Consider the following 68008-nt stretch of genomic DNA (forward strand, 5'->3'; position numbering starts at 1 on the left):
AACTCTGTTCCCCTCTTTCATTCTAATTCAATAATTTGTGGTTTGCTAAAACTGCAAAGCTGGTTTCACCTAATTCAGTGTCATAGTTTGCACTGTAGGTAGCCGTGTTGGTCTGGCGCAGTTGAAATAAATAAAAAATTAAAAAATTGTCCAGTAGCACCTTAGGGACCAACTAAGTTTGTTCTGGGTGTGCATACACACTTCCGTGTGCATGCACACTTCTTCAGATACCTTTGCAGAGATTGTTCAAATCAGATACTGAGTTGGGACATCACGTGAAACTATGGTTTAACAAAGTCAAGCTTTGTGTTTAGGCATAGGAAAGAAGGAAGGAGGCAGCCATGATTTGTTGGGAAACCATCATTATGTATGAATAAGTTTCTGCGCTGTACTCTGTAAAATTCTGACCTGAAGCAGCGCGAGAATAAAATCTTACAAAATATGTAGCCATACTGCAAGCAAACAAGCAATCTCTTTCCACAATGTCCCAGCCTGAGTTCCACAAGTGCAGAAAGATTGACTTACCTCATTTGGATGTTAGGAATACAGAAGAAAAAAAAAAGTACAGGAAGTACTTGTTTATAACCTAAAATGTATCAACATCTTAGCACTGTATACCACAACCTGCGTAAAGAATGTGAGCAGTCATTCCATCAGCCTCAAATTCACTACGCAGGCTTTTCTGATTAACACCCATCATCCTTAATTAGGATTGCCATATTTCAAAAAGTGAACATCTGGACACAAAAGTTTTTGAGCTTTTTTGCCCAAAGCTGATGAGCTTTCAGCAATTTCCACCCTGATGCTGTTTACAAGGGCCAAATACTGTCTATGTCCAAAAAATTCCATACTTCTGGCAACCCTAGCTTAATCTGCACAGACGATACCAATTCCTGTACGGATCATCCATACAGCTCCTGTAGTGCCAAACTATTGTGTTGGAGATGCCTCTTTTGCTAAAGTATCTTTCACACCATGCTCAGACTGAGCACTAGGGGAATTTGACATCTGGATGGAGACTTGCCAAGAATTAAAAAGAACACATGTCATGGTTAGCAGGAGATCTTTATTTAATGTATTATGCAAGCTGCTCTCTAAACAGCATTTTCTAAAATAAATTCCAGAAGCACAACATAGCATGTCACTGGCCCCAAAAGGCGTTTGCAAAGGCCTTGAGAATGAAAGACTTGCCAAAAACTTGATTCACCCACAAGCGACTTCTGTGTAGTCAAGAAGCCTTATAGAGATAGCAAGGAGTATAACTTCTGTAGAAGGGAAGTGCCTGCTATATTACAAAACTGGCATAAGGATGCCCAATCATTTGAAGACAGGACATGTTCCTGCTCAGAATAGTTGTCCTTTAGCAAGTTTCCAGAGCTTACTCATATGAGCAGCTTCATGGAGTTAAAAGAAATAAAAGGGAAGTGAGCAAACTTAGAATAAACCCTACATAACAATAAACCCTCACACATAGAGGCCAAGTTCTATGTAAGATGGAAAACATGTCACTGGAATTTACTGCTCCAGACTGCAGACTGCCTACACGATGAATTCTCCTCACAAAAGAAATCCTTTTACCAGTCAATTCACAGGAAGAGGAACATACCTTAAAAGGGCATCTCCTCCTACCCCCGTACGGGACGTAGGAAATTCATGGCTACAGCATTCCCAACAGGTAACTAAGCAACTTCATATTGGAAACCTAATGGAGAATCTACCACCTTCCAAAGCAGTCTGTTCCACAGATGGATGTTGAAGTTCTTCCTAAATTTTGGTCAAATTGCCCCTTCCTATCATTTGAACCTGTTTGTTTAGGTACTACCTTCTGGGGCAACAGAAATCAAATGTGCTCCATCATTTAGATCTATCTTCAATGTTTCAAGGTAGCATTCACATTGCCTCTTTTCCATGCTAAAAATACTCAGCACCATCAACCTTCAGATGTAGGACTTGATCCCAAGGCCCCTTACTATCTTTGTCACCCTGCGCCAGACACAATCCAGTTTTTCTTCTGCCCAAATGTACGTGGTTATTATTTTTTACATGGAGAGAACATTTTTGGCATGAAGAAAGCATTCAATCATGAGCGCCTCCATCTGAGTCTGTAGCACTACAGCTCAGTCTCAGGTTTTGCCACCTCCATGAGAAACAGGCCTCAATGCAAGCACTTATTCTAAGCTCTTCCACTCTGAAATCAGAAACGCTACATGAATTGATGCAAAGCCTTGGATATCTCAAATTGTGATATGACTGACATATTACATACAGATTAAAATAAGCATTCACAAAATACTGCAAAAATAACACAAAGTCCAACCGTAGTACAGTACCTGCAAAACAGAGTTCCCATGAGTTCACCGGACAACTGCATTTGGATTCACAAATCAATGTGTCTAAGGAAATGTGAGAATTAAGGTTCTGCTGTAGAAAACAAATGAGGGAGGGAAATAGGTGGACAGCAAGTTCCCACCCACACCTTTCAATTGTAAAGAATGTTTTTATGTTCCTTTTCAGGAATTTGGTTACAAAGGCAACTAACTGGTTGCCTCTCCCAGGCATGAAGCTGTTGTTTAAAAGATAAATGCTTGGCAACATGACATATGCAGAGCAGTGTGGCTAGGCCAGAAAGTAGGCCCTGGCTAAGTAGCTCTGCATGGGGCTTGTCAATGGTATTTGGCCCAAACATGATATGCATCCAGCTCCATTACTCTAGGCAAAATTTTCAGCCTGGGCTGGCCCCTTCCCCATTTGCACTATACAGATACAATAGGTCAGCATGGAGATTTTCGCAGCATTGCTTCCAGTTTAATGCTAAAGTGCCAAAGGTAAGCGCAAACATCCAGTTACAACTGAAAGCAGCCTATTATGTGCATTTGGCTCCTAGATATGCAATGCCAGGCTGCAATGTTGAGGGTGAGGGATATTAGGGAGTGTTTCTGATGCTCCTCTTGCCATGTGTGAGCTCCGTGAAGCTATATGCACAGGGCAGTTGCCCTAAGCGGCAAGCTGCTTTAGATACTGCTTCTCCTTGTTGGTTTATCTACATGCCATTGGCAAAAACTGCCTGTGGTAGCAAAACCAACGCATGCTGAAGCCCAATGCAGAAGTCAGAGCATATAGGACTGCTCACATGGATACATGCAGCAAGTTTAGAGCATCATGCACGTGGCAGCTGTTGAAAAGCCACTCTTATGAGCCACAGATATTCACCAGCACACTGCATCTGATCCCAGAAATTGCATATAACCATTATGCCTGGTAGCCATTGACAAGACTTTTACTCCATTAATTTGTCTAATGCCATCTAAAGTTGTATAAGCTACTGGCCATCATAACTCTTGGCAGCAAATTCCATAAATTCTGCACAGAACAAAGACTTTTGGGGAGAAGGGGGGTAGAAGAAGAGGAGTTTGGATTTGATATCCCGCTTTATCACTACCCTAAGGAGTCTCAAAGCGGCTAACAATCACCTTTCCCTTCCTCCCCCACAACAAACACTCTGAGGTGAGTGAGGCTGAGAGACTTCAGAAAAGTGTGACTAGCCCAAGGTCACCCAGCAGCTGTGGAGGAGTGGGGACACGAACCCGGTTCAGCAGATTACGAGTCCACCACTCTTAACCATTACACCACACTGGCACTAGTGTCCCGAATCTGCTAAAAGTTTCACTGAATGCCTCCAAATTCTAGTGTCATAAAGGAGAAACACTTCTTTATCCAGGTTCTCCACACATGCATCAGTTTAGAAGCCTTGTGCATGAAATAAACTTCATTAGATAAGAACAAAAATGGCACCTGATCTAGCAAGAGAGAGATGCACACAGTATCAGCCTATCCCATGCATTGCTCATGGCGATGCTCATCTGGATGTGTGTCCCCATTCACAATATTTATCCAGACCCAATTAACTGGCTAGTTCATCTTTGATGTGGCTGTTGTTGTAGGGAATTAGTAGCCTATGATTATTAGATCTTGTTGTACAGTATAAGTTAAAAGTAACTTGTATCTCCCAAATGAATTGTCACAATGTGAGCAACTATGTTCAGCTGATTACATTATTTTTTTTGGGGGGAGGTCATGCCACAAGCTTGGTATACAGGTTAAAATAAAAAAGAAATACAGTGGTACCTCTGGATGCAACGGGTCATTTTGAGCATCTGCTCATGCGGCGAAACCCAGAAGTAACGCGTTCCGTTACTTCCAGGTCACCGCGGAGTGCAACTCAAAAATGCTCAACCTGAAGCTACTTCAACCCCAGGTATGACTGTACTGAATCCTAGAAACTGATTTGAAGGACTAGAGCAGGGATGTCCAAACTTTTTTCAAAGAGGGCCAGATTTAATGAAGCAAAGGGCCGGGAGGGCTGACCAAAGTGGTTGACCTTTTTTAGGGCTGAAGTTGTTGAGGGTTTGGGGGGATTTTACCCCAGGAAATAAACTGCCACACGGGCTGGATTAAACCGGCCGGATTAGGCCCCTGAAATGGACTTTGGACATGCCTAGACTAGAGAACATGCCTGAATGGACCCACAGTGAAATACAGAAAATCTTTAACTTGTTACATGGTTGTAATTTTTCAAACACTTATATACAGGGTCCTGTGGGTTCCACAATTGTGTGATCATATTATAATAATAATAATAATAATAATAATAATAATAATAATAATAATAATAATTTGGCAGCTGTTACAGATGCCCTCTAGATTCTGTTCACACTTTTACAGCCTCTCGTTGCTTCTACTTTGTTGCTTGCCACCTCCTCCACCTGGTAAAACATGCGTTTTAAAAAGAAATCCATATCCCACATTGCAGTCAGAACTTGGCACAATATGCATTACTTGCATAAATGTATTTTAGTCACAGAATTGAGCTTCTTCTCCTTAAAAGAATATGCATTCCTTTAAAGAAGAATCTGCCCTTTATTCTGTGGAAATTATTGTGTGGAATTCATAAGGTCCGGCTTACATGGTTCACATGCTAAACAATCATCCTATTTGAGTATGTGGCCCATTAAGTATAGCAGTGACTGTACACCTCAATATAAGCATTTTACATTCTTACAAATTATTTCTTTTAAGGGAAATAAAAATCTCAGAGAAGCTCAGTAACAAAGCCACACACTAGCAAGTTTGGGCTACGTTTGAGACACCTTGAAGCAACCAGGTACAGGTTTTTGTTATATTTTACAAGTGTTATATGGGGAAAGCTAGTTTTAAGTGCAAACAAAATAAGGAATTGGTGACGGTGCAACTCATCATCACTTAATGCAACTCAGTTACTGATTCTTTTCATCTGAACCCCATCTTAACCTGTGCTCCAACAACTACTGATTCCGTACTCTAGACACAGAAAAAGCTTTATAAGATATTTGGGACACAGGCTAATGCCTATTGTGCAACATAGGTGTGTCTGTTATGCTACAAAAAACAAGATGGTAGCTCACATTTCATTTACATGGGAGTTTGCCCAGGAGACAGTAACATGAGTAACACAGATGCAATGCATTCATAACGGTGGTGCTCTCCAATGTCTCTCAAGACTTCACCAATCCATTCAAATAAATCTTTGTCTCGTGCATTCTTCACACAGGATTAAAAGGCTCCTTTGCTCAGTCAATTTCAGAGTATTTAGGACTCAGAGCATTTGAAGATCAGAGCTTGTGCCTGGGATACATGGTTGGTGCAAAAGGCTCAGACACAGGCAAGGCATCACTAATGTGACTCTTCTAGTAAGGCATGCGTGAGCTGCTCTGAATTATTTGATAAACCCAGATCAAATTCATTAACACAACCAGAAATGCTCTCCAGGGCTATCATTTTTGTACAGCAAGAACATTTTCTTGTGCCTGTATCACCCTTTCCGTTTTATGAGTTGTAAGGCAAAAATAAGGGAAACATGCTAACCCTTCATCTACATCGAAACAACACTGATTTGCTTCTCATGAGAGGGTCTGTATGCACAGAAGCAAGCCTGATTCCATTTGCTCTGGCCTTAAGAGCGTATGCAAAGCCCCGCTGGATCAGACCAAAGGCCTATCTAGACCAGCATTTCCAGAGGCCAACCTAATGCCTACAGAAAGCCTGCAAGCATAAATCACCCTCTCCTTATACATTCAAGCCAACAGGATCAAAAAAAAAATAATAGTTGACTCTGCGCATGCGTCCCGAGGCACATCTGGAGAAAACAACCCCACAAGGAAGGCTCCAGACAATAATCGAAGGAGGAGGATGATGTGCTCTAATGTAAATAGTGCTAGAAAAATAACATGGTTGTCGGGACTTCTCATTTTGATGCTGGCATCTAGGAATTGGGACTATTTTGCAGCCTCGTTCACATATACTGGAAAAAGGATAGCAATGAAAGAGTTGTTGGGAGAAGGCACCACTCTCTATTATATAACACATCTACATCATAGTGAGTACACTGTAATCAGGAAATGTAGAATAAAACACAGTATGTGCTTCTGAGGACATACTGCCAAAAGGGGAGATTCCTTTTTTATACTGCAGGAAACATCCCAGCTTGAAGACAACAGAGCAAGTGGTTGTCATCCACAAAGGCTATTTTGAAACCACACATCTAAAAGGCTATTCTCATAGCAACTTATGGAGTTCAGGTTACTGTCTCAAATGATTCTTATAATAGTTTCCAAAACAGAAAAAGCTACTGTTGGTAGAGTCCATTTCATTGTCATTCGCTTTAAGGTTATATATTGGAAAGCTTCCTGACATGACAGTCCCATTTTTGCATTCATGGTTCCACTGGCTCATGCAGTAGGATACACAGGAAAGAGAATCGCAAGGAAGGAACCATAATTTAAAAGCAATACTAGGATACCCCAGTGATACAGGAGGAAAAACTGAAACAATAATGCTATATTAAAGTGGGGGGAAGCAAACCTCAAAATACTGACCAACACATTGCTTTTGGAAATGTTCCCAATATAAAATTCAAGTCACCCAGTTCAGATAAAACAGTTTATCCTCTGTTAACCTCCACTCTAGGTCAGGGATCACTGCTGGCTTCTTTTCGGGTCTTATGCTTACAAAAGACACAGGCTCAGCTTCCCCAAAGAACTGCAAATAGAATTTCTCCTATTAAACACAGGACTCTGCTAACAACTGAGATGTGTCTGAGAAATGAAGAGCTTTGCAACAAAGACAGGCACCTGCAATAACCAAATATCATTTTGCATATGCCACCAAGCAGCTTCTGGGGCTAGAAATGAGAGTGCGCGACAAATACTTGCATAGCAATAGCAGGAACACTGGAAATATGGAAAACCCCAACACTGATTATGCATTTTTATATAGATTTACAAACATGATTTGCAGGATGAGTGGGGTAAACATATCATGCTGACAGAGGTGTGTGTATCACATGCTAACACTGAAGAGATAGCTATTGCCGGAAGGAAAATTCTGACGTACTCCAAAGTCCAACATATTAAAAAGCCCAACTAGTTGACAAAGGAAGAGCTGCCTCCATCTAGTGCAGTCAAGGACCATCTCCTGTGGCATTTTCTTAGAAAGCTGCCTGGGGTAGTAGTGCTGCAGCAGCTTGTCTCTGATGAATGGCTTCTGCCTGTTCAGTCAGTTCTGGTGCCTCTGGGAGTGTGGCACAGGCGGGCCTGGGTCTGAAGTATCTATGTGGATGGATAAAGCTGCTGGAACATCACAATAAAAAAGGAAGAGAAATACAATGAACAGGAACATCAAAGCAAGGTACAATTTGCACATCAAATGTTAGGTGCCAAGCCCCACTGTATGCTTCCACTGCCATGACTGCCTATCCTATTTGTTTACTTTCAGCCAGGTTTACAGGGCTCTAAAAGAATAGAATACTATGTAGATTACAAGCATTGTTTCATTTGTTCATTATTTGCATTTCAAAACGCTATGTAGAAAGCCACACCCTCTGCCAATAAATGCCTTGCTCACAGCCAGTGTGCTGCTGAGGAGGGAAGGGGCGGTCGGTCACAATAAAAACACAAAAACATAATCAATGCACCCTCCTCTTTATGCAGACTGCAGGGTGCCATGGGGGTGGGCAGAAAGGGAGAACAGTACCAATTTAAAGCATGTTATGGATAACTCCAGAGCTTCTGAAAACCATTCCTGGTTTCAGCACTAGAGAGCTCCCAGCAGTTAAGACTTTCTTTTGCTCAAACCCAGGAATGGGGAACCCATGGCTCTCCTGATGTTGTTGGACTACAGCTCACATGAGCCCCAGTCAGCACAACCATTGGTCGGGGATGATGGGAATTGTAGTCCAGCAACATCCAGATACTCACCTCTGCTCTTAGCTGTAGAAGTGACCTGACCAAATAAATAGTCCCTGTTCTGTGTTTAATATACACAAGGTTGTGTTTATTCTGCATCAAACGGAAATTTGAATTCTCTGCCCAAACAGCCAAAATTCTGTGATCAGGCTTGGACAAATTGGCACCTGCTTGCTTGCTTTCGATTCTTTATTCTGCTTCTAAAGACCCATGTTTCAAAGAATACGTGATCTGCCACAAACATGCAGTCGGCAGAAAGAAATAACGCATTTTCCTTGTGGAAAAAGTGAAGCAACAACTTTAGGGATAAAGGTGGGAACCTGTCTAAGCACCATTTTAAACTCGTCAGAAATGCAGCCAAACTCTCCTGCTAAAAGAGAAATCAACCTGCACAAAACAAAATGGATGACGTTCACTCGATTGTCACTGAAGCAGCTTGAGCACACCTTGCAGTGTCTACCCATGCTGCAGGAAAGCGGTGGAAAGAAAACTAGCAATCCTTTTATTCGTCCCACTGAAGTGACTGAAATAAATTGAACAAGAATATGTTGCCTAAAAAGCCACTAATGAAACCACCTCCTCCTTGAAGATAGGTGGACCATGAGCAAATGGAAGCCCAGCTGTAAGAGGGTCCAAATGTAACTCACATTCTTATAAGCTGTGGGGAACTGTGAGGCTATGAGACATGCCTAAAACAAGGGAACATAAAACTGTTTCTCAGGTAGATTTGGGAGGTATTTTGAGGGAGCGGGACGGTCTCCAAGTCTAGTTAAGAATTAAATTCTATTGAGCCTGCTTCAATACCCTGCTATTAAGCCTGCATAATATCCTAGGCCTCAACCACTGCCCAGCAATAGAGTAAGTAGAATGCTACCATACTTTCAATTGAGGACTATTTGTGGCATCTGACCCACCCACACAACTGCCACGGGAGCATGTGGAACTGCAAAAGCCCTTGTGCAAGTGTGACTTAGGGTCTCCACGGTGGAGTGGCAACAGTGGTTTATATAATAACCCCATTTTTAGGGATGGCAGCTGCTCTAGAAGCGTGAGGTGGTCACATAGGGTTCTCATGTGTGAACCGTTTCTTAGGGATTGCCAAGGAATTGTAGTTCCAGATTCACCCAGAGTAAGTGGCCATGACCTTGTACAGGTGCCAATACATATATATTAGGTTAAAAGAAAAAACAACCCTCCAGATTGCAGCTTCTGTTGCCAGCACTGGATGCATCTTAAGTGGCCTGACTATCATCATCTAAATTCAGTCAAATTCAACAAAACTTTCTGTAGGTGGGGAGGGGGAGGGGTCTACGACAAAGGAAGATTTGTTGCTGCATGTTTAAGAAAGAAGCTAAATTCATCACAATGACAGGGGAGAGTGTTGGCAGAGATTTGAGCTATTTATTCTTTTAGGAAAATCCTATAAAGAATGACATGAGGAAGCCTCTATCTGCAGTCTTGTTCATCACGGTGGTGAGGAGTCCGATAACAGATGTATGCAGTAGCGTGATTTAGTGCCGGGAGCTGGCCCCTGATGTGTATTAATACAGCGGCAAAGCGGAACGAGCCTCTCTTCATCACTCATCTCTATAAAAGAGGTGGAATCCGAGATGGCCCGATGTTAGGCAGAGCAAGCCCATTTGTTCTGCTGACTGATGGAGCCAGCTCAGGCTGTGTCCTTCACCTCTCTGGGGCACACGGGTTGCATAAAAGGAGTTCACTGAAGCAGGACCTGGTCAACAAGTGAGATGAGAGCTGTTGGGCTCAGCCAGAGATCCGTTTTGGAGGCACGGTCTAGTCCAAATGGGGCATCCTTGCTTGTACAACCCCCCTCGTCTCAGGCCTGGGCCTGAATGGTGACTCACACCAATCTTTCACTGCCAACACAAAAAATCGTCACATGAAGCTAGATCTACAATGAAAGAAAATTGAGTCCAACAAACTAGTCAGAGAGGAAATGTCCAAGTCAGTGCTGATTGAAAGCATGCCAGGGGGTGAAGAATCCTTTGGCCAGAGATGTGAATGCCCCATGTATCACACAAAAACACAGAAAGATATCTTGCTTCTTTGGAATACTGGCTCTCATCTCTCCCCTCACATTCTTTTCTAATAAAGGAGAGGGCCATTTCTAGCTCAGCTGACTGTAAATAGAGGTGGCCAATCTGTGATCTTCAACACACTGCTGGGCTCAAACTCCCATCGTATGCGACCATTAACCATGCTGGCTGGGGGGAAGAGATACACACAGGCAGCCTATATGTCTCTTTCTCTCCACCCTACACTGCGACAATGTCCTCCATCTGAAGGCCCTGGGTTGCTCTGGGTGGATTTGAGCTGACCTGGGGTGATCCAGCGATGCCTCAACCCAATCTAGCTAAATCCCAGGTTGCCCCAAATCGATCTAATTCAGTTCAGGATCCAGCTGCATCCAGTGCACAAACCTGGTTTCAAATTGTTTTGTCTTATGATAACAGTGTATTGTTCATACTTTGGACATCCTTAGGACTGAAAAAAGGCACGATAAAACCATCAATCTAATTAAAGCCACTTGCCAGCTTGGCTGAGGCCATGTCTTTTGCCAGGCACAGGCAAACTCAGCCCTCCAGATGTTTTGGGACTACAATTCCCATCATCCCTGACCACTGGGTCCTGCTAGCTAGGGATGATGGGCGTTGTAGTCCCAAAACATCTGGAGGGCTGAGTTTGCCTATGGCTGTCTTTGGCCCTCAGTGTGGTGCCTTCTTAACACTACCTACCCTGATGCTGGTGCACAGGGGTTTGGCTGTGCTGAGCTTCGGAACAGACAAAATCAGTTTGCAGCGCTTCTGCTTGCTCCAAAGCTCAGCACAACATGCAACACAAATTCAGAGTTCTCTAGCACACACAGAGAACTTCAACGAGTGCAACCACAATATATGGCTGGCTAGTAAATCCATATAAAATTAAGGACCCCTATATTAAAAGAAACCTGGAAAAGTAAAAAAAGTTGCTAGAGAAATTGAGACAGATAGCATTAGAGCACACCAGGAGCTGCCTTTTTTGCCTTCTCGGAGAGAATGAATTTTCACAAAAAGGAACCACAACACAGAAGGAATATTTAATATTGTAATAGTTGTCTGCTCCAGATAATTTGTACGTAACTTGTTCCAAGAAATACAGCAGACAGCAACTGAGTAGTCGCTATCTAACCCTGCATTTATTCCAACTATCACTGCACTTCAGGTTTCTTAGTGCAAGACAGGATCCATAAAATGTTCCTGAGACAACTGCTATGGATAAATGTTTAGCAATACTCTTCTCATTCCACTCACTGCCTCACTGACTGCTCCTCCTTTTTGCTATTCTTTAAGAACTGTGTGCACATTCATATATGCAGAGATCCATGAGCAGACATTCTGCTTGTGTCAGGCCACAAGGCGCACATGCAGATCTGTGTTTCAACAGTTTGTTGCCTCTCTACATACACACCTGCATCATCTGCTGCCTGAGGCAGTCACTTTACTGTAGTTAATTGTAGGGCCAGCCCTATGGTAGATATGCATTGCAAGATTACTACTACCACCCACACCAACATTTTATTTTGTTACTAGAGCCTGTAGGAGTAGTACAAGGGTAGATCTGCCAAAATATGCATTTAGAGTGGAGGAAGCATGCCTGAACAGAACACACACAAAGCTGTGTAGAGACCGGAAACATCAAGGGGCAAAAGATATGGGGGGAAAAACATTAAGATTGGCAATGAAGAAGGCACCAGTGCTAGCAAACCAAGGAACTGGTTCTATTTAATTAATCCTTATTAGTGGATTAATTGCTACCTCATTCTGTCCAAGCATTTGCTAATCAACGGGAGTTTACTTTTTTTGTTAAAATTAATGCTTTTTCTTTAGGGACCAGGAGAAGATATTTCTCTATAACCAGGCCTTTAGCTGATGAGTAGTCTATGGCCTTTTAAATGTGTTTAGGGAGGGGCGAGTTATTGGTTTGCTTTTGTTTTATTACGTATTTTGTGTTCTCATTTTCTATTTTTAAGTTGTGAGCAGCCCTATGATCTTTGGATGAAGGGTGGTATATTATGATGATGATGATGATGATGATGATGATGATGATGGATTATTCTTATGTATGGGTGGCCTTCAATCCAATAACCTACATTTTCTTGGGATACCAGCATACTCCTCTCTCATCCAGAAATGTTGTTTCTTCTGCTTTAAGAAAATAAAGCATACTCTCAAAGCACAAAACAGTTTCTCTCAATGAGTAAGAAGCTCTTTAGGCCAAGTATCAAGACATTGGCACAAGGGAGAAGCCAGCAACCATGTCCTATTTCCTTTAAGCTTCCAAACACTTCACTACTAGTAGTTGCACTGTGTCAACCAGACTTTGCAACTGCTGGCCTCCAGATAGTTTGGACTACAATTCCCATCAACTTTAGGCAGGACAGCCACAGGTCGCAAGGTTGGAAAAGGCTGGGGTAAACTCTGTTTTTTTTTTTGTTTTTTTTAAAGTGATGTTAATGTGCAAAGGAAGGCCAAGTTTTGCAAACTAAATTACATGAGCTAAATTAACATGCATATACTTGGTTGCATGACCAATTCTGCCCCTGCTAGTCACAGAAGGCAGAAGAGCAAGGAAATATTATGAAGCCCTATTCCTGACCATCAGGAGCTGAGTGCCCTCACTGCCTTTTGATTATTATTTTCTAAATATTTTTTGCTGAACTTTTTAACAGCAAGCAAACTGCAGAAAAGCTGCCTTTTGATTATCGTCAGGCATTATCCAGGCATTTCCCAACTGACTGCCACAGTCACAAGTAGTAGAAAATGAACTTTCTGCATCCAGTAGCAAATGTGGCATTTGTGCAATGCAAGTGATACAACCGTGCCCTAGGAAGCCTCTGTATCTCACAGGGGAACAGCTGAAACGGCAGGTCTTTCTTAAAATTCAGATGTTTTCCTGCTCCTTCAAAACAGTAGCCCCCTAAATCATTAACCATTTATACTGAGGTTTAGCCAATTTACCTGAAGTTGGGCTGGAAAGGGAGGCTGTTGCCATTACAGGCTTCCTCTTTCTCTTTATGTCCCTTGAACATGGGGGTCCGAGATGTATATTGGTCTGCCTAAAAAGGAAGAAATAAAGTATAATGATTAAAAAATTAAGGCAACAAACACCATCCTGACAGTCCCTTTATTTATTATTTATTTTTTATAAAATAAATAACAAGAAGGACTTGCTTCATGCACTCACCAACCTCCATGATTTCACTGGCAGCACATAAAGCAGGACACCATACACAGATCTTAAGGTTGATCTGCAGAGGTGGAAACTCCCAACTGCAGGTGACGTTTTACTCTCTTGTCTAATAAGCATTAGGTTGGAACACTAGAATCATCATATTTAGGCTGGCAATAGAGCTCCCTCCACTCCCCCAGAAAAGTGAGCCTTGTTTTCCCCTATGCATAATGCAAACAAGATGGAATTAGGCATCTCAAGGAACCCTCTACAGTGATACCTTGTTTTGAGTCCAGGATCCATTCTGGAGCCCCGGACGCTCCACGAAAGGGATGCTCGCCAAAGTGCCGCTCTGCGCATGCACGAAGAGCAATTTAGAACATCTGTGCATGCGTAAGCGGCAAACCCAGAAGTAACCCGTTCTGGTACTTCCAGGTTTGCCGTGGACGTTCGCCGAAATGGACGGTCGACAGGGCAGATGTTCACGGAGGTATTACTGTACATTAAACAAGCACCCTTCTTGAAATGTACGTTTAATTGCAATTGACCTTCTGAGAGACAGCCATACAAAACATTCCCTTTAGAACAGAAAAGTGTTTCAGGTGAAAAATATGGTCCTTTGTTATTATAATATCAAACTTAGGAATTTCATGAGTTTTCTAAGAACCTCAATTTTCAGGCCTTCTCTGTAGACCCTCAAACTGATAATACAATTGAAGACTCTTGTATTTTCCCCATTTTAGAAAGCAAAATATATGGATTGTACCAATGCAAGGAAGGAAATGTGCTTATTAACTGATCGCCTTGAAAATAATTAGTTCAGCTATCCTCATGCAGAAGGAAACATTCAGTAGAACACACTTCCTATCAAGGGTATTGCTACTGTGACAGTATTCAGCTCAGCTGTTGCAGTTGTACTTACAGTTTCCACTGCAAATACCAGATGCATAAAAGGTGCTTTTTCTAAGCCTTGAGGTACCACCTGGGGCTATTTCTGATGCCTTCAAAGGTCAAAATTAATAGTGAGAACAGAGATCCTTCTCCTCTTTGAAACACCACCAGCCAGCTGGGCACCCAATTCTGATCTGCACATCATAGGTAGAAATCACTACAAGTTGCTCATCCCATCCAGTGAACACAACATCTTTGCATGCAAGGATTAACCCATTGCACAGCACAGAAAAGTGTCCTGGTAACAAATGATAAGCAATTCATTCAAAAAAAATTCCCTATACATGTACTAGAGAGACTGGCAACCAGACTGGCCTATCCAAAATATAACCCTAGGGAGATTATCTTCACCCTCTTCCGCAACAGTCAGCATCAGATGTGCTTTTAACAAAACAACAGCATGGAACCATTGCCATACATGTTCACATTACTCACAGGCAACTTTCAACAGAGGTCTCTATATTTCTTTTCCATTATGCTGGCCACTAGCACCAAAGTCAGTGATTAATACACATACACACACACAATATGGAGTTACCTATGATGATGCAGCACCTGCATTAGGCAGCACAGTAGACACAGATAAAGAAATGGTTTGGTTGTCTAGTTAGTGTCCCTCCTTAAACTACATTTACAATCATTGCCACTGTTTACAACTCTGGGTGTGGGTTTCATAATGTAGGTTGATGGTATATCATGCTGCAGTGAGATTTTCATCTGTGGCCGCCACAGTATGGGCTCTGCTTTAGCACTCTTGATGGGTTATATTTCCTCTGGTGACATGGGCCACATATTAATCCTGTCTTAACTTGGACTTGGCAGATCTCATACTGAGACCAGACTCTTAATAAGACCTGGTCTTAACCAGTCGAAAGAATTGGGACAGGAGGCTTGGCTCTGCTTAGGAAATCTTGAGCTATACTGAGAAATACCATCCCATCCCAAATGGCCAACTAACCAACCACTAAGGCAATGAATGCCCTAAGCCAGGAACGAGGAAGCTCAAGCCCAAGCGCCCAATGTGACCCCTCCCCAGTCATCTAACCGACCCTTCGGACTCTCCTGACATCACTGGCCATGCTCTGTGATTTTGCCTGGCTGAGATGTCTTTGACCTCTGGCAATGCCTTCTGCTTGCCTGGATGGAGAACTGTAACTGCCAACTTTTGCATGGGCAATATATAGCTAAAGTGCGCTTCTGCCCCATGTACCACTGGAATGGGGCCCCCAGAAACCTGCCCAGACTTTAGGCTAAAAAAGCTACTGCTCTAAGCATTTCCAAGGAAAGCAAAGACAGGGAACCTTTATTCTGCCACCTATATTACACGGAAAGCAATAAGTTCAACCTGCTACCTCAATGCAGTTCACATTGGTACTGAGGAGCATATTCTCAATGCCAACTTCTTCATGCTTTCCACTTTTAAAAAGTGCATTGTCAAACAGAAGCTACAACAGACATGGCATGATTAGTAAATGCTTTGTGCTCTTAAAGAGCCGCAATTACAGGCATGTGGAAAGAAGGAAAGCGGTCCCTGAGATGCGCTCTCTCACATGCCTCCCAAGAAGCGGCAGGCCATTAAAATTCCATGATGAAGAATCAAAACAGCCTGGGAACAGCCAGGAGGCAATACAGCAAATTAATACACCAACTATCCCCAAGGAGGATGGCAAAAAGGGAGGGAAAGCGGGGGGGGGGGGGACTCTCGTCACTTTGCAAAATAAAATTATACTACTAATGATAACAGAGTCACCAAACCCACCCACCCTCCCACACCACTTCTAATGATGGGTGTGGAATTCCCAGTGCTGCTTCTGACACTTTGAGAGAAGTCTCATCACATCACAGACAGACAGCTAAAAAGAAAGTCTTGGTATACTACAATTTATACAGCCTTTTAACTACATCTTCCAAGGAACCCTCCATGCAGAGCCTTCTCCTTGACACCAAAAAGCCGCTCCTCGCACACCCATGGCTCTACACTCAGCAATCTGGCTGGCGGCTCTGTTTAAATGAAGCAATGGGTTACAAGACAGTGACTATGCTACCTAGATGAATTTCACCGGAAACCACTAGGGAGGTAAAGAAAACATAGGTTAAGGCAGACAGGTGAAAAAAACAGAATTTGCCTGATAACAGTGCTTCCAATTGCATAATACATTTGTGAAAGGCTTTCCGGAGGCAGACAGTGCTTATAAGAACTGGCAGTTTGAGCAGTAGGGAAATAATTTACCTGGCATAATGCTAGTATGGGCAACGATGGCCCAAGGTGCTGCACTTTTTGAAGGATGCTTTTCTTTCTGCTACATGCCAGAATATTATATCTCATAAGTAATACAGCCTCAATAAGCTTGGAAATTATGGGAGGAATTCACCTTGCGCTAAGCTGATCAGCTGTCATTTCAGCTTGCCTGATGGAATAATTCCCCCATTCCTTCCCCTGAATGATATTCCAGGGGTTCTCCAGACTGACCGCCGCTCACAAGCCAATTTTGGAAAGTGGAGTTCCTTATGCAGGTCCTCCACTGATGGGACTAATTGATTTCCACCCATTAGCAGGGCCCACTCATAAATTACAAGCCCCAAAACATGTTTACTTGCTCACCTAACTGCATATATACACAGATGTCCGTCATCAGAAATACAAAGTAAGACCTAAAGCAGGCATAGGCAAACTCGGCCCTCCAGATATTTTGGGACTACAATTCCCATCATCCCTAGCTAGCAGGACCAGTGGCCAGGGATGATGGGAGCTGTAGTCCCAAAACATCTGGAGGGCCGAGTTTGCCTATGTCTGACCTAAAGCTTAAAAACATCACTTGGAATCAAATTAAATTCACTACCAGAAACTTGACAAGTAGCTATTTACAAGCCAAGCTCAAGGCTCAACCAAGTTTAAGCTACTGGCTTTCATAATCATAACAGAATAAGAGCTGCAGAGAACATTAAGGTTATCTAAGCAAGTTCCTGTCATAACGTAAGGTACTTCCAACCACATACCTCTACAGAGTATGTGTGCCAAATGACAAAAAAATGAACAAGGTACTGAAGCAATAGGTTTAATAAACATTACAAATGGCTCAAAAAGGACAAGACAAGCTACATATTACAGTAGAATTTGCCAACCCAAGTCTGGGTTGTTAAATAATACTGAATCTTTCCATTTTAGCAATGCAAATGAAACCTTCTTGACCCTCTAGCACAGGGATGTCCAACCAGTAGGTCATGATCTACTGGTAGATTCCCCAGCTGATCCTGGTAGATCACGGGATCCTTATCGTGTACAAAAAGTTATGTGGGGAAAGCTAAAAAAAACTCTGTGCAATCCTCCCCAAAAAAGCTCAGCAACTCTGGGCACTTCCCTCCTAAAAAAAGCCCAACAATTCTGGGCAATCCACCCACCCCACATCCTCCCTCCAATGACAATAGGTAGATCACTGCCAATTTTTTATACTGGGAGTAGATCCCAGTCTTTTGGGAGTTGGATATGCCTGCTCTAGCACAAGTCCACTCCACTCAACATTTCACCACCAGTCATGACATTCTGCCAGAACTATAGAACAAGAGTGAAAACTTCAAAGATCTCAAATGAAAATTTCTTCCTAATCTCACATATCCCTCACTGAGGCACCAGATTAAATAATAAAATATCCTTCATATAATATATGTTGTCCGCTCCCATGACAATAATTTGAAGTGGCTATTTTGGATTTTTACATTTTCTACTTTTAGTTAGCATTTTCTTCAGACCCCCAAGCTAAATTGAATAACGGATAGAGCCATTCCTCACATTTAAACTTCCTTTAACCTCCCTATTCAATTATTCTCTTGCTATTATATTGAGCTTTCTAATGCACAACACAAAGTCTGCTCCTTGTCCAGGTATCAGTCATCCAAATTCATTGGCCCAGTTCACATGTAACACTAACAACATATACATAAAATCAATTCAAATTCAATACAGAAACCAACAGAGTATTATCATTTTAATGGGTATTTTTAATGGTATTTGCTTTATGCTGCAGCGCAGTTCTGTAGTTGTTGTAAATCTCTCATTTAGTTTGCTGCCTTGGACTCTTGAGGAAAAGCAGGATAAAAATGTTTTAACCCAAAGAAGTAGAAAAGGAGGTAGAAGAGGAAGTCACCTATGCAATTTGTTTCTGACATGCATACTCCACAAACCAAAGCAGAAGGTGATGGTTACCTGGCTGTGCAGTGTGCTGGTGAGCACCTTCGGTGGGAAGCATCAGCAAGAACATCCAAAGAATAGAGAGGAGATAGTGGATTGAACTGGAAAGACAAGAGAGAATTGGTTAACAACATTGGTTAGTAACATTAACTGAATACAGACAGTTGAACTATCCTTACCCAGTCTCTCACATTATCTGGAGTCTTACATTCCATATGTAGCAGCAGGCCAATTTCTGAGCCCAGGCCACACTGCTCACTCATCTGGAGGAGAAAACCAACTGGACTTTGAACACACCTAGTCGAGAAGGAAACACTTTTCTCCACTCTCAAGAAAGAAAGAAAACCTCTACCAATTAGGTCTGTTTTCATTTGTACAGAGCTGTGTACAAAGGAGCTTGACATCCACCTTCACTGTGAGATGTTTCTTTGATCATAGTCCACTTGAGAACCACCAGCATAGATGCCACTTTAGCATCACAAGAAGATCATTTGCAAAACCCAACTGCAGAAACAAATTGTTCTTTACAGAGATGTGAGCAATTGAAGCAATCAGTTTCAACAGTACCAATGATCACAGCTGTCAGGGGCTCAGGAGCAGAGAGAGGAAATGGAGAGCGAAGGGGAAGAATCTGAGGGCAGCGTAGGGAAGTATGAGAGTGGCCCGAGAGATTCCATGAGCTTCTCCAGCGAATCAGAAGATTCCCAGAGGGGGGCGCCGATGGCCAGGGCAAGGGGGGTCCCAGGGGGGACACACCAGAAGCAAGGGGCCAGCGGGGACTCCCAAAGCAGCAGCGAGAGATCAGGACCAGCTCCTCCACCAGAGCGTAGTGGGGGGGAAGAGTCCCATGTGTCAGGACCAGCTTCTCCTCCAGCAGGGAGAGAAGATGAATCAGGGCTGGCCACGCCTCCATCGCAGAGTGAGGGAACGGAGGGGAGGTCAGGTCCAGCTAGCCTCTCCGAAGGGGGAAGCAGTGACAGGAGCAGTGTAATGGTCAGGAGGAAGGTTGCCGGCTGGGTGCGCGCGCCAAGTTCAAATGTACAGGCGCGCGGCACAGCAGGAAACCCGGATTGGGAACCAGGTCCTAAAGCCCGCCGGAGGGAGGGGGAAGACTCAGGGGACTCAGCGTCAGAAGAGTCTAGAAAGGGCAAGACGCCAGCGGACAGGCGGACCCAGAGGAGGAAAGAGCAAAGGAAGAGGTGGAGCAAGGCTAGAGTCTTAAACTGGTGTCTGGGGGGTGGAGATTCAGACGGAGCTTCAGCGGTCTAGACTCCAAGACGTAGAGCTGCGCGCCGCGGCTTTGAAATCGAAACTGATCTTCAATAAAGACTTTTGTATATAACAAGAACTGGCGTTAGTCCTTTGTGAGCTGGGACCTCGGGCAGCTCTGACAACAGCATACTGCATTTATTTCTCCAGAAAAAGAACAAAACTTTTACCACAACAAGAAATATTTTCTTCTAAAAGGCAAGAGAGCAGCACTTGAGGTTCTTAAAAAAAACAAAAACAAAAAAAACTAAACACTATTCAAACATTAACAGAACATATGATACACTCCATGTGGTCCAGAAGGAGTGAATTAAACAGTTGGATGCCTAAACACACTCTTCCTGCATGTGAAAACTAACATGTCAATGATACAGCTGACCTCAATGGCTTCCTCCCATGTGCATGAGAAGATTTTAACATGCAACTCCCCATCAACCTATCTGTTGTAGCGTAGTCTCAGAAAGGCCCTGCTAAACAGCTGGATCAGTTCAATCTTTAATCACAGAGAACTTAAATAAATAGTAAGGAAAAGCACCAATAAACTGCAGCATTGCAAGATGTCAGTTTTTACCCTATCAACTATCTCTATGGAAGCCTGCAAATTCCAACCTTCTAAACAGCTGTAGTGCCACTTACCACTTGCTCCCAACCAAACTTCAAAGAAATTCAAATTGCTAGACTAACTGTGTAGTGCAAAAAAGCACTATTTCCTTTAAAAATAGATGCCCTCTTACTTTAATTTTGAACAATATAAACATATAAGTTATCCAGTTACTGGAAGCTCACTATAAAACCCAAGGAACTTCAAAATAATGTGAACAGCTGGTTGGAAAAAGTTTGGGCATACTGTAATCAGATTCACTTTCAGATGGATTTCAGATGAGTTTAGTTGTGGCTGCAAATTTAATTGGGAGAACTGAAGTGTAAATATTCAGTGGCTCTCCCTATTAGCAGTGGGAACCAGAACATGGGAAAACCGTCTCTAAATATACTTGGAATTACCAGCACAGCTAAGAAAGTACCAGCATGGCTAAATAACCAAGTTAAACCAACTATCAAATGCAGTAAGACTTCTTTTGAAGACAGGGAGAGAATGTTGTTGTTATTGATAATGAACAAACAATTAAAAGGGGCAGAGGGAAAAGACACTATGTTCTGGAAAATCACATGAAAATTTATTTATTCTTACATTTACATCTCACCTCTCCTTCAAGGAGCTCAAGGTGGCATTTGTTTCTCCCTCTCCTCATTTCATCCTCACAATAACCCTGTGAAATGGGTTGGGTCAGTCACTATTTCTCAGCCTAAAAATCACCAGCTGAGCTAATGGCCAAGAGGGGATTTGAACCATGGATTCTCAGGTCCTAGTCTGATGCTCTAACTACTACACTTTATTGGTGATTCAAAATGAACAGATAGAAAAATGCACCCCAAAAATGCTTTAAATAATCAGAAAGCTAGATGGAAAGGCAGCTAGAAAGAGGGAAAATGTAGGAGAAGGTCAAAGTGTTAGGCCCTAGGGAACTGTTTGATACAAGGAGTCATTGTGAAGTAAGGTCTTCCAGCATACAGTGTATGACCAAAGGAAGGTCTTTCGGCCTTGCACACAGGCTGCAAACGTGGAAAAAATTGGAGGCCACAACTTCATTCTTTCTAGAGACAGAAATCAAGTAAGAATATACAAGAGAAGCAAAGTACAGCCATCTTACCTGGTTGCGATCTCTCATTCCCATTGACGGCAACCAGAAACTAGAGAGATAGTGGAAGAGACGAAATTGGAGGAAGCATGAGAAAAGAATTGGAAAAAAGGAGGGGGAAACAGATGCACAGAGAAGAAAAGAAGAGGATTAAACATCCATGTAAGACAGGTGCATTAAAGACAGGTTTAAGACGAGGGGAATTAATCTAGGTATCAATGGATGAGAGAAACTCAATCCAATGGATGCCACACTTAAATTAACAGCAAAAAGAGTAGGGAAACCAGCACCCCATATATAAAAGGGAAATTTCAGGCATGCTCATCCACCCACCCACATGTGTGATGTCCAAGAGGATATACTAATTCAGAAATGTAGATAATTCATTAGTAACAGAAGCTGGTGACTACCTTGGGTACCCTCCCTACCATAGCCCAGCAGCTCAGGTACTTCTAATACTGAAGTTTCTTTTATTAGTCTATGCTGGGTTCTTGTGCATTTTGCCAATTCACATAGTGCAAGAATGAGGAAGATGACTACATTGACAGGAGCATTGCACTGGCCTTTTTTCTTTTTAGCACAGTGGGAAGAGGATAGGAAATGCAACAGGAATACAGAAAGGCAAGCACATAATCCCTTCTTCAAGTGATGGCTTTCTAATAAAATGGGAGGATCCTCTCTGCAAGTTGAGAAGGGGCAAATTCTGTATTATTAACCTCCCCCTCCCCCTCCCCAGACTTATAGACCTGTCAGCAGCATTCAGGTGCTTACTCTTTTTGGCAGGAATCACCAATGATGTGGCTAATCCTCTCAGTGCCCATAGCACTCATGATGGTCTCCTGAAACACAAAGTGACAGGGGGGAGGGCTGAGGCTACAATGACAGATGACAATGGATGGCCTATTTATTTAAATCTGGGCCTGCCTCAACTGGGTTTTAAAAAGGATTCAGTAAAAGGCAAATTTTAAGAGAAGAGGGGCACACAGGTATTGGGAGCTGAACCCTCCCCCAGCTAATCCCCTATAGTATGCTACCTGGACTGTCAGGGTTGGATACTGAAGAGAACCTGGCTGAGAGGGACTTCAGGAAGGTAAGCTGAAGCAGAAAGGCAGGTTTGGTTCCTCTCACCAATGTTTCCCATATGCTCTTAAAACTAGGTCTCCTATCTCCATTTCTATGTGTAATTGGGGCAGACTCAGGCTTAAACAAACAGGTCTGCTGCTATCACATGCAATATGAGCCTCAGGCACTCTCCCTCCAAAAATCAGGCAGCACAGACACACATGACACACCCATAAGACAGTGCATTCTTGTTCACATGGGGTCAGAATAAATGCATTACCCTCTGAGGAATTGAGAAGTATGACTCCAGCAGCCTTGCAAGAAGTTAACATCTGAAGGCAGCCCTGTTTAGGGAAGTGTTTAATGACTGATGTTTTAATGTGTTTTTAATATTTTGTTGGAAGCCGCCCAGAGTGGGGAAACACAGCTAGATGGGTGCTGTATAAATAATAAAAATTATTATTATTATTATTATTATTATTATTATTATTAACCTTCATGCTAAGAGAAAAATGTAATGGAAATTCATGTTTCCTACACTGCATAGAACTAACACTGTCTCTCTGTTTCCTATGACATAGTTATCCAGAAGGGCCAAAATATTACTGAATTGTCCAATAAGCATATAGCTAGAAGTCGCAGTATGGTCAATGTCTCAAGAACATGATGGATTCAGTCTGAATATTGCTGGGAGTGATTTAAGAACAGGAAATTTTACTCCTAGATAAAATCTCAGACATTCACATGAACATGTTAAAGTTTCATACATTCACTATCCCTATTAAAGTTACTATGCAGAAAGTGAGGAGGATTTTATTTCCTCTTGCTTCAAGTTCCTTCTGTGTTTCTTTCATTGGCTTGCATTTTTTCTGCTCTGTTTAGGGAAGTAGGAAAAGAACGTTTAAGACCACCCGCTTTGATCTTGGTTATTTAAAAGCTCTGACCTAAAGCCACAAGAGTCTTAATTCACTTATTTTCTGCTCCAGTTCATTAGGGTCAACAGATGCTGAAGTGCTTCAGTGGTACTGCATGTGGGGGGATTTTTTAAGTGTATATATGTCACATCATGTTCTACCTGTGTTAACCAGAACTACTTAACAATCTTGAGTAAATGAGCAAGTCCCATATAAAAACTGATTAGTCTGCTCTTGTTTGTGCATGTAAAACAACAAAAACCTAGGACTGGATTAGAATATAAGAAATGTGGTCACTCATCCAAGATCAGCCCTCTGATCTGAAACATTACCCATCCCTCACAAGTGATTAATCACATGAGGCAGCTTGCAGTCATTTCTGGTACCCCCAGACTTATTATTTCACATGAATAAAAGCAAAGGTACCCAAGACAGAGAGGGTAATGGTATGTTCTTAGTCAATAAAATAGCTTTCAGAAACTCAGCTCAGTGTCCTGTAGTTGCATATACTCACAGTTCTGTGCATGAGGTTGCTTGCCACACAGAACAAATTGCCAGGAGATTGGGATCAGGATCTGATCATCAATGGGTAGCTTATGGCCAGGAACTCTGAACACTATCACATGCAAGGTTTGTGGGGAAGCAGCAGCAGGGGTGAAAGATAGGCTATTTGTTACAGTAGAGAAATTATTAACTTAAAGTGCCGTAATGTTTAAATTTACGGTTTATTACTGTGTAAATTACAAGCCGTACTTTGGGTAATTAGCAGCTCGCTGGCGGGGAGCTTTGAATGAAACTCATTATTTATTATTACAATTTGGAAGAGAATGGGGGAGGGAGAGCAGTGACCTCCACTGCAAATGACATAGATCCCTTTAAGGTGATGAAGATAAATTAAACAAGTAAATATTATTCTTATTTTGGTTCATTAGAAGTGCCTCCTAAAAGCTTAGGGCCCTGGGCTCTTACCAGTGGCCTAGTCAAAGGCACAGTATTCACCACAACTAAATCTGCAATTCAGCAGTATTTAACTTAGCAAGATTAATAGAGCTGGGGTGTGAAAAATCTGTCAAAGACAGAGAACAAAAAAGGAAGGGACACCACTCTCCTGTACAGATGAACCAGTTAACATATAGGCTTTATGAACACAAACCCCCCAATGCACAGGACTAGATCTGGAGTTACATTGAGTGGAATTTTACTAATTCCAGAAGGCAGGAGGCGAGAAGCAACTTTTGCCCATTCTCCCTTCCCTTTGTGCATCTCTCCAAATATCTGCTATGCAGGTTTGGGAGACCCTACACTCCAGTGTTGGAAGTGGTACAAGAGGAAATTGGCTAAAATGGACACATCCTGCCTCATTCTGCCTCCAGAAAAGTCTACATCAGAGTCCTGTCCAAAAACACAAGGAATTATGTTTACAGAGGAAGATGCCTGGATCCAACCCACAGAGCTTCCAACTTCCACTCAGACAAGGATTAATTTTCCTTCAGCGAACGCTCCAGGTGAGTAAACTATTTAAAGGGTCCAGCTTCCCACAACAAACTCTGCAAACTATATTCAACCAGCCCCTTAAAGCTTAGAAAGCAGAGGTTGCAGAACTCCAGCTTTACCATACAAATGCCAAATGACAAGAAGTGCTTATGATGCATAACTCAAAACCAGAAGCCCTGCAGTCAACAGCCATTACCTTTCAGCATGTAAACACAACACATGTTCTATACCATATACCAGTGACTATATATTATAAAGTATTACAAAATCTTCCACCCCAGCTAATAATACTGCATTTCAGGGGTTCCTTCCTTGCACCTTACAACTGGCTCTTCCAGTTCTGTATTGCTTTTAATATTCAGTTGGAAGCCGCCCAGAGTGGCTGGGGAAACCCAGCCAGATGGGCAGGATATAAATACCGTATTTTTTGCTCTGTAAGACTCACTTTTTCCCTCCTAAAAAGTAAGGGGAAATGTGTGTGCGTCTTATGGAGTGAATGCAGGATGCGCAGCTATCCCAGAAGCCAGAAGAGTAAGAGGGATCACTGCACAGTGATCCCTCTTGCTGTTCTGGCTTCTGAGATTCAGAATATTTTTTCTTGTTTTCCTCCTCCAAAAACTAGGTGCGTCTTGTGGTCTGGTGCGTCTTATAGAGCGAAAAATAGGGTAAATTTGTTGTTGTTGTTGTTGTTGTTCTTATACTGCACTTTTATAGTCAGCCACCCTCCTTTCCTCAGCACTGTCCTATTGTCTAGTTTCCTGAAGCTTATTAACTTCTTAAAATTAGCTGTACCATGACTATTTGCAAGTAGCTAAGAAGTTCTGACATACGCCAACACATGAAGCAAATTTAAGGCCCATTCAAACTTTTGTTTGTCCTGTGATTTGGTCAAGTATTTTGTATCAATCTATCATCACGGGTCCGAGACGGTATTTTGTCCCACCACTTTCCCCAGGAAAACCTGCTGTTTACTGCTGAATCGGACCAGATGTCAATCCAAGAAAAACCCAAAGATAAATTTGTTCCTCTTCTGAACCAGTTGTAAAATAGCTCCTGAACAGGATTTCATGCTCTTTCCTGGGAGAGGTGTTGGGAGTGGTCTGCTTCTACCTCCTTTCTTTCTTTCCCTGCCTACCCCTGCAGGATCATGTTTCAACTTGTCTCTCCAGCTTCAAGCAGTGCACTTCTGGTTTTCTTGGAGTGCTTGCATTTTTTATTTATTCTACTTTCTCCAGCTAAGCAATCATATAAAGACTACAGTCAAATTATATACATGTTCCCGCTTTGGTTGGAACCATCATAACCAATCAAAGCTTTATTTTCTGTCTTCAATAATAAGTATTATTAAAGCTCCTAATGATTATTTTATTATCTGGTTTTCTGGTTCCCCAGTTTTCTGATTCTGTGACTCTCTGCTACAGATGGGCAGAGTTGAAGGTGGAGACAACACAAAAAGTGGACAGGGGCAAAAAAATCACAAGTAGGAACATACAACCCCGAACTGAATTGAAAACAGGTCAAAGATGGAAAATGTGGCTGGGCAAATTGTTGCATGGTCCACTTTCAGCTGCAGGTAGATCTCCCGCAAGTGATGCAGCAGTCACCAACAAATTACTATTCTCAAAAAAGCAATACCTTGCTCACCAGCCTCCTACGGCCCTTCCTGAGGCAGCGGGTAGGAACACTGGGAAGACGGTTCAAGCGGGCATGAAACCCTGGGTGGGGAGAGGAAAGAAGAGAACGCTGAAGACAGAACACTACCAAAACAAAGACCACAATAAACAGTTAGTTGTAATACAGAAACAAGAAACTAGACTGCATTCCAATTTCCAAATCTACTTACAATATTGAGCTTGGGCATGCTGTTATGCTCTCTGTATTTCTCTCTATTTACATAACCTATATGAAGAGTGACCATAGCCATATGGCAAGAAGGCAGCATGGGTTAAAGCACCCTCTTCTGACACTGTTGTAATGCATGCTGGGTGAGTAGTATTATCGCACTAAGAGCACTGAAAGTTGAACGTATTGACCAAGCTACTTAGGATAATAGGCATAATCATACATAGTCAGAACACCTTTCTGTAAGTCAGCCTGCATTTATCCACAATAAATTAGTATTTGCTTCTCAGCTACATGGTGAGTGACAAATTTCACACATCTATTAAGGAATCTGACTGACATACAGTGTCTGTCTGACTGCACAATGAACTTCCACCTGCTCAACCTCTCTCCCCCCACTCCTCCCCTTCTAGCTCCATATCATCTCGACACCGCCCCCCCAGCAGATTTTAGAAGCTACAAGTAGGAAGAGGAAGGAGGAGTCTGCTCACATAAAACCGGATGTTACCCGCAAGCATTTCAACTGTGTCAACTATCTCCACAACATTTACTGAAGGATCTCACCTCTCGTAGCTGGCCGAGAGGGCAGAAGGAATGTTGGATCTGAGATTTTTTCAAGGCTGGAATCCATTCGTTCCATGTCAGACTGGCGGTCAGTTCCCCATTTGGGCAGGAGGTTGGGGACCGTGAATCCTGAGACACATTCTCCCTCATAGAACCAATCGCTCTGTTCATCATCACCTAAAAGAGAAGGAAAAAGCTGATCCAGCACTACAAAAACCAACACCATTTGAACACTATTGGTTCTCTCCAAGCTATAACAATGAAATAAGCAGCATTCACTTCTATGAATATTCCTTGCTAGATACTAGCTAGAACCATCATGTTTGCTCATGTACCTAGAACGCAGAACTTTATCCTACATGTATTACAAAATGTCTGAACATTATTGTTTGTGTTCCAAGGTGAATTTGTCCTTTATGTTTGAGCACAAGAACACTGAAGGAGCGTCTCCACCCCCATCATTCTGCCCGGACACTGAGGTCCAGTGCCGAGGGCCTTCTGGCCGTTCCCTCCCTGCGAGAAGCCAAGTTACAGGGAACCAGGCAGAGGGCCTTCTCAGTAGTGGCACCCGCCCTGTAGAACACCCTCCCACCAGATGTCAAAGAGAAAAACAACTACCAGACTTTTAGAAGACATCTGAAGGCAGCCCTGTTTAGGGAACCTTTTAATGTTTAATAGACTATTGTATTTTAATATTCTGTTGGAAGCCACCCAGAGTGGCTGGGGAAACCCAGTCAGATGGGCAGGGTAGAAATAATAAATGATTATTCTTATTATACAACTATATATACGTTGTAAAAAAAAATCAACCTGAATTTGAAAGCTAGAGGAAGACCCCTCAGCCTTCAAAAAACTGGGGGGGGGTCCAAACAAGACTCTCAAAAGTGGGGGGGTGTCACATTTTCTCAAATACACACAGTATTTCAATGCTGAGACAATGCAACTGCCCCATGAGAAAACCACTGCTTTGAAGGAAGGCATAGATTTGTTGCAACAGAAGAACAATTACAAGTTTACTGAACAAAACCAAACACAAGACATAAGCATTTAGAAAAGGCATACAATTTTCTCTCAAGACCAATTATGAATACATGAAACCCAATATTCTCTGGTACTCCTATTGTCTAGCACTTACCTAATTTGGACATTAACTCTGAGTAGTGGTCTTTTCTACTTCATCCTTACACATGAAAAAAGGACAGTGCTGAGAGCAGTTGGCCCTTTTTTTCTAATATTCTATATTTCTCAACATGGACGCTGCTAAATATTCTCCGATAGCTTGCAAGCTCTCCAGTTTTATTATTATTTAGAAAGTAACAAAAGAGGACTGTTTTGATACTGAACAAGAGTCGTGATCTAAATTAACAGAAAGTCTTGTAGCAGCTAAAAAACTAACACATTTATTATGGAATAAGCTTTAGTCTGCGATTATCATCCAAGGACCTTCTTCAAGTGCCTCCTCCATGAGAACAGGCCTTTTTGGTGGTGGTTCTTCATTTGTAGACTGCTCTCCCCAGGGAGGCTCAGCTGGATGCCTTCATTACATATCTTCAGGCGCCAGATAAAAACGTCTCTGTATCAGGCCTTTGGCTGATTAACATTCTATGGCACTTTAGATGTTTTGGGTGGGTGTGTTATTGGTTTCTTTTTGTTTTATTATGTACTTTGTGTTCTCATTTTGTATTTTTAAGTTGTGAACAGCCCTGTTATCTTCAGATGAAGGGCAGTATACAAATTAAATAAATAAATAAATAAATAAATACTTTAAGCATAAAATTAAAGAAGAGAAACATAAGAATATAGTTACCTTGGCGACCTTCATCATTGGTAAAAAGGCCAGTGTCACTACTGCTGCACACACTACTGGTTTCACTGAAAAGAGAACAGAGAAAATTAAGCACAAATGCAATTGATATAATCCACTTTGCAAAAAACTCTTCACTGCAGGAGGGTCTCAAAGCACTCTCTAGACAGCACACAATAATGGTATTGCTTTATTCATCTTTACAGCCTGGTTGACCCACACATGGGATGTCAGGAGACACTTAAATGAGCAGCACAGTGGTGGCCTATCAATTTAGATGAGTATCACATATGAATCTTATAAAGGGTTTTGATATATAGTAATCCTAAAAAGCAAATTAGTTTAGAGACATTGATTAATATTCCTGCAGATGCTATTTTACTAAGAAAGAAACCAGGAGAGGGTAAGCAAACAGGTGTTTCAGTTACCCAATTATGGAAAAGTAAGTTATTATTATTATAAATTAAATTTGTATGATGCTCTTCATCCGTACAGGATGGGCGGTTCACAATATGAAAATACAAGATAAAAATTGTTAATGTGTGCCAATGATATCTAGCTACTTTATACTCTATTTCTTTTTCTCCTACAGTCATAATGAAGAATATAGTGCAAACACAATGGTAATACTGTGTATTAACACCTCCACTGTCAAAAGTGTATGTTTCTGAATACCAGTTTTCTGGGAATCACAGGTCGACAGGGTGCTGCTGCATTCAGGTCCTGCTTGTGTGCTTCCCACAGGCATCTGTTTGGCCACTGGAACAGGATGCAGGACTATTGGCCTGTTCCAGTGACATAACATACAATATTTTAGCCTCTCTTTCAAATGGCATCATGTCTTATAAGAAAGAATTATATGAAGCACATAAGCAGCTGCCAATTACACCAGGCTTTCAATTTGGTCACTGAAATTCTATTAAGAGATGGTGCTCCCCCTGAACACCAAAGTTCAACTTGAAAACAAGTAATATAATATTTGTAAAATGACTGGCTTCCCTGAACACTAAATTTGTATGTGGGGACTTAATACTGGGATTAGAACAATTCAATTATTGTGGTGCATTGGAAAAGACAAGCACAAAATTCACTTGGAACGCATTACATTTCATGATTTAAACTACAAGAAACAGCAGAGCACAACAGCAAATAAAAACCAGAAGAATCAAGAAAATAGGAGTAGTCAACATGGTGCCTTTCAGATGGTTCGGACTACAGTTCCCATCAGCCCCAGGCCCCCGGCCAACATGGTCAATTGTCAGGTTTCATGGGACTTGTAGTTCAAAACATCATGTTGGCTATCCCTGCAATAAAACCAGTTATTGTAGGCCTCGGCAAACAAAAAAGGGTCTTCACATGGTGCCAGCAAAGACGTCAGACTTGACACTAGGAAAGCCCTTGCTCTGGCTGCTGCCCATCTAGTTTCAAAGTATACATGAGTGTTGTGGGAAGACTTGGAGGGTGGCATCCAATAAAAATAATAGCCTTTGGGCAGTCTCATGCAGCAGAAAATGGTCCTTCAGGTAGCTAGATCTTAAACCATTTAAGGGTTTAAAGGTAATCATCAGCATTTTCTATTTTGCCCAAAAACCAATGAAGTTGCTTCAGGACTGGTGAAATACACTCCGTTTAGTGTGCTGCTCTCAGTTACTCGCTTTCAAGAAGTGTTCAAAGGCAGTTCTACATACTTCCTTCAATAGTCATGGAATGAAGAATGTCGGTTCTGTAGTTATTTGGCACTGTTCAATCATGACACAATGAGCAAATAAGAAGATGTATTCGAAGAGAAATAACTGTAGGGAATGAAATTATATTCTCCTTCAGACATTGCCAGCAATCTGTTACAGAATAATTAAGAGTACAAAGAAAATGAGAACAACTGATTGGGTGTTTGCAAGGCAAAGTGAATGATGATATGAGACATGTTTTATGAGCAGCGGCAACATTACAGAATTTCTCAGCCTTACAGTCATTTTGTCACTCTAACTGATGAAACTTGAATTTTAACCAGCAGATGAGTATTAGATTAGTTAACTAGAACAAAGGGACACCATTGACAAAATCTGATGGATAAGAAGATGCAGTTGGAAAAGGGACTTACATTTCTTACAGGATAGTGGTGTATGTACAGTGATTAACTTTCTTTGCCTATTGATTTCATTAAAATGCAAAATGATTATTTCTGAAGCTCCATAGCTATTCATGGTATGTCAAGTAAACAATTCCCAGTACCAAACAGACACTTAGACAATACCCTATCAACTATTCTGCATTCTTTCACTTTCATAAAGTATTATTTTACAAAATGAATCTAAAAAATATAATCAGGAGCATCTCGGGATTTTATCCAATGAAGTAGTCCCATTTGCGCAACAGAATTTCCCCTGTATCTTCCTCTCCCCATCCACCCCCTAATCTGCTTCAGAGAGTTGGGAGAAATTCCCAGAACAGATTTGGGAGGACATGGTGGGGGAGGAAAAGAGCAGTTACAGAAGAAGTTTTGCACAAACAGGACAACATTGTTGAATACAACTCAGTTTCTTGTAAACAACTCAAGATAATACAGTAGGCTAAGTGCTGCTAAGTGTGAGCACCTTTGGGAGGACAGATGGGATATAAATTTAACAAACAGATAATTAATGAACCCATGGTAGAAGAATTCCTGCTCACAAACTTCTAGTCATTCATCTGGTCAACTGCAGTGAATTAAAATCAGCCATGCTACAAAGTACTAACATATGCCCAAACTGGCTTTTTTAAAAAAGGTAACAAGTAACATTTACAGTGGTACCTTGGTTCACGAATTTAATCCGTTCCAAGTCTGTTATTAAACCAAAACGTTCTTCAAAGCACAGCCAAGGTGTGCTTTCCCATGGCAGCGGGGGACTCAATTTACAAATGGAACACACTCAACAGGAAGCGAAACATATCCTGCTTCCAATACAAAGTTCACAAACCAAAACAACTACTTCTGGGTTTGCAGTGTTCTTAATCCAAGTTGTTCATAAACTAAGCTGTTCTTAAACCAAGATATCACTGTACACTTATTTGCAAGGCTGCATGCAGCCATGAACTTCACTGGGTTACTTGCACAAGTTACTGTGTATATAATCCGCCTTTCAGAATTGTTGTGAAGTTAAACTTTCATTTTGGCCTATTTTAATGAAGCGTGGAATACAAATACAATAACAAAAGATAACTGCTGATTTGGCACTCTTATGTACTTCTTATGTTCCTTCTAACTTCTGAAAACCAGCTTTTTACTACTATAAAACTTCAAGAAGCAATCACACTATAGTCTGAGCTACAAGAAATACCACTCCAAGTTTGCACTCAGGAAATATAAACATATTACACATAGGAATGGTGAATGTAATGCCTGACATCAGCTCAATACCAGTCTTTTATTAAAGTGGCTTTCAGTGCAGCCACAGAAGACATCACAGAACCAGTGTTTGCAATTAGCTAGTTGCCAGGTGTGTTTTGTGACAGGAGTGGGTCCAACTGCAACCATGTGGAGATCTCTGGATGCCAGATTGGCAACTGACTTCTCCATCTCGCTGACTCCCAACTTTCTTAAGCAGGTAAGCAGAAAAGCTTTATTAAGTGCATTTATATCCCACCTTTTTCTCCAAGGAGTACAAGGTTCACCACATCCTCAGAATCCTTACAATGATCCCACGAGGAAGGTTAAGAGGCTATAACTGGTCCAAGGTCACCCAGTGAGCTTCATGACTGAGCGGGGATTTGAACCCTGATCTCCAAGGTCCTATTCTGACACTCTTAACCACTATAGTCTGAGCTATAAGAAATACCACTCCAAATTTGCATCATCATTTGTAATATCTCCAGGAAATGCAAACGTATTACACACAGGAATGGGGAACATAATGCCTGACATCAGCTCAATACCAGTCTTTTGTTAAAGAGGCTTCCTAGAGCACTTCTACTATGGAGCAGCTATATAAAATTTAAGTAGGAAAATAAATACAGTATAGGGAAAGCAAAATGTCACTTAATAGAAGGATCTGAAATATTTTCCTTGAGACTTGGATTTGTTTTATTCTGCATTGTTTTATTCGATGTTTTAATATGTTGAAAAGCGCTTCGAGATTTTTTTCTTTCAAATATAAAGCGGTATAGAAATGAATAACAATAGTAAATTACACATAAACCCCACAAAAAAGTGGCACCTAGACATTCTGTGGCTGCGACCACAACCTAGGTTTAAGGTGCCATTTGGTAATTAGCTTATATATATGGATTTCTAACTCTTGACAGTGTTGGGGAATCTTCCAACCAAGGCCTTCTTGTTTGGCCATGTTGTCAGGAGTTCGTATTGTACTTCTTTTACATTTTATATATAACACTGTTTTAGAAGCACCATCACCTACTACAAATTCCCAAAGTAAGGTGGAGGAACTAAACTAAACTAATAAATCACTAGATGGTTGTTACAGGTCTACAGAATTATATATCTTACTGTAGCTTCAGCCCAAAGGTTCATGCAAGGAAACCAGAGTTTCTTCACCCTGCACACAGATGGCAAAGCACACTATCCTTTAGTATAGGCCTTGCAGTCCAGTAAGCACTGATTAATGACCTCCAGTTACAATGGAGGCTACTTACTTTAACCACAAAATAATGAATGCTATTGATCCGACAAGCTACTGCTATAGAGTGTTATTGATCATCCAATCTTTTGTTAAAATGGCCCTCATTTAGCAATTGCACTGTTGCAAACACCTGGAGCAAAGCATGCCTATAATTAAATAGCCTGGAAGAGTTAAATTGAGAGGTGATGGACAGATCTCAGCTCTCCCCCATTTAGTTCTGCTCCTGAGCTATTGTTTGTGTCAGGAAGGATATTGATTTTCTATAAAAATAAGAAAACAAGAGGCACAGAGGGGGTGCAGAAGGTCAGGCCGGGCTGAAGGAGGTGGGGGAGGCTGACACTCTGTCTCTGTCACTTGCCTTCTAGGAGTAGGGATTCCCCCCCCCCCCCACGCAACCTCTAATACATTAGCTCAACTGGGCTCTCAAGAGCTACTTCAGGCTATCACCAAACAAACTGTCCGTCAAAGGAGAAAATAAGTGAACAACAAAGAGGGAAACAAGTGGGTGGTCTGATAAGTCTAGTATTTAACAAGCCATGGAATGCAGCAACTAAGGTGGTGATTCAGCATGGTGTTTTAGTTAGAATCATGCACTACAAAGAAAAATTTAATTAGCGTTACCAAAAGGAAGTTAAGATATACTCAGCAAGTCAAAAAACATGTATATGATTGGTTGCACTACTTCCAAACAAATGAAATGTTTAAAAAGGATTGCAAAGAGAGGAAATATATTGAAGGAGAGTCTAGATTTCAGAAAGAGATAATAAATAATGATTATAAGGTATTGTCAAAAATGTACAAAATGCTATTGGAATGGCAAACAAAGGACGAAGAAGTTAAATCGGTTATGATACATTGGGCCAGGGACTTTGGTTATAATATACAGTTATCAGATTGGGAGAAGGTATGGAAGGAAAATATGAAATTCACTGCATGCATGACGATAAAGGAAAACATTATGAAAATGGTATATAGATGGTATATCACTCCCGTTAAATTAGCAAAAATGTATAAGACATGTAACAAATGTTGGAAATGTAAGGAAAGGGAAGGGTCATTTTATCATATGTGGTGGGAGTGTAAGAAAGTAAAAGGCTTCTGGGAAATGATATATAATGAGTTGAAAAAGATGTTTAAATATACGTTTGTGAAGAAACCAGAAGCCTTTTTGTTAGGAATTACAGGAAGAGAAATTAATAGAAGTGATCATAAACTTTTTCAATATGCAGTGACTGTGGCAAGAATTTTAATGGCTCAAAAATGGAAACAAGAAGAATTACCAACATTGGAAGAATGGAGACGGAAACTGATGGACTTTGCTGAATTAGATAAACTGACAGGAAAAATTAGATACCAAAAAGATCACAAGTTCACACAGGACTGGAGAAAGTTTACGATTTATCTGGAAAATATTTGTGATGAACAGACAACGCTAGTTGGATTTAAAGAGGCTTTGTGAGGAGAAAGGGTATTGTAAGAGGGAAAAGAGCTGTAAAGATTTATTAACTGGCAATACAATTACAAAGGAAATGTGAACCAAATTTAATATTATGAGGATTGTGGAGGGAGCGGGGGGAAGTCCAAAAGAATTTTGTATTACAGTGGATACGAATGTGTTATTTAAATTTGTAAAAGAAAAATTTTCTTAAAAAAATTAATTAAAAAAAAAAAAAGATATACTCAGCAAGTCTAAAAGACCTGAATCAATTTTGTTAGCCCTACTAATAGAAGTACAAATTTACTATTCCTATGAACATTGGTTGGCTACAATTTTATTATTGTCCCTCCAAAACATGCCTGTGTCAGCCTTACAAATGGCAACAAAAGCATTTGACAGCACAAAGCTTTGAACTGCAATCCTAAACACTCTTCTAGAAAGCAGGTTCCCTTGAACACAGTGGAACTTACTTCTTAATATATAAGCACAGGATTGTGATATAAATTAATGCAAGAATTCAGCTAACGTCCTGCCTGGAAAGAACACAACTGCTACTAAAAAAAAAAAAAATCAAAGCATTAAAGGCTCCATTTCTACAGTGGTTCTATTTCTTGTGAGGTTGTGGACGGGTTTTAAAGCAGAGGTGTGATGGTCATTTGTCTTGGTTGCTTTAGTTGACATTCCTACACTGCAGAGGGTTGGACTAGATGACCCTTGGAGTCCCTTTCTATTATTCACAACTCTACTGCAATCATCAGCATGTACCATTAATTTGTATGCCCTTTCTTTGGAGGATTTTGCCCCAAGTAGTTCACAGCTTGTCAAATGAAATACAGTATGTTATAGCAATATGCACTACACAGCTACATGATACAAAAGAAAGGCCTAGACATCTCACCATTCTGACATGTTTTCATCAGAGCCTTGTTTCTGTTCATCTGCTTCACATTCCATCCTCTCATTTCTTCCCCCTTTGTTGAGGAAGGCTCTCGTCTCTGCCGACTCACAAAGTCCTCGGCTTGATGATGTCCAAGGAGCATTCTCCTTCCAACGTGACAAGCGCTGCTTCTTAGCAGATTTGAACCTGCAACCCTTCTCATAACTCCATTCAGATACTCTGAGTTTTTGCTGGAGGCTAGCAGCCACCTCTGAAGTCACACGCTTAACTTTTCGACGGCGCCTTAGCGGCCGGCAAGGTGCATTCTCAGTGAATGAGTCTGACTCGTGCCACGAGTGCTGCTTACTTCTCAGAGTTGCACTGAGCGTTGGATGGCGTTTGGCTACTGCCATGTCATCTGAGTCACTGAAGTTAGCAGTCAGCACTTCCCGACAGTCCTCAACAACTTCATCCAGGCTGGATTCAGATGCTCCACTGTAACAACAAGCATGCTCTGCTTGGTGTGTTAGGTCTGAACGCCGTTTGCGTCCTCGCCTTTTGCGAAGCTGCCGTCGCTGCTGCCTTGGGCTAAGAGTCATTTCTTCCCACAGCTCATCCAGCTTGTTCTGTTCAGAAGTCTGCTCAAGGGCTGAGGCCAAATCATGCACCAATTCATCCATGGGCAATGTCTGCCAAAATAAAAGTAAACAATTAGAATTAGCCATCATGTTAGAACATAAAATTCACATCATGTATTTTCAGCCTAGTAACCAACGCACATCTACCCATAACTGTTTTTGATTGTATACCACAATTGTGGCTTGCCTTTTTAAAAATGCTTCACCTTTCCAGCTAAAGGTACTGAAGTGTACTTTGCCTCATGCACACACCAAGACTACTTTTCTACTTAAGAAAAGATGGGGAAAGAAAACTAACCCCAAAAACAACTCACAGGAAAGAAAAGCTCTGTTCAATCTCTCCAAGACAAATAAGAACTAAGGCCCAAGCAGCCTTAAGAAACCATTTCAGCTATATAACCAGGCAGTACGAGTCCCCTGGATGAAGTACTGTACACAACAAGAGTTATCACATCTCAGTCTAATATATCCTATGGGTTCGCTGCAAGAATAAGTGAAGAGAAACCATGTTCACCACCCTAAGCTGCTTGGAGGAAATGTGATTGTGATCCCATCTGGCATCCTGTAGTCTTTAGAACTGTTTCTATCACTACACGTATGTGACCATCCATAAACATACCACATATAGTATTAAAAGAGAAGGCTAGCAAACTTGTTACAGGGGACAAGTCAAGAAATACGGTAATTTTCGGTTTGCAACCCTGCTCCTAACTTGCCTAACAGACACCTCCTTGCTCTTACATCCATTTCACCCGGCCTGCCACTTTGCATTAGGGTTGGTGAGAGAATGGAAACAGGAGAGGCTGTTCCTTTTTCCTAACCCTCATTCTTATCCCAGCTGCTGCCTGAACCCTAACAGGCAAACAGCCCCAGGTTCGCTCTCTAGCAAGGACACCTGCCTGAAACCCAGGAGGACGGCCGCTGACAGCCAATGCAGGCAACACCAGCTACTTCCCTGCTTACCTTCTCCTTCAGAAACTGCCTCCCCCTTCAGCAGGGTGGCACCGAATACCGGCGAATGGCGAGCAACAATAGGAAAGGGGCCTATTGTCCTCGTGTCTCTGCCTGCGTCGACGGGACGGCCAGATGGGCGGACTCGACGGGAGCCCAACAGTCTTCCCTGCGCGGCGGCCGCCTCCGTAAACAACCACCGCACCCCGCCCGCCTGCTCGGGCGGCCTCCCCTGGAGCACCAAGGGCCTCTTCGCTCTAAGCCGGCCTCCCCCCCCCCTCCCTTGCCCGTTTCCGCAGCTCGGCCTCGCCTTCCGGAGACTTCGCCCCCGGCCCCCTCCGACGGCTTACCCGGCTCCCGCGACGGCCTCTCAGGCCTCATCCACCCCTCACCACAGCCGCCTCTTCCGTAGGCCTCTCCAACTCGGCGCCGAGTCCGTTCCACACGCCACTTCCGGTTCTCGGAGCGGAGACCTGCGGGCGAACGGGGTGGGGGTCGGAACGTCACTTCCTCCCCTTGCAGAAGCGGTGACATCACGCCCCTGACCGGCTGCATCTCTCTCGCGCGCTCTCGGACGCCGCAGTGCCTCGGCTGAGGCGGGAGGAGGAGGGACGGTGCTGAGTGGGTTTCCTCCACTTGCCCGTCCTGTCCAGACATCCTTGGGGTGGCTTCCGCGGGGAGGTGGAAGGCGACATCCCAGCCAAGCCCAGCAGCATCCCCCTGTGAGGGAGGTGGGGCTCTGTCCTTCTCGAGAAGGGCTTACCCACGCCCAGCAACTGCGTGTTGGGTCCCAAGGACAAAACACGCCACCCGCGTGTCCAGATCGGTGGCGAGGTGGAAAGCATTTTTGGTCCTCCCCGAGGCTTTATTTTCCCGTCTGATGAAATGGACGAAAGCTTGTGCCATAATAAGTTTTAAGATGCCACGAGGTTCTCGTTTTTGCTCCTTCAGACTACGTTAGTATAGAGAGAGAGAGAGAGAGGGGCAAACGTCGCATTTTACGCGTGTGCCTCTTTCGCAGTTCAGAAGGTATGCGTGTATTTTGTGCTTAGATGTCCTATGCAAAGTGAGCATCAGCCCAAGCGGTCCCTTTTTCTTTGTCCCATTTATATTGTGTTTTTCCCCCTCCTGGATACTCAGATCTGGGTACAGAGCAGGCTCCTGTGCAGGCACTGACTAGACCTTCTTGACGGCAAAAAAAATAATAATAATTGTTCCGTACATCTGTTGCCAGAAGTCAGAACACCAGGACTCTGGTTCTTTCACTTTAGATTTTGTGTCCAGCGCAGACTATTGCATTCAGTCATGCTCTTGTCTTTTCCACCTATGTAGAATAAGTTGGTACTGTTCTTTATTTGGGGCTTTATATATTTAACGAATCCCCATTCAGTTATGGAGCTCCTTGAGTGACCTTGGGCAAATTACTCTCAGTCTAACATCCACCACAGAGCTGTTTTGAGAATAATGGGGGGGGGGGGTTACATCACCTTGGACTCAGTAGAGAAAAGGCATTAATAATGAAGTTACCCCACGCATTCAGCACAAACTAGAAGTTTAGAATGGTGAGTTTAGTCTACACAATTGTGAGAAGATTGGAATTGATGTAGAGCAGAGTATAAGAACATGGGGGCAGTGAAAACAATCACGTCTTGGAACAGGTGGGGGATACCACACTTCCTCCCACACTGTAGAACCGCACTCTTAGCCAGCATGACTGTACGAAAAGGTGGTGGGAAGTCAGCCTTGTGTTTAATGAGTCACCTGCTGTGGGTTAAACCACAGAGCCTAGGACTTGCCGATCAGTCGGTGGTTCGAATCCCTGTGACGGGGTGAGCTCCCGTTGCTCAGTCCCTGCTCCTGTCCACCTAGCAGTTCGAAAGCACGTCAAAGTGCAAGTAGATAAATAGGTACCGCTCCAGCGGGAAGGTAAACGGCATTTCCGTGCGCTGCTCTGCTTTGCCAGAAGTGGCTTAGTCATGCTGGCCACATGACCCGGAAGCTGTACGCCGGCTCCCTAGGCCAATAAAGCAAGATGAACGCCACAACCCCAGAGTCGGTCACGACTGGACCTAATGGTCAGGGGTCCCTTTACCCTTTACTAACCATTGGCAATAAGGAATTCCATGCAGGCAAGTGAGTGCACTAGAATGGGGTGGGGACAGCCCGCTTGCCAAAGAGGAAGGGAAAGACATTCCTTATTGGCCTGCATGGAAATGCAACAGGCTGCTCAAGGATTTTGGACTGCAACTCCCAACATCCCTGACCATTACCCATTTGGACTGGAGTTGTAGCCTGAAATATCAAAAAGGTGGTAGACGGGGGGTGGCTGCATTAGAATGCCCTGAGTTGTGAGGCAGTTCATCACTTTATTTGGTGGTATTCACATGGAATTGGTGAACTGGATACACTTTTATTTATTTTTAATGATTTTTTGTAACAAATTTAACAAAGGAAAAAAATGTGACGGGGAAAACCAATCAGCTCCCATTAGCAATACAGTAACTATTAACAAGGGGACGCAGGTGGCGCTGTGGGTTAAAGCCTCAGCGCCTAGGACTTGCCGATCGAAAGGTCGGCGGTTCGAATCCCTGCGGCGGGGTGCGCTCCCGCTGCTCGGTCCCAGCGCCTGCCAACCTAGCAGTTCGAAAGCACCTCCGGGTGCAAGTAGATAAATAGGGACCGCTTACCAGCGGGAAGGTAAACGGCGTTTCCGTGTGCGGCTCTGGCTCACCAGAGCAGCGATGTCACGCTGGCCACGTGACCCGGAAGTGTCTTCGGACAGCGCTGGCCCCTGGCCTCTTAAGTGAGATGGGCGCACAACCCCAGAATCTGTCAAGACTGGCCCGTATGGGCAGGGGTACCTTTACCTTTACCTTTAACTATTAACAATTTATATAAAAATGATATAAGCTTTCCAAAATGTCCAGATAGGTATCCGCACGAAGTTGGAATTTGTATAAAATATGTTCAAATGTAGCAAGGGCAATGAGGTACTCAAGCCATACAGTGGTGGCAACCATAAGGGCTCACAAAATCCTCTTTTGTTGTCCTGCTGTTAATCCCCATACTACAGGAATATAATGTTAAAACACAGGAACTGTGAACATCTGCAAATATTGAGGATACAAAATGGATGTGGACAACGACTTTAGACAAAAAATATATCTTTTAAGACCACATAAAAACTATAGACTTTTTTATTATGGAATTGTCTTAGAAGGTGAGAATGACCCTATTATCCAGGGTGCATGTCAAAGCTGTTTCTCATTTCCATATAAGTGACTAATCTCATGCCCGATCCCTCCATAGAACCATAGAAATCCTCCGACCACATTGTAATAAGAATGGCTAAATATGGCATTTGCTTCCTGACAATTCAATGAAGGCAGCACACTTTCCAGAGAGCTAACTTTTAGAAGACACTTGAAGGCAGCCCTGTTTAGGGAAGTTTTTAATGTTTGATGTTTTATTCTGTTTTATTCTGTTTTTAATATGTTGGGAGCTGCCCAGAGTGGCTGGGAAAACCCAGCCGGATGGACGGGGTACAAATAAATTATTATTATTATTAGTTTGTGAGGAACAAACTAAATACTCGATCCCCCAATCCTACCTGCTCTTTGGTCCAGGAGTAATAATATCAGGACTTTGATTCTGGGACCTGAACCCTTGCAGTTGCACAAGGGTAGCTACTAACATTCTTGTACTAATGGCAATAACCTGTGCTTGCCACCACATACCCAGCTATGGCACCTCTAACTTATGCAATACCTTATTGACCCTTCTGGACTACAGGAACTACCCCTTATGTGGCTATTGGTTCTGCCCTTATTTGCAGGGCATATCTGCAATGCTCCAGGCCACTGCTGATGTTGCTATAGCTAAAACCAATCTACTGAATTTCACCCCCACGCTGCATATTTCCACATGGACCCATTTAGCAACATCATGTTGGGGAACCATATTGTGTGTAGAAATCAAGTCAAGTGACCTACAGTACATCTATGCTTCTAACCTTCAGTTCACCTGCCTGATTTACTAGTGTATACAGTGTCTTGCCACAGTTTATGAAGTTCTTATTTATGAAAATACCAGTGAGTAGTTCTCTGACCTCTAGCCTTTATATAACTGAAAGTAACATTTCTCCATATTGAAGTTCTGACATTCTTGTATTGATTCACTTAAGATTTGTGCTTTGGCAGATCCTTTGTTTGGACTCTCTTTTCCTTCCTATCTTGACCTGTGCATAGAAATCATAACTTCAGTGGTCATTGTGGCCCCATATGCTCTCCCCCAGTCTGTCATATTAAGATTACACAGCTTAAATCATGGGTAAGTGAAGAAGTTATATCCATAGATTCAGATAGAAGAAGAAGAAGAGTTTGGATTTGATATCCCGCCTTTCACTCCCTTTAAGGAGTCTCAAAGCGGCTAACATTCTCCTTTCCCTTCCTCCCCCACAACAAACACTCTGTGAGGTGAGTGGGGCTTGTTCCCCAGATTACGAGACTACCGCTCTTAACCACTACACCACACTGGCTCTCCAAATAATAATAGATAATGTGTGGAAGAGAGGAGATCTGGCTGAGAGGACTCAGTTTTGAAGAACAGAAACGCTAACACAAGGGTAGTCAACCTTTTTATACCTACCACCCAGTAATGCATCTTTTTTGATGGTAAACATTTCCTTACCCTCCACCAGTTCTCAATGGAAGGAGAATTCAGCTTATGCCGTAGAACCCCCTACCGCCCACCTAGAATCCTGAAACGCCCGCTAATGGGCAGTAGAGACCAGGATGACAACCCCTGCTCTAACATGTTCAGAGCTTCACTTGTCCAGCCTGCTTGCATATGCAGATAAAATTAATTCTAGATAATGCATATGAGACATAGGTTACACAGGTTTCCTTGGTGACACAGAAATCTATCCCAGATAGCAGCATTAAGATATACCGAAGTATTTCCCAGTTTATACTTCTCCTGGGTACCATCTTTTAAAACAGGTAAAGACTGTCCTGGACCGTGTTGTGAGAAAGGCTAAGAGTTCTTCACTTCTAAAAATGACTTCAGGTTCTAGTACCAAAGACATATTTCAGAAGCAGGTTCCTAGGCCTAGTACCAACAAATCAAACCCATTATTAGAATTAAGTATTCAAGCAAACATTTTGTATTTCAGGCTGTAAAGCAAGCTAGCCATTTAATTTGACTTGGATGAATTTATTGTGGTTCCCTGGGTGACTACTGACCTTTAGGACAGGTAAATTCTGTTATATTGACTTGGATGCCCTTCCCCAGAGAATAATAATTACTGTTTCGGAAAATGTGTCAACATCTGGCGACTTCTCACTTTTTGAATTGGCTTTTTTTTTAAACTCCAGAAGTGCATCCTTTATCATCATTGCAGTACAGTGGTACCTCGAGTTACATATGCTTCAGGTTACAGACACTTCAGGTTACAGGCTCCGCTAACTCAGAAATATTACCTCGGGTTAAGAACTTTGCTTCAGGATGAGAATAGAAATTGTGCTCCAGCAGCAGCAGGAGGCCCCATTAGCTAAAGTGGTGCTTCAGGTTAAGAATGGACATCCAGAACGAATTACAGTAAGTTCTTAATCCAAGGTACCACTGTATTAGGTTCTTTAGAGACACTGCCAGAAAGAAAAGAAGAACCTCAGATGTGGCCATCCCTTTGCACTTCCTCCTAAATGGAAGTGCAAAGACTTCATTTAGCTTCTGATTTTCCTATGTTCCCTCAATAACACTTCTACACTTTTGTCAGTTAGCCTTATTGACTCCCTAGCTGATTTCCTGCTTCTGATATATTTCATATACATTTACCCAATCTCTTTGAAAATGGCACGCTTAATTATTACATTTATTCTTTCACTACATTCCCAATCCTTTGCATCCATATAATTTCCCAATGCTATATTACAAGTGTACAAAACAGTATATTTGCAATAGGTTTTTTCCCTAGTAAATATTATATGTTTTATATACTTATTTTAAGACAGGTGCCATCTGCTTGCATCTTTCTTACCATTCAGCCCTCCCGAGCGACGTGAGTATATTGGGACAGGCCTCGTTGGCCATCGCTAGCCTTTCTCTCAGCTATGCTTTCCTGTGATGGCCTAACTTTTTATTAGCAGCTCGGGTAGGGAAAATGAGCTGGTTTGCTCTGGCTAAGTGAATGTTCTGCAACCCCTGGTGCTTCTCAGCTAACCTTTCAGGGGTTAAAGAGAAAGATAGAAGGAACAAGAGACAAAGGGAGGAATAAAGTTTAAAAAAAAAAATGTGCCATGAAGCTTCTTGCAGCAAAATGCAGAGAAAGTCATTTCCAACTTCTTTCATCTCCGAGATGAAGCCACTAAATAAAAGGGCAGTGCAGAACACAAGGGCTTTTAATCTGTCTCATCTCCTTCATAATAACTGCAAATTTTCCCTGGGCTCCTGGGAGTGAGCTTCTTTCCTCTGTCTTTGCCTTATCTCCCCCTCCATATTTCACAGCCAGCTCAGCTCCCCTCACTCGGCTGCCCCCGGCCTAGTCTCTGCGAGGCCTGTGGGAGCTGCCAGCTCCTAGGGCCTCATTGTTCCCGGCTTGGGAGGAAGCTCAGAGAGGGAATTGAAGGCAAGTCAAAGGGAAACGGCATCATTGCTGCTTCATTAATGGGAGCCTTTCAGCGGCAAACATATCAGAGAGAGGTCTTTTCAGAGGCAGTAATTAGCAATTTGGAGCTTTCCCCCCTCAGGAGATGCAGCTGTGATCTAACGAGCGGGAGCAGCACTCGCCTCCTTTTACACTTCATATTTATTGTTTTTCATTTTCTCCATCTTCCTCCCATTGTCCAGACTCCTCCTCGTTACCAGATAAGGCCCTTTTATTAATCGTTCCCTTTTAATTCTTCATTAATGATAATAACTTTCTCTGGCGCATGGAGAGGAGTTAATCTTTCCTGGGTATTGAGAAGGACAGAGCTGAAAGAGAGAGAGAGAAGGAAGGACTGAAGACTGGACAAAGCAACAATTGCACCTCTGGCTTCTTCCTCACCGCCTTGAAGAAGTTTCCGAAGTCTTTGGATACGGGATTGTCAGAAACGCTTCAGCTAACTGCCTAGCTAAGTTATGGATTTGATGGCCCATGCCAGGTTCTCACCTAAGGGAGAAAGCAACACTTGAGGAGAAGGATACACTTATGGAGAACCCATTAGAATGACCCTCAGTTCAGCTGGCAATTCTAGTTGGCTCCCAGGTTTGATAGATACGGTGTCCTGCTGAACAAACAGTGATAAGTAGTTGTTCTTCACAGTTCATCCCTCAGTCACTAAAAAGCCTTCTAAGAGAACCACAGATGATGCAGGACTCTCTTTTGGAGTGCTTGTTCCCTGAAGCACAGTGCATCTTATTTTAGAATGCTCTTGGGATCAAGTTGGTCCTGGTTCCAAACTTGGGAAGAACCAAGATTGCTCTTATCAAATGGCTTCAGATTGCATTCTTCCATGTATATGCTTGCTATGCCACCATTCACTAGAGGAACCTCTCTTGTCATTTATGACACTGCTTCCATTGGAAGCCCTGTGTGGAAGCTACTCTGAGCTTCTCAAATACACCCTGCCACCTCCTTCCCGTGCCTTTTAGGATCAGGAAGCAGTGAGGCAGTAAGGTTTATCGCCCATTTCAAGTGCTGCCCCTGTGATGTTCCTCTATCCAGTGGGCAGTAAGTCAAGAAGGAAAGGGGCATGTTCATTGGCCACGATTGCTGCCAAGCCCCATGCAGGCAATAGAGAGCTTGATGGCAAAGAGGAGGCAGTAGCTGAGCAAGCGTTAGGATGGAGCTGCCGTGGGAGGGGAAAGAGAGCGGTTTGACAATCTCTTCCGAATTATAAACATATCCTCTTTAAATACATTTCTAAGGATAACATTTGTATTACGGCGTCCTGTGGTTGCTGATAGGGCCTTGCTTATCGCCTTGGTCTCTCCTCTTTTCTCTGGGCTCTGCTGGGAAAGGTTCCTATCTGGATCTGAGCTGACAATCCTCCACTAGGCAATTGTTTCAGTCCCGGGGAAAAATTAATTTCTGCCTATCGTTAATTGAGAGAATTGTGTGGAAAGCTGGGAGGGGGCTGGAGAGGGAGGGAGATCGTGTTATTAACAGTGTCCCTTTCATAACCAAATACCCTGATTTCCATCAGCAAGATGAGAGACTCATTACAGCAGGAAGGTGATTAGAGAACTTGGAAGAGCTAGCAGGCTGAGCAGAAAAAGAGTGAGGAATTTGGGAGGGGCTTCCAGCAACAGCCATTCCATCTCATGCTAGATACTCTCTTCCTCTGCCCCTAGTACCAGGTGACCCCTTTGCAGTTTCTGGCCAAGGATTCACCAACGGAACATAGGAAGCTGCCTAATAACAAGTCAAACAATCTAGCTCAGTATTGTCTACATAGACAGGCAGAAGCTCTCCAGAGTTTCAGGCAAGAGCCTTTGCCAACCTTGCCTGGAGATGCCTGGGATTGAAGCGGAGACCTTCTGCGTTCAAAGCATAAGTTTTACATGAGAACTTGGGAAGAGTTTTGGATCAGACCAAAGGTCCATCTAGTCTGGCATCCTGTTCTTATGGTGGTGAAGAACATAGTGATGAGCTTTCCTAGAGGAAGCTCAGAAATGGAACATGAGTGTGAGAGCAGCCCCTGCCCAGGAGGTAGAGCATAGTCATTGTGGCTAGTAGCCACTGGTAGCCTTACCCTCCATGAATTTGTCTAATCCTCTTTTGAAGCCATCTAAGCTGGTGGCCACCACATCACCTTGTGGGAGCAAATTCCACAGTATGACTATAAGCTGTGTGAAGAAGTACTTTCTTTTGTCCTTAATCTTCTTTCATTTAGCATCATTGTATGGTCTCAGGTTCTAGTGTTATGACAGAGAGAAGCTTCTCTCTATTCACGTTCTTTAAACCACACATAATCTTATAGAGCTCTAGCCTATCTCCCTTACTCTCATTTCTTCCAGATTAAAAAGCTCCAAATGTTGTAACCTTTCTTCATGGGGCATTTGTGCCAACTCATTGATTATTTTTGTTGCCCTTTTCTGAACCTCTTCTGGGTCTACAATAACTTTATTTTCAGTCTCTTTCCTAATATCCCTCAGCACTGAATTCACCTTTTTCACAGCTGCCATACCCTGGATTAATATCTTCACTAAGCTATCCACTCGTTCCTAGTCAGTCACCAGTTCAGACCCCATTAACTTACGAAATTAGGAATTCCCCCACCCCCATGTGTATCACTTGCTTGCATTGAATTGCATCTGCCGTTTTACTGCCCATTCACCCAGCACTGAGAGATATATTTTGGAGCCCCTTGCAATTCCTTTTTGTTTTAACCACCTGGAACAATTTGATCATCAGCAAACTTTACTATCCCAATGCTCACTCCTAACTCTAGATCATTTATGGAGAAGTTTAAAAGCACACGTCCCATTTCTCCTCCTTGGGAACTCAATTTTTTACATCCCTCCACTGTGAGTACTATTTATTCCCATTCTTTGCTTCCTGTTCCTTAACCAGATGAGGGACCCTATCAAAAGCTTTTTGAAAGTCCAAGCACACAATGTCTACTGGATCACCCTTATCTATATGCTTATTTGCTTGTGATCCAATTTCTTCTAGGGGTTCCTAAGAATGAAACACCATGTCTCCATCCCCCTGCTCCCAGGGCCACACATTTTTAGCTTTGTCCTCACAGCTAGTGGCTATAGTGGTAAGCTTTGGCAGGGTCAGTTATGTCATCAGAGGAAGAGCAAGGTGGGGCCTGAATCCAGTTCTTTCGCATTGAGTTGGTTAGGTGGTTGGGTCTGCCTGGGCTCCATCTGTGATTCATGATACTTAAAGCACTTGTGAACCTCTCTTTCACTGTTGGTGTGCATCTGTGAAAGACAGAAATGCATTAAGTGCACCTCTGTCAGGTTTCGAAAGTGACTGAAGTCCAGTTAGGAAGGTTGGTTAATTTGCAAAAGAGTCACTGAGATATCACAAACAGGTCATTTCCTAAAGTTTTTTTTTACTTATCTTTTTTCTGGTAATGGATTGGGGGAGAATATAAACTGGCATTTTTATGCAGAAACACTTGCATTCATGAGCCGCACCAATCCCGCAGTAAGCACCTTTCTTGAAGTACCTGTGTATCTTAGTACTTCAGCTAAGCCGGGTTGTGAATTTGGCTGCATATCAGTGCAACAAAACACCCAACTCATAGTTGGAAAAACCCAACTACAGCTAGTCTAACATAGTTAAATTATAATTATTTAATATATATTAAAATACTTAAATACAGTAAATCAGATATTAACATAGCATAACAGTTTGCCAGTCATCTGTGTTTTAGCACTCACTGACCAGATCTCTAAAAGGTGGGATCACATTTACTTCTTATTGAATACATGAGTACAGTATTGCTTCACATTTTCCTTATGTTTTTGTAAGTAAAATACATTACTATTTTTACTTCTTTTTTATTGATTGATTTTTTATTTATAGTAAGTTTTTTGGTATTAATATTTTATTGAAAAGGTTTATGTTATAAAGAAAAAAAGTGATACAAAGAAAAATGTGTAGAAAGAAACAATATACAAATACAGTATATGGAAAAAACCTAACCCATACATTCTTAAATAAATTTGATATTATTTTCCTAATACATATGTAAATATCAATAGCCTACTACATTTTGTATAAACTCATTCCAAATATTGTCATATTAATCCAAACAAAGCCTACGTCTGTAAGCAGTCCATTCATAAATTATATATGTTATATTGTCGATCCATTCATTAAAAGGGATCATATCTAATGGTAGCCAAGAGACTGATATTGATGAACTGGAAGAATAAAGCTATTTATAGTAAGTTAAAGAATACCACTAAGGAATAACTCAAGGTGGGTGCCAGCTTTTTTGCTATGACCTTGTGGAAGAGGCTGAAGAAATTATAGGAAAAAGAGAAAATGAGAGAAAGAGGTGTGCCAGTTATAAGAGGAGGGATTTTTTGTTTTGTTTTTAATGAGACTAGCCTGAGTGTGCTGAGTCTGGTCCATAGAGAAGCAGGCCACTGAGTATCTGTGTGTTGTGTGAGGGGGGGGCCCACATCCGCAGTAATTACTGGAAGTGTTGCAATGTATTCAGCACAAAATGAACCCAGTCAAGGGGTAGAGGTGTAGGAGGGGATGGATCATGTCCTAATTAAAAGAAGAATAGTAGGGAGAAGAAGGGGGAAGACAGATCCGATTTAAAACCAGCCCAACATATAGATACATAAAGAAAATTGCTTGGAAATTGAGAGAGTGGCTCATTAAAAAAAGGAATAAAGAAGCATCACTTGAGAACCAAGCAAGGGAAGAAGCATCGTTTTTAAGGGTGGACATATAATCCTAGAAATTCACATTAGCTGCAGCAGCAAAAATGGCAGCTTTTGCTGCCAAGGTTCATGTGATAGCCTGACCCTAGCTCTGCTCCATATGAGAACAACCCTTCCTATCTAACTGAACTGTTTCCTAGGTCTCTAGCAACTCTCCCCTGCTCTGTCTTATACCCCCCCACCACCAGCTTGGCTCACTGACCAAGGCTAATGGAGAAAAGGACTATGGGAATACAAGTATGTGTGTGGGAAGTGGAGATTCAGCTTCCCTCACCCATCTGCCCCTTTGGATATCAAACCCTGCCCAGGTTCTGAGATCTTCAAGGGAGACCCTTCTCTTGGTCCTGCCACCCTCTTAGTGTCAGGAGCTGGAGTCAGGAGTAGGTTAGCAATTAAACACCCGGTGTCAGTGAAGTTAACTCTTCATTCAAAGAAACCAAAACAGCATAGGCCTGGTGATCTCAGCAACTCTTCCTAGGAGGTGTTGCCTCAATGGGGCAGTTGCGAGGACTGAACGTCCCCATCTTCCCACTGCTCTCTAAGGCTTCTCCCCCGGTTCCTTTCCCAGCAATCTGAGGCTCCTTTGTCTTGTCTCTATTTGCTCTATCCTCTTCATTTATCTCTGTGTTATGGGAGACCAGGGGGTAGGGGAGCTGGTCACAGAGAATGGGGAAGACTCACTGGCTTCTTCAGCAGCCTGCTTCATCTCTGCCTCTTCACACACACACACACACACACACACACACACACACAAACAAACACTCACACCCTTTGCTTCTGCGACTGAGCCTGGACTGCTCTCTGCCGCAGCCTCTTTCTGCTCACTAAGCCCTGTTACTTCTTCAGCTCCTGACACCTCCTCTTCCCAGTCTGCTCTCTCTTCTCCCTCTAACCACTCATGGTTGTCCCACCACCAGTCCTCTGGCTCTGAGCCTTCTTCCCCTGGGGGTTCCCCAGCTGGTGCCCCCCACCTCTCCAGCCAGCCAGTCTATGACACACAGGCATGCTTGGTAGGGGTTCGGAAGAGGAGCTTCTTGGTGGCTGCTCCCAGACTTTGGAACTCTCTCCCTAGAGAAGTTAGAGTGGCTCCCTCCTTGTTGTCCTTCTGTCAGTAGGTGAATGTTTTTTGGAACTGACTGCCTATAATGAGATGGATGGTAGCATACTGATTTTGCTGTGATTTTATGTTTTTAGTAGATCATGGATACTGTATTTACTCAATTCTAATTCTTACCCTTTTTGGCCAAATTACGTTGCAAAAATTATTCTGTGTGTGCATTAGATTCAATGGCACATTTACATTTGCCGGCAAATACTTTTTTTGGTTTCAAGGTTCTGAAATTTGAGGTGCACACTAGATTTGACTCAAGTAAATACAGTAAATAGTTTTAATTCTATTCATATTTATTTTATTTTACTTGACTCCCCCAAAAAATCCCAAAAAAAGCCCAGCAACTTCAATCCTAAGAAAAGGCTCAACTATTTTGGGGGTAAACTTCAGTCCTTAAAAAAACTCAACAACCTTAGTCAGCCCTCACACATGTCACTTCATCAAATCTGGCCCTCTTTGAAAAAAGTTTGGGCACCCCTGCACTATGCCATGGTTCGCCTCGTCATGAGGTGCCAAACAGGACAGTTTTAGTTTAGTACAGTTTATTTCTATCCAGCTCCTGATAAATCTGAACACATCTAAATCATGAGCCTATGGCTTAGCTCAATGAGAGGGTGTAGCATAACAAACAGATAAGAGTGAAGTGTCCACAGTCACTGGGAGCCCATATATTGTTTCTCTTCGTTTCTCATTTTCCAGTCTTGACATTTCTACATCCGAAAAGAAGTCCTTATGAAAATTCTCCAGCATTTTCATATGAATTTCTCCCAATATATACTTTTTGGTGTGCAATTTTACACAATAAGGACATATTTGCAAAACATATTTCTGTTGTTGTTGTTGTTGTTGTTGTTGTTGTTGTTGTTATATATGCTGCCCATCTGAGTTGCCCCAGCCACTCTTGGTGGCTCCCAACAAAATATTAAAAACACAACAAAGCATCAACCATTAAAAACTTCCCTGAACCGAGCTGCATTCAGATGTCTTCTAAAAGTCAAATAGTCGTTTATCTGTTTGACATCTGATGGGAGGACGTTCCACAGGATGGGCATTTGTGTATGCAAAGCATTTGTGTATGTTATTTTTACCAGTATATATGCACATTTATGCATCCTGCACTATTTTATGCATTTTTATGCATTACTTGACTGGAAAATTGCATTGCAAAATTCAGAAAAGTGTGAGTTTTAAAGGATGACTGTGCTTTCGTTCACATATTTTTCAGAAAGTGTGAATTAGGTAGATAGGTTTGCTTTTAGATGCAAACTGAATCAAATATCTCCCCCAGCCCTATGAAGACCCTAATATTCCCTACTCTTCTGCATTTCTCCCTTATGAGTGAACTTGGTGGGATTTACTTCTGTGTAAATATGCATAGGCTTGGGTTGTAACAGTGAAATACAATGGTAAAGCTCTCAGGGTTAGGCTTTCGCTAAGAACCCGCTAGGTTTTGCAAATGCCTCAGTGAAACTTTCCATAACAAGGCAGAATGGGAAAACAGAGAGAGAGAGAGAGACCCCGTGAGGGAGAATCTTCAAAACATGAAATACAAAGGAAAAAAAGTGTGGAATGGAGTAGACACAAATTAGACAGAGATGGAGATACAGAGAGGGATAGGAAGCATGGGAGATGGGGGGGGCAAAGTCCGAGGCACTTTGTTAGCAGGTTCAGAACAATCTCCATTCTCTAGAGCACTTTCTGTTTAAAAAAAATAAAAAAGGAATGATGGAGAAGGGGAGAGAGTCAGACAAGTTTAATGATGTGTGTTCAAAGCTCAGATTGGAAAAATGACAGAGAAAAGCAGCCTGTTTCGGCTCTAATAAATTGTTCTTTGCTGTAAGAGGCGCCTGTCGCGGCATTAATACAGGCCCCTAATACACGGGTCAGGGTTAAGTAATTTTCTCCGGCAACTTAAGCGAATAATGAAGCTGGCAGCGGCTGGTGGTGCAGTGGGAGAGATGGCCCAGACCGCCGGCACTTTGTCTTCATTTATTATGCCAGCTCTCATGATTTGGGTACCGGCTGCGGCGACGGGAAGCCTCCACCGAGGAGATATCGCTTCATTTCGGCAAGGTAATGAAAGCCGAGATGGGGGGAGGATAAACCAATTTGCTGGCTGACATGGGAAGGAGTGATTTGCGAACCTGGGAGAGGGAGGGGTGGTGTCCAAGGAAGAGGAAGCACAAGGAGGCTGAGCCCAGGGAGGGTGCTCCAGGCTGTTCCTGAGACTGTGGCACTGGAGATATGCAAGGGACGTGGGCCTAAGAAGGGGCAGAGTAGCAGCAGCAGGAGTCTATCTGGGCATGAGCTGAGCCAAACTGTAGAATATGGTCTGTAGGCACATGATGCAGAAACCTTGCTGAACCTAAACAGATCTCCATTGGGTCTGAGAACTACCCAAGAACTCTGAGGTACTACCATGGAACTCTGAGGTTCCACGGGACATCAATGGAAAAGGACAGGAGAAAGTGACCATTTTCCCTGTCAGAGCTTGGCCTGGAACAGATGGAATGATAAATAATAGTGTCTCTGACCATTTGCCAAGTGCATCCCTTTCCCTATAGAATCCTCTTAACCCACAGCTCAGAGATCAGGGCAGGGGATTTTCAACTTAAAGGGGTATCTTAAATAGGTATTTTGTTGTTGTTTACTTCCCTCCAAAAGATGAAACATCGCTTTTCTGGAATTAGATGGAAATGGAATTGAAATTATAAATTTACACAGCTTTTAATACAGCACTGTGTTATCCAGCAATGCCCTTCCTCAATCCCAATATCCTCCGATATTTACTCAAAAATGATTATCGTTTAAGTTCCCTGCAACATTAATTAAATGTTTCCTTCTTGCAGGATTTATGTTTTTTATTGCTCGTTTCTCAGCATATCTTGATGATTAGTCATGAATTGGCCTTTAACTAATCAACTTCTTTGTTGCACGATTGTGAGTTTCCTTTAATTATTTTCCCCTTTTAAGTTTTCTAATAAAATGGTGCTATTTTGCCATTTTAAAAATGAAAAGAAAAACATAATGGAGAGAAATCAGTATACTTAAGGAACGAATACTGACTAATTAAGAAGCAACTTGCCACTAATCTCCCTGCTACGCTAATCAGGAAGCAATAAAATGGGTTGTACATGTGAACAGGAATCTTTAATTAAAGTCACAGAGCCCTGGGAAGCCTCCTTAGTTCACACCAGAAAAACTGGCATTGCAGTTATGGTATATTTTATTGTGAAAAGAATGCCACAGGTGTATAAGGACAACACAGAAAACATTGAAATGTGACCATCTGAGGAAAATGTCATCTGGATGCTTCATGAAAAGTAAATGAACAAAGGATGGCAATTCCAGAGAAAATGGCTAGTACAATGCCAAGTCTTAAGAAACAGGGAATTCTATAGTTTAGGAGGTCACAATAGCAAATTGGACTTCTGCTTACAATATATTATAGTGGAAGTTGTTGGGGATATGTGTCTTGTTTTCGCTTGTGGGTCAGTCAGTATGTCTTCTGGGTTACTCTGCAGGGCTCTTGGATCTTATTTGCAAAGTGTGGTTAAAAGCTAGGATTTTGCAGCATCAGTACTCCCAGTTTCTTGTGCCACAGTTCGTCAAGTAGCGTGAAGTCCAAAACTCTAGACGCCGTCCCCTCAGCTCCCCTACCAACTGCCCACTTTGGTTAAAGATTTCCAATAAGTATCCAGTATTGGAGGCTTAACACTGCGGTCTCTGGAGAAGCAGGCCAATTTCACACTAATCTTCCCCATGAAGGGAAAGAGCATCGGAAGCGAGAATTACATCAAAGAGAAGTTAATGCCGAGAAGCGGACGACATAAAAAGGAGCTGCTTTCAGTTTCAAATGAATGAGCACAGCTGGATTAAGAGATCAGGCTGTTCAAAGCTTGTAACACCAGCTTTGGTACCCAGGATTTAGCCAGCAGGGAGCGTCCTGATCTGGGGTGCTTTTAAAAAGGGAGAGGATTTGTAACTGTGGGAATTTGGGGAGGTAGTGCTTGCTTTTCAGCCTGGCATTGATTTCTCTCTTCTAATAAATATCAACAGCTCCAGGCAGCAGGGTAGTTACATGATGGCAGAGCAGAGGACTTACTCAAGCTGCTTAGAATCACCAGTCATTTCAATTAACTGCCTTCAGTGTCACCATCTAAACCCTAGCCTGGAATGGTCCAGCTCTCATCTTTATAGACTGGAACTGGGAAGAGCTTCAGGACCTCTCCAGTACAGCATATTGTGCCATTCCTGACTCACACAAAGTTGTGGATAGATGATTCACTTACAGGAGGTTTATGCTGGTTTGGCAGAACCATCATTGTTTGCAATACATGTGCTCATTCATTTGTTGTTGTCCTATTGTGGTATCTGGCAGTAGAGGCTGGTAACCACCAGGAGGACCCACAGGGCAGAATGCAGGGAGGCCAACAGTAGGCAGAGTCAGAACCAATGACAGGGACAGTCAACTAACTCCAGTTTAGGTTCTGTCCTCCTTCCTATTGAGTTCTACGAAAGCAAAACAGAGACTGAGGTGGGAGCAGACAGCCAGGACTGGTTGCAAGTCATATGGCTTGTGGGCTTGAAGGAATCAAGAATGAAGTTGGTAGGGCAGTTCCCTATTTTTTTCTAATGGACCAGTCTCCACTGCTTTCTGGTCAAACAAGGTTTGGAATGTAGCACTTAAAAAAAAACACCCTGTGAAACCTATTCGACAAGATAGTATGGTGAGACAGAAAAATGGATGTGTGCAGAATGGCTCATCTTTCATATTCCCTTCAACTGTTTAAAACAGAGAAGGCCCAAAATAGTTTGATGCATGAGGCAGAACATCCAAATAGCATCCTTCCTGGTGGCAAAAACCATCATGTATTAGCTAACAGGGAACATAGGTGCTGCTATGATGCTTACGTAGTTAAAGCCGGGCTATTGAGAAACAAGGAGAAGGTATCAGTTTCAAGAAACCCCAAGCTGACAGAAATCTGGCACTGGGAAGGATTGATAGAGGGGAAATCTAAAGGGGGGAGGTAGATAGATAGATAGATATATGACGGACAGATATATACCCAGCTCAATTACCTAGAAGGCACAGTGACCGCACAACAGATACTGAGTATCTGTTGGGGATAATTTTTTTTAAAAATGGCAAAAGGTGGAAAGGTATCTCCTGAAGAAGTCGTGGCTGCCTGGCACATAGAATTGGAGTTCTTTGCACAGTGACATTGAGTTGCAGATACCATTTGCAGATTGAATAATTGACCACTGGAAGGACAGATCCTGAAGCTGAGACTCCAATACTTTGGCCACCTCATGAGAAGAGAAGACTCCCTGGAAAAGACTCTGATGTTGGGAAAGATGGAGGGCACAAGGAGAAGAGGACGACAGAGGACAAGATGGTTGGATAGTGTTCTTGAAGCTACCAGCATGAGTTTGACCAAACTGCAGGAGGCAATGGAAGACAGGAGTGCCTGGTGTGCTCTGGTCCATGGGGTCACGAAGAGTCGGACACGACTAAACAACTAAACAACAACAAAAAATAAATACAGTGGTACCTTGGGTTACATACGCTTCAGGTTACATACACTTCAGGTTACAGACTCCGCTAACCCAGAAATAGTACCTCGGGTTAAGAACTTTGCTTCAGGATGAAAACAGAAATCGTGCTCCGGCGGCAGCAGGAGGCCCCATTAGCTAAAGTGGTGCTTCAGGTTAAGAACAGTTTCAGGTTAAGAACAGACCTCCGGAACGAATTAAGTACGTATCCAGAAGTACCACTGTATATCCCACAATCTGCCACCTGAGGCAGGCTGCCTCTGCCTACTGAATGAAGGGCTGGCCAATCCTGTCTGAAATACATAGTCAATACTCTTAGGGAGAAGAGGCAAAGATGTGGTTAGATTCCAACTCCCATCAGCCCCAGCTAGGATGCCCAATGGTCAGGGATTAAGGCAGCTGTCATCCAGCAACATCCAGAGGCCTGCAGTTTTGCCATCCCTGGTTTTTGGGATGCAAAGTGTGACCATGAAGGGAAGAGGGCAACTACAGAAACAGGTGTGCTTCAAGCAGGAGGGCATGTCACTGCTGTCCCATGTTAAGCAGTGTTGAAGTGAATGCCATCACTCCCCCCTCCAGGAAGCTGACAGGTGTAAATCCCAGGATGAATGAAGGCGCTGAGCCCTATAAAGCTGGTGTCTCTCCACGCATCTCCGCTCTGATTGACTTGTCGTCTTGCTGAGACTGACTATCAGTTCCTCGCTGCCTCCAATTCCAGGTGTGATTTAGTTTAGAGATGAGAGGTGACAGTTAACATTGGTACTCGTCAGTGTAGATCAGGCACAGTCACGCTGTCTTCTCTTCACTGGGGCTCTCACACCTCCCCCTTTTCACACTCTTCCTTCCCCTCCCCACAGCAGCTTCCACTCCTGTCAATTGCTCTCATTCTCCCTGCCTGTTTTTGTCCAATCCCTTTCTTCTGTTGCCATGTCTCATTTCCCCACACCCCTGATCTCCATTTCCAGGGCTACATTTCACTCATCTCCCGGGCTGCTTTTCCTTCTTCTTATCCCATCATCCAACTTTCTACCTTTCTGCTACTCTCTTCTGGAGCAATTTATCAGTTCTGGAGTAATTTATCAGAAATTCATCTTGTACCAAGTTTCACACATACATATACACGTATATATGGACTTCTTTGAGTGATTTGAAATAATGTTGTAGCCTAGCTGTGGTTCAAGTATTTATGAGAGAAGTCTAAAATGCACATATAATCATAATAATGAATCAGCCACATGATGCCGTGTTTTGCTTTAGCAATGGATTTCAAGAATACCAAAATTCAAGTGTATGCCAGCCTAGTTTCGTGAATTATTTCACTTGTTACTGAGCTGTTTCCACTAGTATTTTTTACTCATTATGGCCCATGAGTTAGTGTAGTTAAATTCACAGATCAGAGATTCAGCTTTGAACCCAGATTTTGAATTTAAAAAACCTCAATCTGCTCTTTAGTAAATTCTTTATTTTCTATATTTTCCCTACTCCTTTTTATCTTATCGCTCAGCTTACAGATCTCTCAGTTGGATTGGGGGCAGGGAATGCATGAGTCACAGCTTTATAAATTACAATAATATGGTGAAAGGTCCCAGGTTCAATGCCTGTGGTCTCCAGGAAAGACTCCTACCTGAAGCCCGTCAGTGTCAATAATACTGAGCTAGATCGACCAATAGTCTAACTTAGGGTTGCCATATTTCAAAAAGCAAAAACCAGAACACCCCAAAAGTTGTTGAGCTTTTACGAGTAATTTTCAAGTGACTTGCCTAATATCCAGGACAAAGCATCGCTTTGGACATCAAATTGTAATTCCGCCTTTGAAATCCCGGTAATGGCAGCCCTAAAAACAATTTAGGGCCAGCACCAGTTCCTTGAATTGTGCTTGAGAGAGTGACCAATGCAGCTCTTTTAGAATTGGTATAATAGGATTTCACCTGACTCTACCAATTAAAATTCTGCCCTTGACATTCTGCACACCTTGCAGCTTCCAGGCAGCCCTATGTAATCAGTTTGGCACCTTTGGTACCTTCCCCCGCATAAGACTGCCAGGTCTTACATAGCTGCTGCCAAACTTCTTGAAAGAAACCCTACTTCCAAAACTAACACTGATTATGTAAGGATGTATTGCAATAGGTATGTGCAATCTCTTTGGGTGATATGCACATTAATCCCTTTTATTGTTAAGTTGAGAAATGATTTATAGAGTTGCACAGAACTAATCACCTATATGTAAGAGAAGCCATGGATATGCTGATATTACTCAACCAATGTGATCAACGCTATTTTATCATTCACTGCAGCAGCCTTCAACCTGGTGCCATCCCGATGTTTTGGACTACAGTTCCCATCAGCCCTGGCTGGAGGACACCAGGTGGGTGAAGGTTAGATTAGGGAATAAACAAATGCTGAACATAACCATTCACTTCTCCACTATAGCAATGATTTGGCAAACTGTCTAAAGCCAGAAAGAACATCTTTATGTAGATTAAAGTTTTCTACTGCTGTTCAGGTGCCTTCAATATGAGGCTGAAAATCCCCTTTATACTCTGGGAGTGATGGGAGATTATGACACCCCTCCCCTTCCAAAGGCCTTGTTTAGAAGAAAACATGTCTATCCCCATGGGCATACCATCTCTCCCAGAGACTAAGGAGCATCTTCAGCATCATCTTTAAGGCAAATGGCAGTAACTGTATTTTCTAGAATGCTCCAAGAACCTAGAAAAAAACTGTTTCAGGAAGAAAAAAATGTTGGGGGGGGGAGGCAATTATTTGACCACCTTGCAGAACATTTAGTGGGGTGGGGGTTGTTTTTGCTTTTTGTTTTTTAAACCCAGCACATTTATGCAGAATTGGGACAGAACGGACTAAGAGGGGAACGAACATGCAAGGGAAACAGAACAGAAACGGATTGATCCATCTCTGATCTGTTTATATAGGACTACTTACTTGACAATCAATATACAAAGAGGTCTACAGCATCACACCAAAGGCCCATCTAATCCAGCATAAGTCCAATATATTTCCACTTTTATACGGTTATCCAATACAGTTTTATCAAAATCCACTGCTATCTTCACATTAACAGCTTAAAATGCAATGAGTTCATTTCCCACTTACTGCATTTCAAGTTTGCCTTTGGATGCAAGATGACCTGAACAGACTGGATAACTGGGCCCAAACGAACAAAACTAACACTTAGGCAGGAAGAATGAGTGGCACCAGTATAACATGGGGGGCACTTGGCTTGCCAGTAGTATATGTGAAAAGGATCTAGGGGTCTTAGTGTGATGGCCTGGGATTCCGATTCAGAGGCTGAACCAGAGGAATCCCAGCCTGCACAGGAGTCCCCGCCTCCAGGGCCGGCTGAACTGGGGCAAGGCCTAGATTCTGAGGAGCCTGCACCTGTGTCAGATCCTCAAGAGCAGGCACCAGGTGAAACCCTTCTGGCCCCAGAGGTGCTTGAGGACTCAGTGGCTACAGGTGAGCCTCCTCCGGGGCCCAGTAACCTCTCCTGAACTACAGAGGCTTAGGGCAGAGAGGCGAAGGGAACTGGTTGCTCCCAGGAGGAGTGCTCGCCTTAAGGCCAGAGGAGGCGGGGCTCCTGGGGGCCGGGACCGCCCCTGGCCTTAGAAGAAGATAAAGGTCAGTCAGCCCGGTCCCAGGTTGCGGGAGCAACGTCGTTGTTGGCTTCAGACCTTCCGGTGTTCCTGTTCCCTGCTCGGCCTCCTGTTCCTGACCTTCCAGCGTTCCTGTTCCCTGCCCGGCCTCCTGCTTCTGATCTTCCAGCGCTCCTGTTCCCGCCCGGCTCCCAGCTTCTGACCTTCCAGCGTTCCTGTTCCCTGCCCAGCTTTCTGCTTCTGACCTCCCAGCGTTCCTGTTCCCCGCCCGGCTCCCTGTTTTGGACCTCGCCTCTCATCTCGTGAACTCTGACTACGATCACGGTACCTTTCCCTCGGGACCAGCACACATAGTAAAACAAAAGCTTAACATGAGGCAACAGTGTGATGCAGCAGCAAAAAAGGCTAATGCTATTCTGGGCTGCATCAACAGAAGTATAGTGTCCAAGGCTCTATTCTGCCTTGGTCAAACCACACCTGGAATACTGTGTCCAGTTCTGAGCACCACAGTTTAAGATGGATATTGATAAGCTGGAATGGGTGTCAAGAAGGGCAACCAAGATGATAAAGGGTCTGGAAACCAAGACTTATGAGGAACAGTTGAAGGATCTAGGTATGTTTAGCCTATAAAAGAGGAGACTGAGAGGAAATATGATTGCCATCTATAAATATCTTAAAGGCTGTCACATAGAAGATGGAGCAAGCTTGTTTTCACCTGCTCTGGAAGGTAAGACATGTACCAATGGGTTCAAGTTACAAGAAAGGAGATTCCAACACAACACCCGAAAGAACTTTCTGACAGTAAGAGGTATTCAACAGTAAGAGCTATTTTAGCTGTAAGCTGTCTTGAGTCCCTGTTAGGGGGGAAAGCAGGATATTAACAACAACAGCAGCAGCATCATTTATATATTGCACAGAGCTTAGGTATTAAGCCGTTTATTAAGTGCTTTTAAATAAATAAATAAAAGGCAGATAATAAATCTTTTACCGTCTACAGAGAAGTATAGTCTAAATTATAGCACTTCAATATTAAGCATAAAAAACACCATATGAGTGCTTAAATCTGGGCCCCAAATTCTGGCAACTTGTTGAAACCTCATTCATGACATAAATAAGCTCATTTTGGAGAAAACCCCTTTTTCATTTGACCTGCAGATGTTTAAAAGATAACTCCAACAGATAACAAAACCTTCAAATAACCTGACAACCATGATAACTGCAATTACCACACAAAAGGCAGTACTCCTATGACTCCACTGTAACCAGTTATAGCAATGGGTCTTGCAGGGCAAGCCAAACTGGGGTGTCTTGAGCCATCTCATATAGCTCTTGAGGGATCCTTTTACAGCCTTCCAGATGTTGTGGACTACATCCTCCCTTCACCGTCAGCCAGCATGGCCAGTCGCCAGGGATGCTGGGAGTTGTAGTCCATAACATTAATGTCATAATGGTCACTTGAGGATGTTACTCCTCAGCCCTGTTTCCAGAAAACTGTTTAAATGGCTTACAAACCCTGTAGATTTGCACGGAATGTTTGGGAATATCCCTTTCGATCCCTATGCTTGCTTGGGGTGGGTTAAGGCAAGGAAAAACCCCAGACATTTCCTTCTGCTATTTCCTCTGTCCATCCATTCCTTAGAACCTCCTTCCCCACCCCCAGCCAATGTGTGTTGATCCGTTAAGGCCCCCAGCAGTATGTCATAGGACTGATAATTACATTCCACACTCCCATCATGCCGTCTGCTGCTGACCTCTCACCCCTCTACTCTTTTAATCACTCCTTGGCATCACTCACTCTGACAGAGCAGCAGCACAGCCCATGTGACCTGTCAGGCAGGGGACATGACTTATAGGGCCCGGCCAGTGGACAAAGGGAAGGGAGATAGGCAGCATAAATCTCTGGGGCAAATAAAAGAGTGAAAGGGTGCCGTGCCAGAGCCTGCGCTAGCAGATTCTCGGCTTCTTGTTATTCACCCTAGAGTTATGGTGATGAGGAAGTGGCCTAGAGTGACATGCACCGGTCCCCATCAACCTTGCACATCCTACAAAGACCTAGAAGAGCCTTAATGTCATGCCTGGTTGACAAGAGCCCCAGGGAAGAGGGTTAGCGCCAGTCGAATAACTAAAGCCGTTTTCAGCAAAAAGACCAGTGACCATAAGATGTTTCTATCAACAGGTCCAAACAGAGAGGGCCGAGGCGCACAAGAAGGTCAGGGCTTTAACTGCTAGTTTTCAGCTTCGTTTCAGCACATGAGGCTGGTTCCCCCCAAATGTTTTGGTCTGCAACTACCATCAACCCCAGCCCAGCATAAGGGATGATAAGCACTTATGGGAGCTAAATTATTTATTAAATTTATGTACCACCCTTCATCTGAAGATCTCAGGGCGGTTTACAAGATAAAAATACAGGATATAGGTGTTATGTACTGAAGTTCTCACCCTGGGCCAGCAGGGGATACTGTAGATAGTTTTCACTCAGGTCCACATATGCAAATAAGGGATTGAAAGTGATGTTCAGTGATTGGATAGTTACAGAAAATGGTTACTGTTGCGTTCTAGTGCGAGCTCTATATAAGCAGACTGGCTGAACCTTTCAGTTCAGTTCTGTTCTGGCCTGTAAATAAACAAGAGCTGTTTGAAGAATCGCTGTGTCGTCTGATATGTTCACCCACAACTTAACAATAAGCACAAAATGAATAGTTAAAGCAAAAATGAAACAATAACCCAGCCTCCCACAAACATATTTAAAAAGCCGTAGAATATTAATCAGCCAAAGGCCTGGTTGAAGAGGGATGTTTTTGCCTGGGGCCTAAAGGTGTCTTCTTCTTTCTCCTTTGGTGAACACTCGGAGCCGAGTAAGATTGTCTGGGGTGTATAATGAAGGTGCCAGATGAATCTCCCTGGAGAGAGCATTCCACAAACACAGAGCCCCTGCGGAAAAGACCCATTCTTGTGTTGCTACCCTCCGGACCTCTTGTGGATGAGGCACACAAGGAAGAGCCCAGATGATGATTACAGAGTTCAGGTCAGTTTATATGGGAAGAAGGGATCCTTGAGGTATCGTAGTCCTGAGCTGTTTAAGGCTTTACAGGTCAAAACCAGCACTTTGAATTGGACCTGGAAACTAACTGGCAGCCAGTGCAGTCGGGCCAAGATTGGTGTGATATGTTCAAACTGCCTTGCCCTTTTGAGCAACCTGGCCGCCAAATTCTGCACCAAGTGAAGTTTCAAATTGTCTCCAAAGGCAGCTTTACATATAACTATAGTCCAAAACATCTGGGAAAAGGCTGGAAAATATAACTATAGTCCAACACATCACAGGCCAGAGAAAATAACCCATCCGCTCTCTCACTTAACGCTGTGTACAGACTTATGAAATTGAGGTCTCTCTGAGCCCATAAAGGCAACTAAACTGCTCTGGAATGAGTTCTCCTGCCTCTTGCACACCTGAGCCATCATCCAAAGTGATAGGAAGGATTTTGTTACAGTTCAAGTGCAGATGTGTGGTAAAATGACTGTACTGTACTTGGCTCTCAGTTGCACTTTTTAGTCATAAATTGTCTACTCTCAAAGTACTAAATTATTCAGAATTTCAAAAATTAGTAGACTGGCGAAGCTTTGTGAACTAGTTTCAAAGTCAGACTGAAGCAATTTGCCAGTCCTTGCACGACTGGCAAATTTGAATCAAACCACAAACCTGTACCCACGGTGCCAAAATAGACATCGTACCTATTTCCTAATGATATTTTAATCTACTGCTTTTGCTAGGTGCTCAGAGTGCTTCACAATTATTGCCTTTCCAACAAACCTGTAAGATAAACAGCATTATTACAGATGTATTAAAAATGGAGCATGGGCTGGACACTTGACATCCACATTGGCTTTGCCTGATGCTTCCCATTGAGTTCATATCTGAGCTGAGATTTGAACTGGAAACCAGACCATCACTCAGGCTCCTAATTTTTGGGCTTTACTCTTTTCATAAAACTTTATACATACCGCTGATATTTAGGCAGGATTAGATATTCAGGAAACTATAATGGCTGGAAACCACGAAGATACGGGCCAAACTACAAGGGGAAACTTTTCGTGTAATAAGCCTTAAGCAGATCCACAGAATGGGGAAGACAGGCAGCAAATTCTACAGCAGCCGTGCAAAACACAGATCCCCCTGAGCTTCACAACTGGAATGACGAGTGTGCATCCCAGTGAACTGAATACAGTACTGGCTAAGTCATCAGTTATGTCCCTCTACCATGCTACATAGTTATAGAATCGTAGAATTGTAGAGTTGGAAGTGATCCCCAAGGCAGTGGCGTAGCATGGACGGGCCACAGGGGCGATTGCCCCAGGTGCAGAATGGTTAAGGGCACAAAATTTCAATAACCAGTGCTGCCTCAATATGGCGGCATGCCTCCGTTGCTGAGCTCAGTTGAAAATGGCTTCTCCATGCGAACCAGGAAATGACCTCTCCAGACAATGGAACAACTCTTCTTTTCTTACCTCTGCAGCTGCGATCTCTTGGCTGATATGGACACCGTTAGGCAGTTGAATGTGCATGCGTACTCCATCCGTTTCCCTCACACCCACCCCTCTGCGTGGCCCTGGGCTCTGGCAACCCACGCTACACCACTGCTCCTAACAACTTTGTCCCTTTAACAAGCTGCATCTCTCAGGCACACCTATTTTGCTTCACAGCTAGAAGAGTCTCTGGGAGTCTGGAAGGGCCTCTTGCAACTCCCACCCCCCAGACTAGCAGGGCCCCAGTCTTTCAGAGTAGTGTATGTAGCTCCATGCCCTCCTCCCCACACCTGCCGTTTAACAATGATGGAAGCTGCTGTCAGCACACCGCGACAGTAATAAACACTCTTCTTAATAACACAGGGTGTCCCTCTTATTAAAATGAATAGACTTCAGCGGCAGAGCCGGGCCACCTGCCTCACAGCCTGTTGGGGCCTGCAGCCCTCAAGCAGAGCAGTTTATCTGCTGTAAAATTACTAGTATAACACAGCAGCTCGTCCACTGCACCATTCTTTCCCATGGCACTGCACTTTCTTGGCAGAAGAAACAGGTTGCCTTATAAATGGCAGGCAGGCAGGCAGGCATGTCCATGCACCAAGGTGAAGGGGCAAACAGCAGGTGAGCACATGAGGGAAATAAGCTGTGAGCACACAAAACATGAATCGTTTAGGAAACGTGCTGTTGCTCACAGCTCCTCTGCATGCCTTTAGAAAAGCAATAGTGATCAGAGCCATGTGCAACGCTATAAAAGACAAGTTACAAAGGCACCACCAGTACCCAACTCTTCCTAAAGGAGAAACAGTGGAGCAGCAAATGATGCGCTCGCCCGTCAAGTCGGGTGCCCAAGGCCAGCTAAGTTATTTTGGCAGCTGAGCAGAAAATCCCACAAGCATCTCTCCACCTCCCTCGCTGGCAGTAAAAATACAGTAATAACTAACCATTCGGTGTCCTTTCATGGCACCTAAAAATCAGTCGCCTGCCTAATGACGATGGTGAAGTGGAAACAGTTTTTTAAAAAAACAACAACGAAGTGGGATACTTTTTTTCACATTTCTGCTTGTCCCGCACTTTCTAGGCACAGGTCCAAGCAGTTTTACCTTAGCCCTGCTGCTTTCCCCTGGAAAACCTGCTCTTTAGCGCTAAATCAGAACAAACAGCAACCTACGAAAATCCTAATTGCCGTTTGTTCTGATTCAGCTCTAAACCATTGGTTTTCCAGGGGGAAAGCAGCAGAGCAAATGGAGGTGTGGATAAGCCCTAAGATGAACTCTATGGCAGCGGCGGAGTGTATGCCCATGCTGCCCGGGGTGGGTGCAGGAGCGTGCCCCAAAGGGGGACAGGGCACGGAGGGTGCCCTCCTAGGCACCACAGTTCAGGGTAGGAGAGGGGTGGAGAAACTTCTGCCCACTCTCCTCCTGCTCTCTGCGGGTCAGGCTTGATTCTGCAGCAGAGCTGCTACAGCTGGGCCATGGCCAAACATAGCGGGCAGCAGCTTTGCTGCTCCCTCTCCCCCTGCTGTCCACTATCGGGTCAGGCCTGACCTGGCAGCGGAGGCAGAGCTACTGCAGCTGGGTGTGCCTCGCCGCAACCAAGGTGGGATGCTCTCCGCTGCCAGGTCAGACCCACTCACCTGCTCTCCTCTGCCGGGTCAGGTCTGACCCAGGGACAGAACTTCACCAGGCACAAGCACTGCAGCCAAAGGTCCAGCTCCTTCTGGTGCAGAGCCAGGCTCTGATGAAGAAGCCTGCTATGGGGTGCCTGTTTACGCCCCTCTCAAAATTGCGCCGCACCCACCACGCTACGCCTCTGCTCTATGACAGCTGTTGAAAAAAGTGGCATGGTTTTAGGTGTGGCTGAGAAGGATTCAAATGGCATCCTAATGAAATGATGGGACCCTCGTACCTACATGACCGCGTCTCCCGGTATGCCCCACGGAGGACCTTAAGGTCCATAAATAGCAACACCCTAGAGGTCCCGGGCTCTAAGGAAGTTAGATTAGCCTCAACCAGAGCCAGGGCCTTTTCAACACTGGCTCTGGCCTGGTGGAACGCTCTGTCTCATGAGACCAGGGCCCTGCGGGATCTGATTTCTTTCTGCAGGGCCTGTAAGACAGAGTTGCTTCGCCTGGCCTTTGGCTTAGAATCAATTTGATTCCCTTCCCCACTTTCTTTTTTCCTTCTCCTCTTCTGAAGAGGCTGCATCTTAATGTTTTAATGCTGTATTTTAATCTTGTTTTTTAAATTGTATTTTAATCAACTTGTTTTTATTATTGGTTGTTAGCTGCCCTGAGCCAAGTCTTGGCTGGGGAGGGCGGGGTATAAATTATTATTATTATTATTATTATTATTATTATTATTATTATTATTATTTATTATCTATACACCTTTTGTTACATGAATTAGTTGACAGTGATTAAATCTGCCCCGGCCTGGGCAAATTTGCTCCCATTTAAAAGAAACACAAAACATGGTAACTTAACCAGAAATGAACAAATGATAAACTTGCAAGCCTCACAAAGATAACACTCATAACTTAGTATTCATGTAACAGCCTCTACATATTTGCTGCATAATTCTTGATTAGCGTACATGGCAGAAGATAGACCAGGATCTACTGTTGGATCTCTAGGTGATTTGCAGTAGATCTGGAAGGTTCTCTGACTTGGAACTGTTTAAAAACAGCAGTGCCTACGGGCTTGTCTACATCTGAACATTATTCAGCTGTTAATCTTCATTTTTCCCATTTGAATTATACCAGAGGGATCTGCATCTACACATACAGGTATCTGACTTTATATACAAGGAGCAACTTCATAACACCCCCCCCACCCCCCGACATTCATACCAGTAGGCATTGCTTTTAATTTGTTGATTCTACGGTGCCAATTAATTACTGATAGGGCATGTGCTCAGATAGCTGCACATGCACCTTGTTTTTGTTCTGGTTGTGTGTTGTTTTTTTTAAATTGCCATTAAATTGTGCAAAAGTGCACAGTCAGGCAATTGTAAATGTGTTTGTGTGCAGTTTTCTGGTTTTGTGTAGATCTGAGGGACCAAAAGAATTATATATATTTAAAAGGCTATGATCCTGACTCATCCTTACGATCATGATGGAAAATGAAGAAAACCAATTGAAAATAACACTTTTCAGATTGCTGCCCAACATATCCAGTGTGGAATTATTATTATTTTCTGATTTTGTGTCTGTGCACACACTTCCTGTTGCTTTATATGGGGCACTTTCTGTGTGTGAGAGAATGTGAGCAGGGTACTTTCTGTGTGATGGTATATTCAGTATATGTCTGAGCTGTTCTCTGTGTTTTTGTGTGAGGCGCCAAGTATACTTTTTCTCTACTTCCCATGCTCCACTTTTCCCTCCTTTATATTCCTGCCCCTAGAAATGTTTAATATGGTTTCCTTGTGCAATTTTCTGATTGTGCAAATCTGAGGGGTCAAAAGGAGGGAAATAGTTTGGAAAAGAATTGAAAGCACTGAGGAAGTAGTGGTCATGGAAAGGGGAGAGGCAGAAACTGACAGCTGATCCATCTACCCCAAAACACCGGAACAAATTTTCTGCAAACCTGAGCAGAGTGATTTGGAGCCTGATTTCCCCAAAGTAGTTGGATTATCACTGTCTTGGGTTGTTGCAGTTTAAGGGATGATGCAGATTACGGTAAATGGAACACAAACAGCTGCAAACATATACAAGTCCATTGTCTTTTGCAATCTGCCTACTCAATCAAGAAGGATAATTTTTCCTTTTATTATCACTGGTCTTGCACAACTATGTTAAATCAAATTGATTTCAAACAGTAATTAAAAAAACTTAACAAACTGATGAGAACAATAATAAAAACCAGAAGCACATTGGATGCACACATTGGATGAAAAGTTTACTACTGTGCTTAAATGGGTGATTTCAGTATTGAATGGAAGACAACTAATTCTAGGACCAAACAAGCTTATGAAACAATTAATTAAGTGGGGAGGAGCAGGATG

The 68008-nt window shown here is 43.0% G+C and overlaps 1 protein-coding gene across 7 annotated transcripts; it reads right to left on the reverse strand.

Annotated features, from left to right (window-relative positions):
• Window positions 1–1049: 1049 nt before the first annotated feature.
• On the reverse strand, window positions 1050–38310 carry GPATCH2L (G-patch domain containing 2 like). 7 transcript variants are annotated; one of them, XM_079972552.1, is made up of 10 exons: window positions 38162–38310; window positions 36244–36911; window positions 29295–29359; window positions 27488–27664; window positions 26717–26796; window positions 22383–22450; window positions 21624–21663; window positions 18661–18746; window positions 13298–13395; window positions 1050–7661 (listed from the first exon to the last, which is right to left on the reverse strand). In XM_079972552.1, exons 2-10 carry the CDS (start codon window positions 36900–36902, stop codon window positions 7591–7593), a joined length of 1344 nt encoding a protein of 447 aa, XP_079828678.1. In that variant the 5' UTR covers window positions 36903–36911; window positions 38162–38310; the 3' UTR covers window positions 1050–7590. The 7 variants fall into 7 exon arrangements, 5 of the variants coding, with proteins under 5 accessions (XP_079828678.1, XP_079828676.1, XP_079828677.1 ...); XM_079972550.1 differs by having other exon boundaries at window positions 1050–7664; XM_079972551.1 differs by lacking the exon at window positions 38162–38310 and adding an exon at window positions 37824–38050 and having other exon boundaries at window positions 1050–7664.
• Window positions 38311–68008: the final 29698 nt, after the last annotated feature.

Source organism: Podarcis cretensis (genome assembly GCF_951804945.1).
Source record: "Podarcis cretensis genome assembly, chromosome: 1".
Taxonomy (NCBI): domain Eukaryota; kingdom Metazoa; phylum Chordata; class Lepidosauria; order Squamata; family Lacertidae; genus Podarcis; species Podarcis cretensis.

Coding starts and splice junctions, on each gene's coding strand:
- GPATCH2L (XM_079972554.1), bottom strand. CDS start 36,902: ATGGATGAATTGGTGCATGATTTGGCCTCAGCCCTTGAGCAGACTTCT. Junction 29,360..36,243: donor GATGAAAACATGTCAGAATG/GTGAGATGTCTA, acceptor TTCTCTTTTCAG/TGAAACCAGTAGTGTGTGCA. Junction 13,396..18,660: donor CCAGCACACTGCACAGCCAG/GTAACCATCACC, acceptor CTTCCTTTTTAG/GCAGACCAATATACATCTCG.